This window comes from Hemibagrus wyckioides, linkage group LG03 (genome assembly GCF_019097595.1).
Source record: "Hemibagrus wyckioides isolate EC202008001 linkage group LG03, SWU_Hwy_1.0, whole genome shotgun sequence".
Classification (NCBI taxonomy): Eukaryota; Metazoa; Chordata; class Actinopteri; order Siluriformes; family Bagridae; genus Hemibagrus; species Hemibagrus wyckioides.
Genome location: NC_080712.1, coordinates 7507045 through 7579133, shown reverse-complemented (window position 1 = coordinate 7579133; position 72089 = coordinate 7507045). Strand labels below are relative to the sequence as shown.

The following is a 72089-nucleotide window of genomic DNA, read 5'->3' as shown; positions in this document are numbered from 1 at the left end:
ACAATCCATTTCCTCTTAGCTGATAGCAAAGGACAAGGAGAAGAGGTTGGGCTTTCAAGGGTTGACAGCACCTTCCTATTTTCAAAAGACAAACACGCTCATAAAAAAAGCATTTCCAACAGATGCACAGGAAGGTTAAAATTGCAGCACCACACAGACTCAAAAATCACATATTCCAGATTTCAGTATGAAGGAGATATAAAAGCCTGTGGTCCAAAAAAATGAAGGAATGTCTGGAAGGATTAATTAAAGATGTTAGTTATTAAGTCTTAGAGCCCTCTTCTTTCATTGTGTCAAAACAAACTTGTTTTGAGTCTTGTTAATAATTAGAGAAGTGTTCGTGATTTGGGTTTTAAGATCGGTGTGTTTGGTAATTTAATATCTCTTTACTGGATTACTAGTCACATAACCACAACTGAGAAGGTAATCATTTATTATAGCAGCAAGTTAAAATCTTTTCTTATTTAAATAACTCATCTTGGACTGGATAAGCCAATCTGATTGCCTTCAAAAAAAACCCAAAAATAAATAAATAAAAGCCACCACCAATCATACCTCACAAGAAATTCACAAATGTTCAAGACCAATAATCCTTGGATAACGTAATACATCTCTGTGCAGAAAAGAATCACAAAGCAATATGAAACCTCTCTGGTATAAGAAAAAATAATTATGTAAGGTCTTGAAGAAACAGAAATAAGTGAATTGGAATAAAGTAGGAATCAATATAAAGATAAATATGGTTAGCATTGATTTGTTGTTTGTTTTGTCCAGCTTGCATTCGCTTGCATCAACAACAAAGAAATGAAGGTGACTAGCACCATGAACAAACAGAACTATTTGGATCATGGATACCAGAATCCATCCATTCGATACACCACTTATCCTTCTGGGTCATGGGGAACCCGGAGTCTATCCCAGGAGTCACGGGGAACAAGGCAAGGTACACCTTGGTCAGGATACGATTCTATTGTAGGGCACAATCACTCACCCATTCACACACTATGGACAATTTTGAGATGCCAGTCAGCCGACGAGGCATATCTTTGGACTCGGGGAGGAAAATGGAGTACCCAGAGGAAACCCCCAGGGCACTGGGAGAACATGCAACTTCCACATGCATGGCAGTCAGGTATCAAACCCACAACCCTGAAGCAAACGTGTGAACCACAAAGCCACCATGCTTGCCGCCTCCCAGCATTTTAAACCATATCATTAGTCTACAAAGGTTTCAAACAGATTTCACCCTTCCTGCCTACTAGAATTTCTGAAATGTCTTGGCTGATGAAAAAGTGAAAAGATAAAGATTTTAGTAGAAAGTTGGTTAATAAATAGGTCTAAAAATCTAAACCTTTAAAAGGAATGTAACTTTAGGACATGAGCAAAGACACATTCGAACAGTCTGAGCAGCAAATCAGCATTGAAAACATCACCCGTGTGGAAACATTTCACAGATCCTACGAGAGACATTAGACAAGTGATCTGTAATCAGTGTTCATGCCTGGTATCAGCAAGGGGTACAACACCTGAGGACTAGGTTTGATGCACCATCTGAAGACATGACATGCTGCTCAATATGCAGAAAGAAAAGTCCCTGTTAGCACTCTAATGCCATCTGTAGCACAGAATTTTGTCTCAAAATGTACCAAAGCAATAAATAAATAAATAAACAAATAAGAACGCTGTTTGTTGCCTTGGATGATCAGCAGTACATGCATTCAAGGTCTTCGGATTTTTGTAGGCTAATAAACATACTGAGCCTTCTTAGCAGATTTGTTCACAATTTATGCACAATGAAGTGACAGCTAGATCCATGAGAATCTGACAAAAAATCTTTTTATGAGTTTCTGATTACAGTTTTTTGGTCTTTTCTGAGCTTCACTACTGATACATCATTTTGAGGCGTAGCTGTATTGTAATTTTATCATTACTGAGGAACAGTGAGAACACTGAAGTGTTTGAAATTGTGAGAACAGATCCACTAAAGACTTACTCTTTTTCAAAATAAGACTCTAAGCTCTGCTGTATCCGAAGCTCTTATGTTGACTCCTAGATAAAAGGGTTTCTAAAATAATGAAATCATTATATGTTTGATGAATTCCAGTAACATTTGGAATATATGTGTACTCCAACATCCAGTTGATCAGTACAAGTATCAGAAAACAGGCTTTGGCAGACTCAGAATCAGTGTTTTAATTTGAGACTTATATTAGGAGGACAGAAAAAAGCATATCCAAATGTTGCAGCAAATGACTTGATGTTTGACCACAGCAAATTATCCTTCTGGCTTAATAATAATGGTCAGTTGTTTAAATATGTAAATATGAGTAGGGGCAAGATAAAAGTCAAATGGCTATGAATATCTGATGATGTTCATTCAAGCATTTCCTTGTTGTTTTTTGCATATAGTCAAAATCAGATTGAAATAAAATGCGATTCAACATTCAGCAGCACAATGCATTAAGAAATGCAGATCATATACAGGTCAAGAGCTTCAGTTAATATTCATATCAGACATCAGAATGGGGGGGGAATGTGAACTAAGATGACTCTGACCATAATCTGCCCATCTCTCAGGATTTTCCACACACAACATCTCCTACTGTAGTGTTTCGCCTCAATGCTGCAAAAACCCAAAAACACCAAGTAATGGGAGTTCTATGAGCAGAAAAAAAAATCTTGTTGAGATGGATCAGAGAAGAATGAGCAAACTGATTCAATCTGACAAGACATCTATAGCAACTCAAATAATGACTCTTTAAAAGCATGGTGAACAAAAAAAAAATCCTTAGAAAGAACACCACGTCCAACCCTGACAAGGTCGAGCTATAACAGGAGACCACATAAAGATCCATTCTTAGCCAAGAAGAGAAAACTGTAGCTACAGTGGGCACAAGGCCTGTTTTTCTAGTTTCTTCAATTGTCCAGTTCACCATCAGCCACCGGATGTTTTTCAACCATTTCTAAAGATTGTTGTTCAATCAGCAGATCAAAATTTTGTGAAATACCCAAACCAACCTATCTGCAGTATTTGTAAGATTTTATGCATTGCTCTGCTGCCAGATGATTGGCTGATCGGAAAAAATACATGAATAATCAGGGGTGTTCCTATTAAATTGGACATGAATGGATCAAGTTCACAAGAACAGCATGGGCTAACACTCTATTTGTCAGTAAATGTGATCTTCGCCATCCTAATGAGGCATTGAGAGACAGAGTGAGTGATGAAGCAAAGTGAAGCTGTAGAGGAAAACTGCCTCAGATGATATATTGATGGAATGATGAATAACATCAGTGTCCTTTTTCTTTTTTCTTTTTTTTTTTCCTGAGCGTGTGTCAGTGCACTAATCTCTCTCGCAGTTCTGGCCAGTCTGTCCCTAGAGGGAAACGGAGCACTCTGACTCAGCCTTTGGCAAAGTCTTATAAAGGCTAACCACGTCCATCACAATGACTGATAATGCCCTGTTTTAGTTCCATCACAGGAACGAATTCGTGTCACTTGAACAAATTGTCCACCTGTCCTTATTCTCGTCCACGCTTCATAATCCGCTCCTTTTAGTGCTTCGAACAGGTAGGTAAAATTTCAGGCTTCTAGCTATACAAAGGAAAGTGAAGTGTAGATTTTCCACTTGTCAACACTTTCAAACTCTTCTCTTTGCTTTAATGGCAACTTGTCATGCAATAAGTATTTTAAACACAGCATTGCCTGTTCCCCCAGATGTCCCTCGCCTACCGGCACACCTCAGCCTGCCAGCCAGCCAGCGGCGGAAGCTTGCATTAAAAACCGCAAATATACACGTATGTGTGAGTGTGTGGGAGAGAGGGGGAGACAAAGAGAGAGACAGACAGAGAGAGAGAAATGCTTTAGGGAATGTGTGATCAACAGTTATTGTCTGTCACTGTCAATCTGACCAAGCGAGCCCTGAGGACACCGATAGCCTTCGATTATAAGGCATGAGAAGGAAGAGACTAAAAACCAAGACAAAAAACAAGCATGGTTATGACTGATTACATTACAGAAAGCTCTTTATTCAAGCTACAAAGATGATCATGGTGTATTCATGTCAGCAGTATGCAATATTAAGCCAGGAATTTGACTACTAATGGCAAACTGTGTGTATCACTGACTAAGCAGAGCATTTGTTTTTCAATTAGTATTACTGCCCTTTATTTCACGTGACATTTTGCTTTTTCTTTCCTATCCACAACTAATTAAAAACAATCTTGCAAACAAAGGATTTGCTCACCAAGCTGTCCCTTAGGATGATATCTAAGCAGACATGTCTTCCTTTCAGGGAAAGAAAGCAGTCAGACAATAAAGAAAAAAGAGTCGCAAGCAAGTAAATGATTAAAGGAGCTACAACCTCCAATTCATGTGTTTAAGACAGTTTATAAAAGGCCTATATAAGTTTTACTTAACACTGGGATGAGCTCAATAGCTCATATGCCTGTTATAAATATTTTAAAAAAACAGCTCCTATAGAGCATCCATCTAATGGAGGCGCTGGCTTGGTCTCGTGGAGTCCGCGCCTCGACAGCTGAGAGCTATTTTGGCCGCATGAGGAGGACATACACAATTTTAGGACGTTATGGATGATCACTTTATATAACTGAGATCCTGATTGCTCTAATTAGGCACATGTAATACTAAGCATTTTATCTATTAACACCTTTATACTCCAAATGCACCTGCCTCTAATAAAGCATGGCTTTACACCCCAATTAAATACAAAAAGATATCGATTTTTTAGTTGGACACCCCCCCCCTTATTTTATTGCTATTCCTGTTCATTATTGTTCCGTCAGTGACACCAAGCGTGATTAAACTGTAATAAAACACATATATTGGCTGTGTGGTTATCTACAAAGACTGTTCATGCTGTTTCTAAACAGTAAGAACCCTGTATCTTTAAAGCAGTTTGAATTTGATTAGCATCACAAGAGGAGGACATGTCACTTGCTCAGAACATGATCTTAAAACAAGTGAAAAAAGAAAGAAATCACATCATGTCATTGCTGCTTATGCAACAGACGTCTCCCAGAAGCAGAGATCTATGTAACTCCTCCATGCATAAATGCTGGATCTGGGTGTAACTAATTTGATGAAGTGGTGTCTCGATGATGCATTGTTTTAATACAGCAAAAATAAACATCGCCTGAATGTGTGGCATATTCATTTTCAACTGATTATAAAATTAATAATGTGGAATATTGCAATGGCAGTGTTTAGGTGATCCATTCAGAACAAAACAAAATCTGAGCATTGGAATAAAATAATAAATGAAATATGGTTAAGCTGTTACTGGTGTGACTGTTAAGGCATGTCTAAAGCATGAAACATGTAAGACTGGGGAGAGAATAGGGAAAAAATAACAAAAATAAAATAAAGAATAGACTCTCATTCACATAGTTATTCACACCTGGGGACAATTGAATGTAGGCAATTCACCTACCTGTATGTTTCTGAGAGGTGCGAGGAAACCAGAGAACCAAACAGATACAGGAGACAGTAACATAAGCTTCAGGATCCACATCAATGATACCCACCTCAGTGGTAAAGGCTCCTCTGGAGGTCATGAATTTAATCCCCAGAACCTTGAAGATACCACTGTTCAGCCATTAAGTAAAACTCTTAACCCTCTCTGCTCCAGGGGCACTGACCCCAACTCCTTAACAAGCTAGGATATCCTATGTATGTATGTATGTATGTGTATATGATACCAATTACCTCATCCAATTATAAATAAGGTTGTTCAGGGTGAATCTGTCCTTTAAGACGAGGAAGTTCATTGCTGACTTGAGGAAAACAAAAGCACTCATTCTCCTGTTAACTGCAATGCTTCATTTGTGCAAATTCCCAGGCAACTGTCAGATTCCCTTCTTTCGCTCCCTCAACACCAACAGCATCGTCAAAAAAAAACAGCCTTTCACAGCCGTGTCTAAGGGGAGTCTTACCGTCTTGTTTGCTTTGCTGCTGTGGTTTATCTTCCTCCTTTTGTAATTACACTTGACACTTATTGATGTCTGCACACAAAAACAGCTCTTCAAGGGTTCTTTGTATAGTTATTAGTCCTTAGCGTCTAGCTTCTAGTTTGGAAGACTTTCTTATGAACACTTCATGTAGGATTCTACATAGAACCTTTAAGCGTTCCCCCCCCCTAAAGGGACAAAAAAAAAATTCATTATATTTAAATCCTTTTTTTTTTTGCTTTCTTTGAAATACATTTCATTTCATTCCTGAAACACACTGAAGTGCCTTGTGTATGAATGTTTGCTACAGAAATAAATTTGCCTTTCGTTAAAGGCCTGCTGTGTTAGCAGAAATTTCGTTGCATACTGTGTCATAAACGCGCGTGAGAATAAACTCGAGCAGTGTCTCCAATTACCAAGTAAGTGCTATAAAGTGAAATATCAATGAGCATTACTTCAAATCTTTACAAAAAAAATAAATAAATAAAATAACCGAGTTCGTATTTGGATCAATTCACTCCAAGAACTAATCAAGGAACGCTAGAAAGTAGGGGGGGGGGATCAATACCTAGCGTGATCGTAATATATACAATGTACTGATCGCCTACACAAGAGTCTTTCAGCGAGCATTAAAATCAGCAGCTTAACAAATTACACTCTAATTAGGTACACTGCAATGAGGCAGTTAAGCAAGAGCACAAATGTACTCCTTCATGTCAAAAAGATTTGAGTCTTGGCTATTTATGACCACAGGAGCTCGCTCATTATTCACTGTATTATTTGCATGACAACCATCTTGTTCTCCATCAGAGCATTGCTCTATGCAGGGCAATTAATTATGAACTGCTGTCAGTCAGCTGTAAATAATCCATTAGTGAGCATGATATCCTGCGAGTGAGAGTAATTCATGGGCTTTTTCTAAGTGACTTTAATCGAGGGTGGTTGATAGAAGACGAAGAATAAGAGAGAGAAATTGTTGGAGGACTAATGACACAGACGTACGTGCTTCGTTCGGAGCAGGGTTAGGGTAGAAGAAGAAACATGGTTTAACGGTTAACCTGGATGCATACACTGCTCATGCAACGAAGGGAAGGAAAATGGATACTGATGGAAATCTTTCCTATAGTATAGTTCCATTTATATTTGTGTATGTGGATGAGTATTATTATTCATTATATCTAACCATGTATGTTTGACTTGGCTATTCTTTACAGAAGAATATATTTAACACTGGTTTACTAGATCTATTAGGGACATCCCAACAATTAAAACGACTTAAAATGGTTCTTTCAGGTTTAAAGCTGCAAGAAAAACAAACAGATTTTGACCCCAAAAAGATTATAGACGCCTACAACACAGTGTCAAATCAAATTAAAGACCAATTAAATATGCGTTTTTTGTTTTCCTGATTAGCCTTGTGTTTCTCACTCATGCTTAACTTTGAGCAAAATGTCAGCCATGTGAACATAAATCAAACGATTTCTAAAAGGATTATATTAGAATGAGATATTATGTTGTTTTCTTTAACTGTTTAACGCATATTACAGCAAGAATCGCTTAAAAATCCACCAGCCTCCTCTACTTTCATTAAAACCAAAAATTTTAAATATAGGGAAAATCGCAAATCAGTGAAAAATCAATACCACGCCAGCGTCCCCAAACTGTCAGACCCTTGAGTTGTTAAATGAGCTTTCCGTTCATTTGAGTATCACTCACATAAATTTGCTTTTATTATACTAATCTACGCGCGCAGCCATAGAACTGCACACGCGACAAAAAATAGATATCAGGCAATTCCAGCATTATGGATGAGCGTTTAAACTCATATTGACTTGCCTGAACAAGATCTGCATCAGGGGCACAGTTAAAAACAAAAATCTAACACTGTTCTTTACAATGTCCCAGAGAACAGTGTTAATTTATGTACACAATGTTACGCAAAATATTATTACTTATACGACATGATAGTAAAATGGGCTTAAAAAACAAAATAAAGCAGGTGATAAGATGAGGCTTTTAAACTTAACACTTGTGGAAGGAGTCTCCAGTGTCAGTGCTTTGTAACAGGCTTAAATTTTATATCATCCTTCCCAGGAAAGTCTTCAAGACAGAGCGCCGTGTGATTTTCTTGGTAACAGCAGAAGATGCTATTTTTTGTCTTATTAACTTGGAGAAAGAGAGAGAGAAAAAAAGAGCAGCTGGTGAGGGAACAACTCTTTATAGCTGCCATAAAGTAAGTGATAGGAGAATGACTTATTTTACAAACATTCCTAACTACAAAAGGATGGGGGGGGGGAGTACAGTGTGTTTCTTTTCTAATACATCTTAAAAAATTGTTGCTGAAGTGCTCTGGTACAAAAGGAATAAAACTTTGAGGAATGCTTTTATAGGAAAATAATAAGGATCAAAGTCAAGAGTTCCAGTTCCCAAGCAGTTTGCTAACTTCCAATCATGGCTTACAAAGACATGTTCACCATCACTTTCTGCGTCTCCTGATTTCTGATTGCACTCACCTGGACTCCATTACACACACGCACACACCTATACTCAAGCAAACTGCTTGACATGAAGTTTAGCCCAGTGTTCTCACCTGATGCGTCAAGCCAAAGCAAGCTTCTCATGCCTGTTTAGCCGTTTTTTGCCTGATTTTGATTTCACGACATCATGTTTGGATCCAGGGCGGCACAGAGGCTTAGTGGTTCGCACGGTCGCCTCACACCTCCAGGGTCCTGGGTTTGAGTCTTGCTCCACTGTGTGTGGAGTTCTCCCTGTGCTTGGTGGGTTTCCTCCCACAGTCCAAAGACATGCTTCTAGGCTGATTGGAGTCTCTAAATTGCCTGTAGTGCATGTGCCCTGCGATGGGTTGGCACTCTGTTCAGGGTGTATCCTGCCTTGATGCCTGAGATCGGCGCAGACTCCCTGTGACCCAAGTATAGATTGGATAAGCGGTACAGACAGTGAAATGAATGTTTTGATCCATTTGCCTGTTTTTTTCCCCCTCCTCGTTTCCTACAACCTGACAACCAAAAAGTTGGAATTCTTCAGCAGATAATATCCTCTGACTCTACTTCAAGGAAACTTTAAACATATTTTACCCAAATAGTGTGAAAATCTTTTATTTTTTAGACTACTTTCTAACCTTGTCTCGGCATTTATCTGCAAAGAGCATGTTTAATGAGGCAGCTTTGACGAACGCAGCCAAAAAAACAGTCTGTCTGCCCAAGATGTCTAAAACCTTGCTAGCTAAGTGCGATTTCCTCATACAGTGCATCATGCTTTGATTACGTTACTGGATATCTGCATGTTGTCATGAAACGGAAAGTCTGAGCAATTCAGTTTGTAATCAGATACTATGTCTGTGATTCTCCTTCTCCCTCAAAACAGAGGAATCACACTCTGTACACATGAGAGCAGACAGTTTTAAAATGTCCTAATTAAAAATTAATACCAAGATATTTAGTGAGCAGAACAGAAATGATTTATTCAATCATTGATTAAAGATGAGCTCACTGTCATTGCTTTTCAGTAAAGGCCATCAGTGACTTTTACCTCAGGTGATACTGAACTGAAGCTGATGTGAATGATGCTGCTAATCAAATCAAACTGATTTCCCACTGAAAACTTATAATTCTTCATAATCTGTCAGTTATGTTTTTCAGGTTATACAACATACAGTATGTATTTGATAGAGATACATGAAAAAATGGCATTTCTGGAAAACGTGAAGTTGATAAAACATCAGAATTTGGCCATGTGATTGGTTTTTCTAGGCCACACACAAAAATATATCTATGATGTATGATAAATGTGTCCCATTGGAAAATTTACATTTTTATAGCGCAACGAATCAGTACATAAAAAATGGTCATATAAAATCAAGACAAACATTGCGTAGGGCTTTTTACGAACTTTCAATCACAATTGTAAGCCGTAGATTTAAATAGTTAAATATTTTATGAGGTTGTTAATTGTTTATTTTTCTTAGTTTGTGTGTGCGCGTGTGTGTGTGCCAGCCAAGGGGTAAATGGATTTGGCAAATGGATCATCTGCATAGTGTTTGTGTGTGTGTGTGTGTGTGTGTAAACCCACATGCTCATGTAAAATTCATTAGTAGCCTATCCCTTTGGGCAGTAGCAGAGACGTCGTTGAAAAGAGTAAACTGGCTCTCATGTAGCACCTGCTGAAAACAGACTACCAAACTCATGAATTCTTACTTCTAAGAGTCTGATGAACTGCAATTCATTGATTAGAGTTTTGATTACCACAAACTGCCGACTCACTGCTCTTAAAAGACCTTGTCCTTGCTGCTGGTCCCTGCTTTCTCTCTCCTCCGACTTCGAATCCTGAATCACAAACCGTGAACTATGCCATGCTACCCGTTGCTGCAGTCACCAAATAATTCGAACAGGTCTGTCACCTCTCACCATTGTGCAGATAGATTTCCTGCCAGCTCCTCATTTTCAACAAAGTTAGCAAATCAGGTAAGATTTATTCTCATTCCTTTAATCACAGATGGATGCAATATTAGGAATGTAATATAGTTGAAAATGAAACAATGACACATAACGGACAGCTCAAATTCAATAAATAGATTCTAGAAATAAATTAGAAATGATGCAATGAGCAACAGAGCAAATAAACCATACAGTAAACAAGAAATGACACTATAGACAGTACTCTGTTGCAGAATAGTACTCTGAACTCTGAAGCTTGTAAGTCTGTTTGGGGGGGGGGGGGCGATGGACAAAGATAAAAAAAAAAACAACAATTATCCTTTTCATTTACTGTCAGCGGAGTGAAAATCAACACATCTTCAATCGATTTAAACATTTATCGCTGCACGTCTGTTATTAGTCAGGACACTGTTGGGTTTCTGTATGTAGAGTATCGTGACTGTGTTGAGCTGCTGGAGCGGTAGGGCGATGAGAAAAAGGAGGGGTGTGAGCCCCCTGCTGGAAAAAACAATTCACACCTCTCCACAAGAACACTGGTGCAGAGATAAAATGGACAGCACATCTAAAGCTAAAAGTAAAACACCGTATAGAACTACCACAAGAAAATTATAGCATTTAAAGCTAGTAGGCTGGGTAAAGATTTCAATACTGAGCTCCAAAACAATCGCAAATTCCAGTGGACTCAAATAAAGAGTTTAAGATTTTTATAATAAGGTGATTTCTTTATTTTTATGTTCATTGCATGAACTAGTGAAGATTAGAAACTATTAAATGCCCTTAACAAGTACGGCTCTAACTGTTTTACACAATATATTCCTTTAATACCTGCCAAATTTTGTATGTCATTTCCTGACATCCTCCCTGGAAAGAAAATATTGTAAGCAAGCCACAACTCGCTGGATGTGTCGCGTACATTGACGTGTACGCGATGCAAACAAGCAGCATGCTGATCTTTATGCTGAAGTTCCATGCGGTTGCGTGATTGCAATGAGAATTGAAAACATCCTATTAATAATCCATACAATTTAATGCTACTGTGCATAACAGGAGCCTAGCAGCAAGCATAGGGTTAGCTGAAATATTTCTAACCCAGACCCAAAGGACACTAACCTTTCCAGGAGGACCCGAGTCTGACCCTGATACAGATCTAGCAGGAAATGACCTTGGAGACATTCTTACAAGGTGCCCAAACTACCTCAACTGGCTCCATCCTGATTCAGAGGAGAATCAGCTCTATTCCAAGTTTCTCTCAGATTGTCAAGCTCCTCACTCTTACTTATCCCTGTGAAAGAAACTTTTTCTTTCTCAACCTCCTGTACTCATTCTTTCGGTCACTACCCACAGCTCATGACCTGAAGTGAGGATGGGGATGTTGACTGACCGGTAAACAGTGAGCTTCATATGAAAGCCGAGCTCTGGATTAATCTACAGAAACTGTAACATGGCCGTCGCAGACCTGATCGGCTCGTCCTTTTTTTTTTTTTTCATTCAGTAATATCCCATAATACTTAAACTCTTCCTAGGGCAAGGTCTCTCTCTCACCTGAAAGGAGCATTCCATTCGTTTTCAGGGAAGAACCACGGCCTCGAACAGCAAGGTGGTAGATTTCATCCCAGCCACTTCAAACTGAAAAGGGAAATGCTTGAATGTGCCAGAGATACACAATTTCTTATTAAGCGAAGAAGCAACAGTTTCGGTTCTTGTATCATTTACAAATAGATAAAATGTGCTCTGAGACACGGTCAAACTGCGTCTATTCATTAGATGTGTTAGTGACGATTTTGTCTGGAACTCGGAAAATACTAGAGACATTTACTTAAGACGTTTCATGTGCTTTTCATCACCCAGTTAAAGCCTAACCAATTTTGTCTAATCAAGGAAGTCCCAGGTCCCAAATATTATTATAAGGCTTCATGATAGACGGCTGAGGTCTCTGCTCACCAAGCTGCATGTTAAACTATCCAGCTTAAATGGATTTCTAGCAATTTTATCTGCTTGGCATCACCTTCTGAAACTGGAGTTAGATCTTCTTAGCCAGATCAAAAAATCTCCTGGTGCCAGTCATTTTAATTATGGACGGCCAAGGATTTCCAAAATGTTCTTTTAGCAAAATGCCAAAGAAATCCTAAACTCGCTGTATGAGCTGTAGAAGTGTGAAACAGGAGCAGTGCATCAGTGAATCTGCGTAGACAGTAATTATATAGACACAATATACATAACATCTATATATACACATATATTTACACGATTTATCATCTTTGTTATTAGAGCTTGCACTGAGCCAATATCCAGTACTAACATATAGCAATAGCAGGGAAAACACACAAATGGAATAAGATACGAAAGAAAACATATTGGATCCTTTAGCAAATGGCCTGTAACAAAACAAGATTAGAATTGAATTTTTGAAAAATGTTTTTTTGCTTATAGAATGATATATAGAGGCATATCTGGTTTTTATTGTTGTTTTTTTCACATTTATTAGATTACAGTGCTACTGATTTTTGTGTAAAAGTTGATAATTGAAATCTCTAATAACATTGATACTTATTGGTGTTTATTAAACACATAGGAGAGACTGGATTTTATACTAAATGATTGATTCCAAAATACAATGTGCTCAAAATTTCACTACAGATAACTGCATGGTCAGCTTATTCATTAAACTATGGGCCATTTTCCTTTAGAGATGAATGCATACTAACCAAAACAAAGACAACAAATCAATGACTCTAAAACTCAGAACAGAGTAATGACAAGAACCATAAAAGTATATCATGACGTCAGCTTTGCATCTCTTTGTCACATCGACGTGCGTCTGTACTGTCAGGAGAGCACATCGAGTTACGATGCAAACGCAGGTTTTATTGAAAGAGCAAGCAGACAAGCCTGAGAGTAAAGGAGCAAAGAGTAAACTTATAGTGAAAAACAAGAGATCAGATAGGACAAACTTGTAAAGTGTGGAGTTTGCATGTTGTTCCTGTGCTCCGGGTTGCCTCCTCCAGTCAAAGACATGCACAGTAGGCTGATTGGTGCCCTGTGATGAATTGATACCTTATCCAGGGTGTCCCTGAGCTTGTGCTCCAGGTTCCTTGTGACCCTTTGTAGGATACTGTGCTAGAGAAAATGGATGGATGGATATTATGTCCATCACCTTCATACATCATATAAAGTAGCCTGCCATAGAGAGCTAAGTCATACCCTGAATGTCAGATGGTAAGGCTCCGGCCTCTTCAAAGGCAGAAAGCAGGTCAAGGTTTAGGTTAGGAAGATTCGTTGTGCAGGATTAGTAGTTGTAGGGACGAGGTCAGGTGATGTCTGTAGTTCACTTGCTAAGAATCTTGGGAAATACAATTTGTGTTACGTACTGGTGGCATAATTCACTAAATGTCCCAGGGTTTCAGGTGAGGTTTGGATTATTAGGCTGTTTCTAGTTTTTTATGGAGAATGTGATGTTTCAAGTGTTATAAGCTATCAGCCAATTTATATGAACATTGTTAAATTCGCAGTGATTGAAAAGGAATGTTTATTATCATTTTGGCTTTCTGATTTGTATATTTATTAAATACATTTTTATGATATATTATATTGCTTTCTGAGGGGACACAGAGGACAGTGCTGGTCTTTGAAGGCTGTAGTCTATACATAAATGGCAACCTCCAAGGCATGTTAATAAGGCTTAGCTGTTCATGGCCATCAATGCATTTTGAAATTTGAATGCATTGCAAAAGAAGAGATTAATTTCTGTCTGTAGTGATGAATGGCTTTCAGTAAAACATCAAATGTATAATCTCATATTATCATAATTTAAACTGCACGTTCATGCATCACAAAACAAATCTTATGAAGTTTCTGTATCTATCTGCTGTTAATTTTTGTTGTTTACATTGTTTAAATTTGTCTCACATGGGGCTCACTTATTAACAAGATCTCCCAAAAACCTCAGAACTCAGTGCGCTGTAATGTCAGTGTACATCAAAAATTAATCACGCTGTCTCAAGTTCGACTCCCAGCAACACGCACATGCATTTATAGATTAAAAAAAAAAAACTTTCCTTTGGCCAGTTTGAGTTTAAGACAGTGTCGGAATGACAAAATAAGAGAGCAAGTACAGCTGTAGAATCATGAGGTGCGTGGGCAACATCCAAACCAACCAACCCCTTCAAGCTCAAACACAATATTCTGTTTGTGTGTGTGGGGGTCTGTGGGGGGCAATGTTTGCTGCAGTTTCCTGAAATATTTGTCTTTTCTTTTTTTTTTACACTTCAAATGGAAATGAGTACATATTCAGCGAGTGATTTCTCAGGTGATCGTAATGGTTATACAAGTGACAGGAACCAGTGTTTCAAATCCTCAACTAGGAACAGCATGAATTATAGATTTGTGTTGATTAATAGAATAATAAAAGTAAACAACATTCCTCCTGGTGGATTATGCATGCATGTGTTGATACACAGTGAAACAGCCAGTTTTCTAACCTTTCAGATAAGAGCTATGACACTATGAAAGAAAAAGAAAACACCACATCTGATTTAGAAAAATCATCAGACAAGGCCTATTACACTGTATGATTTCTATCCCTAGGCTAAGCATAGCCCGAGGCCAGCTTCAGCCTGAACACACACACACACACAAAATAACACACACAGGTGATATCAACTGCTACACACGAAAGTGTATAGACAACATGTGCATAATACACAGCTCTAAATTTCAGTCACAGTGCATGTGCTGCACGTCTTTCATGTATATCACATCCTATTCGCATTTCAGTCTGTACACTTCAAAATTCCACCAGAAAAGCGTCCATATTATTGTTTAATTAAAAGTGTGTGAACTACTCTCATCATCGCTCTGCTCTATATTCAGTAGTGACTCGTTTCCTACTATTTCCCACGATGCCGTTTAACTACCTGCCGACAGCGGTGCCTGGGATTTAGCCCGGGCTTCATCTCTACTTCGAGAGTGATGCAGCAGTGCTTTAATCCTTTAGTCTATCCAGCTTTCTTATCTCCTCATCCATATACTCCGCTCAAACAGACCAGCTTCTGCAGAGTCACCTTTTCTCACACCGACACTGAAGCCAGCTCTGGAAGTTGAGTCCAGTGTTTGTACCATCATCTTCACCACTACTACTACATTAGGTTTCTCATTATTATGACATTATTAATACATCACAGGAAAATTGCAAGTGAGAAAAGGAGCTCTGGCTTTTATGCGCTAACAGCAAAACCTGACAATTATTCAATATGTTAAGGACTGATTCATTTTTTCTCTTGATGCCGAGCTAGTAATATTTTCCTGTGACATTGTTGTATCACACAACTAATAACCTCTCAGTGGAATATTAAAAAAACTAAACAAATTACCATCAAAATGACTAAACTCATCAGAAATACCTCAACATAAATATATAATGTCTGTCCAGGGTGAAGTTTTATTCGAGGCACTTGTTATACTTTGTCATAAGTGCTTTGAGAGACAACCGCCATGAACTTCGAAACTGCCCGAGCTTTCATAGTCTTTCGGAACAGTTACAGCCCCGCAGCTGGCCACCAATCAAGGGAGCAGGTTGTAAATAGTAAGGCGTGATATGTGAAAGCATGTGCTTTATTGCCCTGTCAAATAAAATGGCTGCACACTTCCACTGAGATGAAGACATTGCCATTTTTCTCTCGCCTCATCCAAGGAAAACTGTACAGAACGGCATTGTCTAATGGAAAAATTTTATTTGAAAACATGATTCAGTGTTCTTGAACTTTTCTCAGAGGTCAGGTAAAGCACAACACTCGTATGACTCTTCTCTGATGATGACTTAAACTTAAATAGGCGATGTAAGTTCAAATGCAGTTAGCTGTTACAAGTTCATCTTCACAATGATTAAACATTGATTCTGTATAAACAGCTTTATTGCTCTGAGTCGAAAGAGAAAAGCAGCTGACTAAGTTGCTAAACTATTTAATTCAGCGAGTAGATGGAAGAGAGCGCTACACTGCTTTTCCTAAGTGGCGCACTCTTCCTCTTCAGAGGTGCCTTTGCAATGCTCTGAAAGCACCAGAAGCCCATTTGTTTGGAAGCAAAATAAATAACTAAATTGCATGAACAAGTCATTACAGTGTGTTAAGTTTCACAGATTGTATTTCATTAACAAAAGCACTCTAGTCAAACAGTCCATGCTAGGATGTCAGGACTGCAATTTTTAAATCCGTTCCAGAGTTTATCATCTTTCTTTCTAAATGTGATATAAATATTCTGTCAATATTTACATGCCCTTTGCCTACATACTTCCTCTAAACCCTAAGCAGCTTTGGGATTCCTTTGGTAGCATCCCACACATTCTTCCTACCATATACTTCATCAAATCATCAGTCTTGAAACCGAAGAATGAAGTAAAATAGCAAACGCAGAGGTACGTTTCATCACCAGCACTTAAACCTTTGCACTGAACCATGACGTAGTTATTTGAAATTGGTGAAAACAGAAAGAATCTTCACCGGGGGCAAATAAAGAACTTCAAAGTGATGAGACTAAGGAAGTCACATGCAGGTTCAGGTGGTTATAAACAAGCTGTGACAGATTAAAGAAGAAAACAGCGCACATTTATTAACCATGGAGCAAAGCTCTGTGTTGGTGACAGATGGGGAGAGTTGCGAGGACTCGAGGGTAAGCTTTGCACCGGTGGGCCTCTTCTGGGCTTTGCATGCCACGTTCACGGCTTATCACTTTCCTTTCAACTCCATACGCATCGTTTCAAAGAGAAGTGCTGATTCCCTTTTAACTTTGACAAGGCCTATTACACAGATGGATGGCTCTGTTTCAGAGGGCCTCCTTCACTAAGCTTCTGTGAGTTTAGTTATTTAAAAAAAAATCATAAAACCAAGCCAACGCAATGTCAAGTAGACCTGATCAGATAAGATGGCTGCATAAATCAGTTCAAGCCTTATTGTCCATTTTATCCCAAAATAATCATCACAGCAGCACTATTATCACTGTATAGCACTGTACAGTATATACTGTCTACAAAGCTTCTTACGAGAATGTATTAAAATTCTGATGGTTTTATCAAGGAGTCAAGGAACCCAACATGCTACATGCTAACAAGCAAAATGTTCATCTAAATAAATTATAAACTCATGACATTTTAAGCAGATGTAGTGTAATTAATGTTAATTATACCCTAATTATACCCATGAATTTTCACCTCTCATAAATAAATAAATAAATAAATAAATAAATAAATAAATGGAATTGGATTGAAAACCACTAGAGAAATTCAGTTGTACAAAATCCTTCACTCTTCTTTCACTCCAGTATTCTCTGTCCAGAATGTGCAAAATATCCTCCTCCTCCTCCTCTTCTTTCCCTTCAGGTGTAGGTAGACAACACAGTTCCTTCCTGAAGAATTTTATCCTTCTATGTGGAGACACGAACCTTATAAATGCAGTTGTTTTGTTTCACCTGTGTACAAACCTGCACATCCCTTACGGTGTATATTATTTTGCTCTCCTTCTGTTTTGGTGTCTGGTCTTGTTCATGAACAATGCTCTGACTAAATGTATTGCTGGGTTTGAAATACACCAGAACATGATGTGTGTTTTTTTTTTTCCTGACATACATAGCTATGTTGCTCTGTTTGCTCTTTGCTTGGTGGTCTGGTCTTCCTGTTAGAATTTACAGCTGTTTTGACAAAAGTGCAGCGCAAATGCAAGATTTTGTTTTCCCCCCCTTCACATGTTTGCACTTTTTGTTCTTGGTCAAAAATGACATTTTCAGCCTGGTGATGTTGTGCTCTGATCATTCGCAGTTTGTTGTACAGGGGATTGAAGGTGTCAGAAAGCAAATACAGATCACTGCGACTTGGTTTCCAATAAAGTAGTGTCCACACTGTCATCCTTCTTTCTGCATTGTTTGTGATAGACTGAGGCTGATGTCTTCTGTGTCTCCCTGTGAAGTTGATTTTTTAAGTGTCAGCTCACAAAAGCCTCAGTTGTTTAGACATTACGTCTCTAGTTTTTCATATGCAGGCTGGCTAAATTTGAGAAGATTTGTGATCCCATTAAGCTTCTGTCTGCGGATGTCGTCTTTAGATTTTGATTAATGAAGAAATGCCTGTTTGGTGTTGAGATTTGTTCTGAAGCCTACGTTCAGTTTACAAGCACAGAAAATTGTGTAAGAAACCGTTTCATCAATTTCCAGTTCACAACATCTCTGACAAATACGTACCATTTTGTGTTTCCCGCTATGAGACTTCATATAATGACTAAGTATTTGGCAACACGTTAATATGACAGAAAATAAGACTGAGGAGAGCTTCTTTTCTTGAGTACATCCATAGAGTGGATCCATGAAACACCAAAGAACTAAAAGAATCAACATTTCACCTCTGAATTATTGGCAAAAGATCTTCATTAATACAATTAAAATGCGCTTTAATGGAACTTGAAACTTATGAGATAACTTCACGAACTTCACGAAATCTGGGTATCAGATTGTCTGACTACTCTGGAGATCAGACTCTTAACACTTTTGGAGAGCTAAAGCACTAATTCCTCCAGAGAGCAGATACACTCATTGTTCTGATTCCTAAGGAGATCAGACTACTTATAATCCGACTCCCCGATTCTTCTAAATATCTGACACCATTGACTCATTTGGAGACCTGAATTCTTCCAGAGATCCCTCCCTCACGTTTCTGGAGATCAGGCTCTTTGATTTTTCTGAAAATTGGACTACTTATTATATAACTCCTTGATTCCTCTGAATATCTGACTCTGTAGATCTGATTCTCTGATTTGCCTGGAAATTTCACTTCTTGTATATCTGACTCTCTGGCTCATGACTCTTTCACTCCTCTGGAGATCTGACTCCTTGTCTCATTCAGAGATCTGATTTACTAATTCCTTGTGGATCCCTGACTACTCTGGAGATCTGACTCATGTGGAGATCCAACGTCCTAACACCACTGGATACAGGACACCCTGAATCCTCTGGTGATCAGATACTCTGACTGCTTAAAGAGATTCTTCTGACAGATTCTAGAGACCTAAATCTCAGACTCCACTGGCAATCAGACACTATGACACCTCTGGAGATTTGAGTCTCTGTATATAAATATACACTGTATAAAAGACTGTCACAATCATACAATCTATTAATTCCCTGATTTGGTGGATTGTCCTGTCCTGGGCGTTCATTGTTCTCGAATACAAAACACCACAACGCTGTAATGGGCTTAATTACTGAGACATGATCTTGCGCAGTGAAGCGTCTCAGAACAGCTGAAGCCACTCACTCTTTTGAGCATTATCTAAACACAGTCTTTAATTTAATGCCTCACATTTAGGAAATCACTTCACTACACATCCAGCCTATTGCCACAAGGTGATTTTTAAAAACAAACAAACAAACAAAAAAATCAATGAATGTAGAAAAGCCACAAATTACTCTGGAGAGAGTGTTGCCTGTTCCAGGATGTTATTCAAAACTCACGCCCAACATTTTCAGCTCCCAGTATTTTCATTTCATAAACGCTCCGGAGAGCCTCTTCAACGCAGACGTGTAAACGAGTCTCTGGAGTTCCTTGGCTCAACCTCCCAGCACTATCTGTATCCAAAGAACTTCTCAGCCCTGTTCAGCATCAACATAATCAATTCTATCAGCTCCTTTTGGCGTCTATACATTTTGGCTTTGGTCTCAGCTGCTTCTTTATTCCCGTCTTTCTTCTGCCTATTTATGGCTCTCCACTGGTAAAAAGCTAGTGTCAAACATGCCAGCTTTCTGTATGAAATAAGTCTCAATTGATTGTGATTCCTGGAGGTCTCACAACCAATCTAAGCAATTGTACTGAATGCTGGTAAAACGGGAGAAGGCGGACACAGTGATGTTGCCGAGGCAAAAGAATGAGAGGAAGAGGGTAGATCAATACTGACCTCTTTCTGCTTTTAAGAATGGTACATCATGCAGCTCCATCAAGAATGGTCTGGCATCATCCTTTTTTTCCTTTTATATTTGCAGAGGAAGAGACTGACTATGAACATATGAATGAATAGTTTTAGATTAGGTACTCCAAACAGTGGAAGAGGACAATGTATGATAATGGAGAAGGGTATTAAAGGAGCATAAAATACAGCTGACCATTTTGACCATGTCCTGAGATAACCTTAAAAATCAGGAGATTAGACAGAAGAGCAGAAATCTATTAATTCAGAACTTGCAGGTAGAAGGGACACACATAAGGAAACACTGACAGATTGATTCGTTATATATATCAATTCATTGGAATTTTCAGGAAATTAATAATATCCATGGTGCTAAACCATCATAGGAGCAAAACTGTTCATAATTCAGGTGGCTATACAGGGTGCAGAATCTTTTTGATATGGAAGCGAGGTCCACCTTGGATAAGGATAAAAATCCAATTTTATCCTTAAAAATCAGTTATGTCTATGGCACAGATATATCCTGCAGTATCGTCATATAAATCAAACGACAAGACAGCACCGTGTGTGCTGCTGAAACTACATATCAAACGAGATAACAGAACATAATGCATTGTTTATGTCACAAAACAAAAAACAACAAATCGGTCCTAACATCTTTCTCTTATATGCTATGCAGGATATGATAAAAATATAATTCATCAGAGCGGAATTGTCGTGTTGTCACGCTCAGCTTGATTGTTCACCCGAAAGCCTTGAGTTACTGAAGCCCCGGTGCTAATAACTATTCTAAGTGCCTCTTCTGGTGCTCAGAGAGTTGCAGTTCCATTACTCAAACACCGGCAAAGATACTGCGATAGGCTCGGACGCCTTCCCTTGTGGCTTATCGATTCGCCAGGTTTGAATGATATAATATATCTTTCTGATTAGAATGCAGTGCTTAATAAAACATTGTAGTGCTGCTCAACACTAGACTGGAGATAACTGGAAAACACACAGGTTTTATCCCCATCCCTTTTATTTTCTTTAATCCTTTCACCTGCCTCGTGCAGTTCCAAGCGATTCAGCATGAATAGCAGAAGGATGGAGAGGATGCACTGAAAGGAAGAATAATGAATTGAAGCAAGTTACTGCAGTAGAGTTGAATTAGCATGGACAAATTATGCAACGGCAGAGCCTGTTTCGAAAGGCACTGAACATCAAATGTACACTTGTGCAATATAAATCTCATTACAAAGGAAACAGTGGCAGTCAAAGGTCACAATCCGACTGATTAGGAAATTATAAACCCAGACACGAAGGAGTAAACGTGCCAACAGGCGCCACTCAGGTTTGAAACAAAAATTCTACAGGGCTTGGTTTGCCCTTTTAATTAACAGTGGGCAAGCCTGACTAAATCTCATCACAATTACCAAAGTGTAAACCTGTCACGTCATCTCCCAGCCATGCTACTGAGCTCACAGGCCTGTCAATCACCAGCCTGGCTTCATCTATTACAGTCTGTGCGAGTGTTACTCACCAATTAAGACAGCTGCAGCTGCAAGGAAACACTGATATGCAGGGCAAATATGGATTTATAGCTTCAAATATGGCTGTCAAGCTGGTTGCCTGACTAACACCATATGTTGAAACAGGAAAGGAAACTGGAATTCACCATTGCCTATGCCAGTCTCTGCGTGTTTAACGAGCAATGACTGATTCGGTTATGAAGAAAAAGTGCCTGCTCTGCAGCTTACAAATAATATAAACGACATACAGATAAGCATGATCTGCAGATATCATGCATAATGAAGCATAATCATGAGGATCTGATAGCTGCTTAAGGCTCTTTACCAGGACTCAGTGGATGGTGTTTTCTAGTAGGTTCAAGTGTAGTTCTTCTCTCCATACATACTGAGCTTTTAAGCAAGATGTTCAACTTGGAATCAGTCCAGCAGAAATGTAAGCAGCTCCGTCTCTCTTGTCTACATCCAGCAAGTCACCACACCACTGCAAAAGAGCACAGATGATTACCCCTTAATGATTTCCACTGGTGTAGTGGGATTTCTATATTGTTTCTAATTTATATGTGACAAATAAAGGCTACTAAACCGAATTCCACAAATCAATGTAATGCATTAAAGCTTTCAACAACACATGCCAATGCATTTCAGTTTAGTGTTGGCCGTTTTCTCATTATATAGGAAAACATATTGAAGTTCATGTCTGTGGTAATTGCCTATACACTCCAAATACGATGAACATGACAATGAAAAGTTATTTATTTAAAAAAAAAAAAAAAAGGCATTGGTGCATCCTCAGTGTGTCATTAAATATGATCTTGTATTTTGTTTCAAATCTGTTGGGTTTTTGCACCACAAATGTGTCCAGTGGGTTTTATCTGGCCATTTTCATTATGTGATCAATAAATTATCTATTAACCTTCTTTTCCCTGTGTTCGAATTTATCTTATTCTTGTTTCTGTTTATCTATGAGGGGAAATCTATTTTTCCTAACTTGGAAACTGGTCAAGAGGGAAAAAAAAGCATACAGTGAAAAATAAAAATTAAAAGAAACTGGCCAGAGAACTTTGCCAATGTCACAAAAATAATGACAAAAACCATATTTATGCCAGTCAGAGCTATGTTCAAATAACCTTGAGAGGCATACAATAATTTGAAGAGTTTATCCCTATAGCATGCATTATCATTTTATAAGGGATTTCTGTACTGTCGCTATTAAAAAGGATGCTCCAGGGTGCATTCATTTTTCTATATGATTTATTGTCTGACAAAAGGTATCTGACATGTGGTGAATAAAACTCAGTTAAACACACCAAGTACGCTGCCAGCAACTGAGTTCTCATTATGGTTACAGAAACAAAGGAGAATACACCAATTCTGACTGCCAGGACAAATTTTTTAAGAGATTCACCTTCCACTTTTCCACGCAGCACTGATGAGGGGAAATGACAAGGTGATAAAATAAGGCAACAGCGCCCCATTGTGGCGAGAAGATGAACAACTCCTAAACATTTTTTAAGCAATAAAGACTCAGTTCAGGTATGCTGAAACATTGTAGAGCCACTGTTTTAAAATAAATAAATAAATAAATAAATAAATAAATAAATAAATAAATAAATAAATAAAAACAAAAAAAATTAACATTTTCTAGAAAAAATATAGAATTTATTGAGCTGTTTAAAACAGAATAACAAATGCCAGTAAGCACATTATTCAGTCCCAAAGGTCAGATTCTTTTCTGGCAGGAAAAAAATAAATAAATATTTTAAATTGTTTACTTATTGTTTTTACTAAAAATAGCAATAAGGAATGTCGTAGTTTTATGCCCCTAAAGTAAATATTCATAGTACATTCAAGCTATATGGATGACTAGACTAGTTAAACGAGCAAACTAAATAACAAACTAACTAACTAACCAACCATCTAACACACACACACACACACACACACACACAAATCATATAAATTATTTTAAACTTATCTAAGCTGTGAACTGACCTTGTTTTTTGTTTTGTTTTTTAACCGCTCACTGGCTAGTCAAAATTATGCTAATTCCACAACACCACCAAACGACCAAATAAAGTATTTTTTCAAATATATCATGGTAAGGAATGCATTTAGAAGAGTTTAAAATGAATTACTACTTTCAATAAATGATGAAAAAGGCTTTTAATACAGAATTAAAAGGTTAATTGGATATTTTTCCCGCCACTCGTGACTCACCTGAGGAAATGTGCAATGCTTCCCAGCTTTTATCTCCGCTGAGAGCTCACTGTGGAGAGTAGCACATCTGGGATCTCTCTACTGTTTCAGGTTCACCTGTTTATCTTTGCCTTTATCAGGTACACTTGTAGGTGTACAGTTACTGTAGCACTATGCACAATTTATTAGCTCTTGTCAACCCTGTCCATCACTGGAGAGAACCCAGAACACAGCACCAGATAACATTTGGATGATGGATAACATTTCTAGCACAGCACTGACACTGACATGGTGGTGTGCACAGACAGCCCCTACATCAGGCCCATGGTTCTGAGCTCTCAATGTTCTGCGAAGCATAGCCATGAGGTCTTTAATATATAGATGTTTTAGGAAAACTCACAACCCATCATTATTGCTGAAATGTGTGCTGTGAGTGGGAAGTTCTAAAGCCTCTATGGCTTAAGTGCTTAGCCCATATAATGTATGATAGTTCATATATAAATATTACTATTACAATATTTGAATAAATGGATTTTGTTAATTTAGTAAATCTGTAAAATGGGAATCTGTGGATTACAGTTAAAGGAAAAAAGGTTTGTGAATCCCTGTGTTAGAAGAAAGCATTATTTGTCACATATACATGACAGCAGAAAATGGAAAGAGGAATATATTTGAAAAGAAAAATCTATTGTCTTATAAATTAAAGCAGAGACAGAAAAGGCGAGGCTAATAAAAAAGAACTGTTTATAGCTTTTATAATGAAAACTTGTCTTGCAGATGTTCCACAACATTAAATGGGCTCACACTGAAACCAATTTATATATTAATGCTATATGATATTGCTTCAGATGGAAATAACATTTAGAAAGCCATTATTGGCTCAATTGCATCATACCTGTGCTGCAAGTAAACATTTTATTTCTCTTTCTGTTGAAGCTTAACATATTGCTCGTGGAAAGGAAGACAACTCGGTCGATCAGCCAACTGGTGGTCTTTCTGATAGCTAAACAAAGGAAATCCTATGCACAAATGGATTTTATATGAATATTCCTAACTGAACATTAGACATCTGCTTCTTTCTTGGTATTTTCCTATAACAAAACTTTATTGAATAAAATTTCAGACTTGAAAGTTGAATATATCTCAAATTGTATGTAGTGTATAAATGTGTGTGTGTGTGTGAGAGAGAGAGAGAGAGAGAGAGAGAGAGAGAGATTGTGCCCTGTGATTGACTGGCATCCTGTCCAGAGTCTCCTGATGGGTCTCCAGGATCCTCATGACCCAACAGGAATAGCATGTGTAGAGAATGAATGTATGGATGGATGGAGGGACGGACGGACGGACGGATGGATGGTGTGATGTAATGAGTAAATCATTGTTAATGCTGACCTTTGTTTTTCAATAGCCGTGGTTTATCAAAAATTTGCATGAGTTAAACTTTAGGAAAAAAAAAGTAAGTCATCGCTCTCAATGACAACCAGCAGGATGGATCGTCATGGATGAAGGTTGTTTATATGCAGAAAAGCATGACTGAGACAAGCACAAGAAAAGAATAGCAGTCAGTTTCAGCTATAAACACGTTTCCACCGAGGCACGTGACTTGTCACTCACATTTCATCCCTGTCTCCTACAAGGCAGACAGCTCAGAGTGAAGAAACCCAGCGTTTAAACTCGGTCCTTCAGGTATATAGCGTGGACTTGGGACGCAAAAGCATGTGACGTTCCTGTAGTGTTCCATGCCCAGGAGAGAAAAGGTCTGAGTCACTGAGGAGAACTCAGAGGGGATTTTCACACCTCAAGGACACTTCTTGAACCTGTACATGAATTTTGCACAAAGGATAGAACTGATACAAAGTGTGCAAAGGAGTTTAATGTATAGAGAATGGCATCAAACCATTTCCTTGGCCAGGATGTTGTTATAGTTCCAGTTAAATCAGCCACTTCAGACTAAACATTCGATCATCACAGAGTTTGCTTCGAAACAGTGTTTACTGAGTTTGCTCACAAGATCTCACAGCGCCTGAAGGCAATTTTAAGAGTCTTAATCTACACTGACAGAGGAGTGAGAAAACTTTAGTGCTTGTATTGTAAATGTAGTCTCACATGGAGATTAAACAAAGACAGTTAATTGGAAAAATAATTGAAAATTATTTCTTAATCAATTAATGCTACTACAGAACTCTTAACAAGGCTTAAAATGTTACTGGCATTTACCGAATAAGCTTATCTGATTAGAAAATATTATCTGTCTATGAAAATATTTTTACATAGATTTTTTCTAAAGATTTTTCTGAAAGGTGGTCTCACTTGGATAAGTCCTGATTTGTTCAAATTCAAAATAAAGGCCATTTTCTACTTTACTGTTTCACTGAAATTCTCTGATGTTTTCACTAATTGAAATATTTTATATTACATTGCTATTTCTCAGTGGATTCAGCTCTACAGATGTGGGGTTGACTCTTAGTTCTTTCTGGGATCGACTTAAAACCAGGATGGAGACACAAATGACATACAAAATATACATTGCCAAAAGTTATGGGACGACTGTCTTTACCTGCACATGAATGTTAGATAGAGTTGGCCTGCTCTTTGCAGCTAAAACAGCTTCAGTTCTTCTGGGAAGGCTTTCCACAAGATTTAGTATTGTGTTTATGGGGATTTTTAACCATTCCACTAGAAGCGCATTTGTGAGGTCAGGCACTGATTTTGGACGAGAAGGTCTGGCTCGCAGTCTCCGCTCTAATTCATCCCAAAGGTGTTCTATCAGGTTGATGTCAGGACTCTGTGCAGGCCGGTCAAGTTCCTCCACACCAAACTCGCTCAACCATGTCTTTATGGACCTTGCTTTGTGCACTGGTGTACAGTCATGTTGGAACAGAAAGGGGTCATCCCCAAACTGTTCCCACAAAGTGGGGAGCATAAAATTGTCCAAAATGTCTTGGTATTCTGAAGCATTCAGAGTTGCTTTCACTGGAACTAAGGGGCCGAGTCCAACCCCTGAAAAACAACACCTGAATTCAATGATCTGAAGAGGTGTCCCAAAACTTTTGGCAATATAGTGTATTTAAAATACTAGAACTTCACTTCTCACTGAGATACATGCAGCAAAACAACTTTTTCTTCAGTTCAGTGCACTGTACATTTGTTTGAAATTAAAATATGTCAAAATAATGTATCACGGCTCAATGTTACTGTAGAATAACAGTATAGTTAATAATTTAGACGAAAATGGGTTTTTTTTAAATACAGACATTACAGTTGTTCTGCTACAACATCTACAGGGATGACCTTGATTAATGAAATATTATCTCATTTACTAGACACACAAATTTAGAGACATTTGCTTTATCCGGTGTTTAAATTTATAGTACATATTTAGTATCATGCGAATATTAAAACCCATTAAGATAATTGCAACTGTTATAATTGCTCTTTGTTCTTTTTACATGGAATAAGTGCTAGATGGCCCGGGCTTCCAGCGGCTGTATTTAATTAAACGATTTGCTAATTAAATCAATAAATTAGCAGCAAATAAACGCTATATTTTGGCAGTCAGCTAGAATTTAATTTGTGGTAAGTTTAATTGTTTGGTTCACACTAAAAGAGTGAAACCTCAGGGCTTAAAAATGACCCTTATTAATGTGAGAACAATTAAACATAACAGGAAGATTGAACAAGGCAGGAGTAGATACAAGACATGAGTGTGAAAATCTGTAGTAAAGGGGGAAACTATATTTTATCTAATAAAGCTAAATCTCCCCTTGGTTCATAAATCTGCAGTCAGCTTGATATCCCTGAACCCCGAGTGTGGCTAGCTGGCTAGTTGCCATCAAATGGACATGGAAATGGAAATATCGCAAGAGCAACTGTTAGACAATAAAAATGGGATTAAACCAACTAATGAGGTTTTGACATTTGGGATTGTAAATGAAATCATAATAATGAGTTAGCTGACCAATTAGGAATAAAGCGGATATAGAAAATGGATGGATGGAGTTAGTTGACCTTTGATGAAGATGTCTATAATGCAATGACTGCACAAAAAAATAAATATAAACAGCTGTGCTGATTTCTCTAAAGCTTCTTTGTGGAAGTTCATTATTATTATTATTATATCAACCTTTTTGAAGCCTGGCACATTTTTTACATTAAAAAAAATCCCATGCCACACCACCAACCAAAGATTTTACAGTATGACAGACTGCAGCCTAACACAGTATATATATATATATATATATTATATACATATATATAATGAGAATATAACCTCCTTTGTGTTTTGTTTTTCATTACAGTTGCCTGTTTCTCAGTATGCAGGTTTTCAAAATAAATGTGTTCTTGTTTTGTGACAGGTTTTTCATTTGGAGATGAATGCTTGGGACCGTTGCACTGTTGGATAGCTCCCACCACCACCACCACCACCACACACATCAAGCATAATGAAGTTGTTGTAGTCAGATCCCAAGTAAAAGTAAATCCGAACAAAAAAGAACTTTCACTGTACTTCCTCGAGCTCATTTTTACTTTCCTTTGACCACCACTCATACTAGGGTTTTAGATAGATAGATAGATAGATAGATAGATAGATAGATAGATAGATAGATAGATAGATAGATAGATCATGTAGTGCACCTCAACACTACAAAGACCAGGGAGATGGTGGTGGACTTTAGGAGGCCCAGGTTACTATCAACAGGGACTGTGTGGAGTTTGTCAAGACCTACAAGTACCTTGGAGTACAGCTGGATGAAAGAATGGACTGGACTGCCAACACAGACGCTCTGTGTAGGAAAGGACAGAGCCGGCTGTACTTCCTAAGAAGGCTGGCTTCCTTTAACATCTGCAAAAAGCTACTGAAGATGTTCTATTAGACTGTTGTGGCGAGTGCCCTCTTCTATGCGGCAGTGTGCTGGGGAGGCAGCATAAAGAAGAAGAACGCCTCACGTCTGGACAAGCTGGTGAGGAAGGCAGGCTTGATTGTAGGCTCAAAACTGGACAGCCTGACATCAGTGGCAGAGAGGAGGGCACTGAGCAGACTCCTGTCCATCATGGACAATTCACTGCATCCACTGTACAACATCATCTCCAAACAGAGAAGCAGCTCCACTGACAGAATGAGGAGGTTGTTCCTCCCCCATGCCATGCGACTCTTTAATTCCACACGGGGTGGGAGGAGTCAGTGCTGACACTACTCTTCTCTCTGTCCTGGACTGTACAATAAACTACACACTACACACAATACACTCTGGTTTATACAGAACTCTCAATAAACTGAGATTTGCACAGGACTCATAAACACGCAGTTTTTGCACATAACAGTTTTTGCACATCGAATAGGTCTGTAACCTTAAATACTTATCTTACACATTACTTGTTTTTCATCTCATTCTCCATATTTATTCCTAAATCTCTGTATTTAGTATTTTTCTGATATATTTTCTTATATCATTATATTCTGCTATATTTTGTAAAATTTTATATTTTGTTGTTTGATATATTTTTGTTATATTCTATATTTTGTTATTTGATATATTTTTTGTTATATTTTTGTACCCTAATTTGGGTATTTTATTATTTTTGTTATATTCCTTCCTATTTTATCTATTACCTGTGATCTACCTATTACTATCTATCTATCTATCTATCTATCTATCTGGCTGTCCGTGTATCTATCTATCTATCTATCTATCTATCTATCTATCTATCTATCTATCTATCTATCTATCTATCTATCTATCTATCTATCTATCTATCTATCTATCTATCTATCTATCTATCTATCTATCTATCTATCTATCTATCTATCTGGCTGTCCGTCTATCTATCTATCTATCTGGCTGTCCGTCTATCTATCTATCTATCTATCTGGCTGTCCGTCTATCTATCTATCTATCTATCTGGCTGTCCGTCTATCTATCTATCTATCTGGCTGTCCGTCTATCTATCTATCTATCTGGCTGTCCGTCTATCTATCTATCTATCTATCTGGCTGTCCGTCTATCTATCTATCTATCTGTCTGGCTGTCCGTCTATCTATCTATCTATCTATCTGGCTGTCCGTCTATCTATCTATCTATCTATCTATCTGGCTGTCCGTCTATCTATCTATCTATCTATCTGGCTGTCCGTCTATCTATCTATCTATCTATCTGGCTGTCCGTCTATCTATCTATCTATCTATCTGGCTGTCCGTCTATCTATCTATCTATCTATCTGGCTGTCCGTCTATCTATCTATCTATCTATCTGGCTGTCCGTCTATCTATCTATCTATCTATCTGGCTGTCCGTCTATCTATCTATCTATCTATCTGGCTGTCCGTCTATCTATCTATCTATCTATCTATCTATCTAGATGGATGGATAGATACTTTATTGATCCCAAAGGAAATTCCAACCTGGGTCAGAATTCCGTCCATCCGACTCGGAGTTTGCACTTTTCCTTTTCAAATATTTATCCAGTGACGTCACTGCTACCTTTCGTGTGCATTTATTCTATTGTCATGAATTAACAAGGTAATTATTGCTCTAGCTACTGACATGGAGGCATATTTCCATTACTCCGCCAGTCACAGGTGCTCAACAATGGCAAATTATTTCCAGTAAATAAATCGGGTTTTTTTGGGACCAATTCATTGGTAAATGGATCATTTCCCACGGCACACCTGACATTCTCTCATAGTGGTTGAAAAATCACTGCATTATTAGAAGCAAAATACATAAAAATAATGGCTTTAAAGAGATATTTTTGCTCTTAATATTTTTTTTAACCTGATGTAGCATTAACTATTTCCCTTCTTTTAGATACCAAGGTCTGCTTAAAGCTGTCTAAAGCTTGCTAGCTGCGTGGAATTTTCTCATATGGTGAATCTCACACTTTGATCAAGTTGCTGACAAACAGGCAAAAAGTCTAATCATCTCAGTTGTTAATAGGATACTGGCTGTCAAAATGTCAGAGCTAGTCCTGTTCTAGACTAAAACCTTTACATTTAAAATTCCATTTAAAGTCAACATGCAATAGAGAAACATATTTCTGTTCGGGGAAAACCTGAAGTTTTCAAAACTAATCACGGAGGTTTTCACAAATCCACCACTGACGGTAGTTGGTAGTAAGACTAACTGCATAGAATATATTTCTACTTCTCCACTTTTTGAGGCATAAATGCTGACTATTCAGGCAACTGCAGCCTCTCCTCATGCTACCTTACATCCAGCATGACTGATGAAAATGGGTCAGGAATTCAGAGTGAGAATCCTCCAGAAACCAACACTGTGGTCAGTGACACAGGCGTGAAGGTCACTGTGATCATCTTGTTGGCGCCAGGAACTGGTTGCTGTGGGAAATGTTACCTCCTGCATTAAATCTGTAAGAGCTACAGAACCAAGCACCAGCACTGCACCCCCTGTATCAGAAACCACCAACACAAATACAGCCATCACAATACTGTTTCAAAAGATCACAGAATCGGCCGAATTTACAAAACCAAAAGGAATTTATTTGACAGACTTGTTCCAAAGGATGTTCCAGGGTAGATATGCATGTATACAATACTGATGACTCTTATTTAAAAAAAAGAAGTATTCTGACAAGCAAATGGAATGTAGTATGTAACCAAACATAAATACATTTAATTTTTTAATAGCTCACAAATTACAGATACAAAAGAGATTAAAAAAAGAAAAGAAAAGAAAGAAAAAACAGCATGGCCATAGTTTATTACGTAACTAAAAGATAGATCTATTTTACAACACTACGCCTTTTTAAAAAGGAGGAGCTACTGTGAGGCAAGACGATACAGTACGTAAGTGGGACCCGTAACACAAATGCTGTACTAAAGCGCCTCATCCGTCAGTGGGGGTTCAAGTGTGGTTTACAACTTCAGCTTCTTCTTACGACCGCGACCGTCTGGAGTCCCGTCCTGCTTACGTTTCTGTGCCTGAAAACACACGTTGGTAGGGTTTTAGTCTCCTGTATAAGATATAAACAATCCATTAAGTACAGTGTAGATCAAAAACTCACCGAAGAATTACGAGGTCCCCGTTTCTTCTTCTCCGCCTTCTCCCTCTCTTCCAGCTCCATGTTCTCACGCTCGATTAGAGTGATCAGTGTATTACATCTCCTCTGTAACTCCTGAAAAGACACACAAGCAGCTCGATTTAAAAAGACCTAAGACTTATATAGCAATATAGCATTTCTTTTAGTTTTGGCGGCACTGTTTATCATCGTTGAGACTCACCATAGCTGTGCGAGACTTGAGGAACCAGTCGAAGCGGAACTGAGGCGAGTTGCGAATACACTGGCGTAGCTCGTCGTAAACGCTCTCCTTGTCGAAGCCCAGCTTGTGCAGCATGCAGATGAGGAATCGGTCCTCCTCTTCTGTGTAGTTCTTTCCCTTGTTGGTCCCGTAAGAAATCCTCAGCTGGTGGAATGGTGCCTTGTAACGGCCAATCTAACAAGCAAACAAAACATTAACTCATTAATGAACAGAACTTTTCATTAAAGGCATTATGGACACAACACATTCACAGAAATAATAGATTCCATATTCAAATATAAAGACAGAACGACTATATGGGAACTGTGGTGGTTGATTAAATAAAATTACACTTTAGTGTTTTGTTTATTGTAAAATATCCCCTATTATTCAATGTGTAAGTTACTGTTTAGACCAAATATAAACAATGCTGCCTCAGAGAGTGGGTATGTATACGGATCCCATTTAATCTCAGTTCTTGCTTAATTTTTTTTTGTTTATATGTACAGGTTTTCTGAAACCGATAAGAGTAAAACTACATAAACTGATCAGGCATAACATTATGACCACCTGCCTTCGCGTCACCTGTCAGCGGTCATAATGTTATGTATGATCAGTGCATTTTGTCTTTATGATCTACAGTGTCACCCTTAGGGCCTACGCATTTTCTCAGTTTGATGTTTTTGTGGATTTTGGTCAACATATTCCTGACTTTTCAGACACCATAAAGAATTACACTATAAATGTGTGTGTTGTGTTTAGTATCGTGTCATAATTCTACCTTCGAGTCCAGTGCTTTCTTGATGCTGATCCTCCTCTGAATCCTGGCTTCACCTCTCTCAATCTGAGCCATGATCTTCTCAATATCCTGCAGCTCATTGCAACGCTCCCAAAACACCGCTACCAACACACACAAAAACACGCCCTTCGATCAATCTCATCTAAGCAACGACGTAAATAACGTGTGCTGTTTGAACACGTGGAAGACGTGGGTTACTCTACCGGAATATTCCATGACTTCTTCAGGTGTTTTGCCTTCCACTTCACGGGCGATGTTCTCGATATCGTCTCTTCCCCATTTCTCGTTAGCCTTTATGAACTGATTGAAATCTCGTTTGTTCCAAATGGTGAAGCCCTATTGAATTAGAAGAGGTGTTATAACTTGACCAAAGGAAATAAATACATTCAGAGGATTAGGCAAAACATGTAGCGATCCTTTATAGCAGGCTGCAAAAATTTCTACACCAATTACTCAAGGAGACTATATATATATTTATTTATTTTACTGATTTTTATATATAGTCATGAGATAGAAATTATACATAAATTATATTTAACACAGTGGTGTAGCCATTTCCCTCCCAAAAGTAACCCAATATTCAGAAACCAGGTTGGGGAATATTTATACCAGAATTACTTACATACATATATATTTATTTATATAAAAATTTACACAGTAGCTTGAAGTAATCATTTTCTGTTGGAGTTTTTTTTTTTTTTTTTTTTTTAAACATTGCTTCATATTATTGAAATCAGGAAGCATTTGTTTATACACAGATCCCCTCATGGCAGAATTGAAGGAGGGTGTACTTTCTTTTGCCCCCGAGACTGTAGTTGTGTTAAATTTGTTTAATCAAAGAAAGCTTCATCTAAACAGTCTATTAATCAGACTGACATTACAAGTGTAACAGATAATAGTTCTAATCACTGGATGTGAGGCTGCAGCCTGAAAAAGCAGTCATGAAACCTCACTTCTAGTATAAAACTGGTTTATCTGCAAACACAGACACTTTCTTTTTCCATCATTTAGATAACCATTTAGATAAACTCGCCAAACCGCCAGTGAACACGTCAACCACCACATCCGTTTCTGCCAACATCTTTTGTTTACCTATAGATAACACTGAACGTTACACTGATCTTCTTTAGAAATACTCCCCGTTTATCTCAGTTTAAAAAAATAGTTTTGCTATTCACACTGCCTCTGCTTGATTCTTAAACAACATCTTCCCTGATAGCAGCAGCAACATGGTTCAGTCTTTACCAAGCGAACCTGAAAAACTCTAACTGTACCTGATGTGAGTCTTGTGTAGTTCTAATGTAGCTGTTCTGAACAGTTTGAGTTCTGTGTTTCCAATAAGCTACATACACTATAGTGCCAAAAGTTTTGGGACGTCTGCTGTTACATTCACATGAACTTTAATGACATCTGTAGGGTTTAATACGGAGTTGTCCCGCCCTTTCCAGCTAACTCTTCTGGGAAGGCTTTCCACAAGGTTCAGGAGTGTGTTTATGTGAATTTTTGACCATTCCTCTAGAAGCACATTTGTGAGGTCAGGCACTGATGTTGGACGAGAAGGCCTGGCTCACAGTCCCCGCTCTAATTCATCCCAAAGGTGTTCTATCAGGTTGAGGTCAGGACTCCAGTCAAGTTCCTCAACACCAAACTCACTTATCCATGTCTTTATGGATCTTGCTTTGTGCACTGGTGTACAGTCATGTTGGAACAGGAAGGGGTCATCCCCAAACTGTTCCCACAATATTGGAAGCATGAAATTGTCCAAAATGTCTTGGTATGCTGAAGCATTAAGATTTCATTTCACTGGAACTAAGGGGCCAAGCCCAACCCCACACTACCAAACTTTACACAATGCAGTCAGACAAGTGCCATTCTCCTGGCAACCCTAAATTCAATGACTTGCAGGGATGTCCCAAAACTTTTGACAATATAGTGTAACTTGAATTTTTCAAAATAAAACTGTATGAAACTAAGAAATCTTAGTTATACGTCTTGGAAAAAAATGTATTAAACACCAAGCAGGTGCACGTGGTTACCTGTGACAGAAGGTTCTCCTTCTCCTCCAGCTCTTCTTCATTTAGAGGTTCTGCTTCATCGATCTTCGCCTGTTCTTCCTTCTGCATCTGAGCAGCATTGGGGAGGTCAGGATTCCTCGGCACCTGGAGGTGAGAGTTAAAAAGCACAGGCTTCTTAAACCATGGCTGGTTTGTTTCTAAACTTACTATAGGGCAATTAGGGAATCGCAGCAATTAGGGCAATTAGGGAATCACAAATAGTTAAAGGAGATAAACACACACCTTGTAGCCAATAGTTTTCCTGTAGTACAAGATCTCCTTCTCGAGCAGCTCAAAAAGCCGAGGTGGGAAGAACTGGAAGTCTTGAACGTTGGGCTGTTTGGGAGGCCGAGGAGCCTGAAAGAGTCCGTAGAGACATTTCAGACTTGTTCACCAGGAACAGGCTTTCATTATTTTTTAATGCATTATTGAGGTTGATCAAGGAACGCTGGAAAGGATTACCTTTGGTGCTTTAGGCTCACTAACACGCAAGGCCTCTCTGAAGTAGGCATCAACAGCGTAGTTTGCTTTGCGTTCTCTTTTCGGTGGTTCAATCCAGTTGGTGATGACCTGCAAAACAAAATACAGTAACTCTTATTATAAGAAACCTAAAAATGTATATCAAATACATTAGGTTAAGATTTAATCTTTATAAAAACAAGAAAAATCTTAATTATTATAAATATTATTATTATATTTACTGTTCTACTGTTACCTTTTTCTTCTCTCTGTAATCTTCGCCTTCGAAGTTGTACACGCTGTTTTCTGTGTCCATGGTGAAATTCCTCAGATTGCCTTCACCAAGTGTGGACATCTTCTCCTTCATCTCCATGGTCTTAAAGGTTAAAGAAAACAAAACTCGATCCCATATATACCTTTTTATATATTTCATGCCACAACACACACTTACAACCAAACATTAGATGCAATAGATTCAGATTGTGTGTGTGTGTGTGTGTGTGTGTGTGTGTGTGAGAGAGAGAGAGAGAGTTTGTGTTTTGTACCTTCTTTTCTCCTCTCTCAAGTATGACATCAATGTCTTCGTCGGTAATCTCACTCTCCTTAGAAGCAAAGACGTGAGTGGCGCCGTGACGAATGATGGACAACATCTCGTCTTTGCCCAGCTTGTTCATGCTAGGATCAACTAATCTACCTGGAAGTCAAAGAACAGGGTATAAAGAAAGCTCTCATTTTTGATTACGCATGACCTGAAAAGCTCAGCTTGTCCTCGAGGTTCTCACCTTGTTGGATGACGATGGAGTCTAGACGTAGTTTCATTTCGGCACGTTCTACGATCCTCTCCTCGACGGTGTTCTCTGTAATGAAGCGGAAAACGCGTACTTGCTTCTTCTGACCAATTCTGTGAGCACGGTCCTGTATGACCAAGGGGGGAAAAAACAGCTCAATGAGTCTTCAAAACATCCAGACATTACACACTTTTGATCTGTTTAAATGAACTTAAAGTTGCTCCTTCATTAGCAGTAAGGAGCCATTATTAATGATGTACACTGACCATGGCCTGCAGGTCCACTTGAGGATTCCAGTCTGAGTCATAAATAATGACCACATCAGCTGTAGCCAGGTTAATCCCCAGCCCACCAGCCCTAGTGCTCAGCATAAAGAGAAACTTGGGGCTGTTGGGCTCATTAAAGACATTGATGGAGATCTGAGGAGATTAAGGGAAAACAACAGGACACAAAATCATTCATTAGAAAGTTAACACTACATTGTTACCTCGGTAATTTAATTTTCAGAAGAACCTGATTTAAAATGTCCAAGTAGCCAGGTGTTAATTGAAATGAACTGTTTCGATTTCCTGCAGCAGCATTAACATCGCCGGCGTGTCTATAGGCTAATGAAATAGTCGAAGAAAAACAAAGTTTCCAAAAGCTGACGTTAAAGTTGGGTGTACCTGTCTCTCTTCATGAGGTGTTTGCCCATCTAGGCGGCAGTAACCGTAGTTACGCCACATACAGTAGTCTTCCAGAATGTCCAGCATCCTGGTCATCTGGCTGAAGATCAGCACACGAGAACCTTAAATCAGGGAGAGATTAGATTAGACTAAGAGTTTAGACCAAGTGGGCTAGACTAATATAATCTGTATCTGACAAACAACTATTTATTTTCCTCCATTTATCAGAAAGGTTGTACTCTATATTTTAATATACACTATATTGCCAAATGTTTTTGGGGCATGCCTCCAAATCATTGTATTCGGGTGTTGTTTTTCAGGGGTTGGGCTCGGCCCCTTAGTTCCAGTGAAAGGAACTCTTAATGCTTCAGCTTCATACCAAGACATTTTGGACAATTCCATGCTCCCAACTTTTTGGGAACAGTTTGGGGATGACCCCTTCCTGTTCCAACATGACTGCACACCAGTGACCAAAGCAAGGTCCATAAAGTGCAAATGTGGTGTGGAGGAACTTGACTGGCCTGCACAGTCCTGACCTCAACCCGATAGAACACCTTTGGGAGAAATCGGAGTGGAGACTGATGTTGCATTAAGAGTTCCTTTCACTGGCCAAACCCAACCTCTTAAAAACAACACCTGAATTCAATCATTTGGAGGTGTCCCAAAACTTTTGGCAATATAGTGTACAAGAGAGATTCTGAATTGATTTGGTAGGTCAGATGAAAATTTTTTAAAACTATGGCTTCCAAGCAAACCGGTTATTATATTTCATAGCCTGCAAGATAGAGCCGATCACGGCCACTTTACCACATGTATTCCAGCTTACCTTGCTCCTTCAGCTTGGGCAACAGTTTATCAAGGACGGCCATCTTGCCGCTGTTGACTACAAGATGAAGGTCGGTGGTGTACGGTGGGCCGGGCTCAGCACCATCAAACAAATACGGGTGATTACAGCACTTTCTGAGCTGCATCAGCACGTTTAGCAGACGCATCTTATCCATCTTCCCTGCCGAGTTCAGGATATCAATGTCCTTCATCAGGATTTTAGTATACCTGTCAGGAAAGATAACGTGCCCCATGTAAGCAATTTTGGCTTCCGAACGTCTGGAGGTTTTGAGATCTTGTCATTTCTGTAAATGATGTTTCCATACCATTCTCTCTGCATCTTGCTGAGCCCAACATACATCTTAACTTCTTTTTTAGGAAGCAGAGATTTCTCCACGTCGGCTTTGATACGTCTCAGCAGAAAAGGACGCAATACCTAAAAAGTTAGGTTTCTATTAAAAACATGCATTTGTTTTTGCTCAACTCACAAATCTGGGGGAGAAAATAAAAATACTCACAGTGTGTAAACGTTCAACTAGTTCCTGGTCTCCAAGACAGTTATTTGTGTCAAACCAGGCATCAAAGTCCTACAGAATGGAAAAAAGACGCAAAACTTAAATAGCAATCTCAAAAGCTTGGTTTATTTCCTATAGTGCATTTGCTTAAAAAGATAATGTGTCATGTGTTTACATGCACATGAGCTAGTCACTCTTCATCCCAACCAGAAGTGCAGCTTTGTTAACTTCATTAACACTTATGTACTTAAGGAAACAATGTTTATGGAAGGAGTATCCAATGGCAGTGGTGCCACTCCAGTGGTACCTTAAATGGTTAATGGTTGATCATCAGGTTCAAACCCCAGCACCAACAAGCTGACGTTGCTGAGCCCTTGATCAAGTCCCTTAACCCTCTTTGCTCCGATTACCATGGCTGACGCTATGCTCTGACCCAAACTGTCTATGCGAGGAAAATCATTTCACTTTATGACTGGGGAATTTTACACTTTGGCAGTTCCTGGCTATTTGGCAAGCTGTATTTTGTCTTGTTACCTTCAGGAGTGAGAATAAAAAGAGAGGCTGGCAAGGAAAAGACTGCTCCATAAGCAATAAACGGGAACTAACTTTGATGTGTCATTGATTAAAAAGTTATAAAATGCAATAAATCTATAAACGGCTGTGGAATAAATCCCAGTTCATGGTGGTAAAGGAATGCCAGTTTGAGTCGGGCCACACTACACCGTCCTGTCATGAATCATTTTCACATAATATTTGGAAATATAAAAAACATGTTGAATAAATTACCCTGAGGCAAAAGAAATTAAAAGAAAGATTTGGGCAATGCTGACTCCAAAAGTAAAGCCAGGGTTCAAGCCTCAGCACCTCTACGCTGCCACTGTTGAACCATTGACCCCCTCTGCTCCAGGGTAAAGCAAAGAATGACAAATACCAGCTTCTTCTTCTTGTATGATTGAGTGAACATGTACATTTTTCTCACTTTGTAACATCTGAATATATAAATGCTTTCCACTGCCAGTGCTTCATAAGAATTACAAAAGGACAAAGTGCTTCCTGGTAAATACTTTGCTTGAGCAATTTTCTCATTCTGCAAAAACTCGACATGTTGCAGCTGGTAAGGAAACTACCTCAGAGGAGTTGAAGACATCAGGAAGGAGGAAGTTAAGCAGGGCCCACAGCTCGTGCAGGTTGTTCTGAAGCGGGGTTCCTGTGAGCAGCAACCGGTTGGTGGTCTTGAACTCTCGCACAATTTCTGACAACTGATAGATAGATAGATAGATAGATAGATAGATAGATAGATAGATAGATAGATAGATAGATAGATAGATAGATAGATAGATAGGACTATTCAGCATATTGTGAAAGTTAATCTTACAACAGACTTATATATTTTCTAACAAATAATGCAGACCTTTGATTTTTCGTTCTTGATACGATGAGCCTCATCAATCACCAGGTACCTCCAGTTAAACTTCTTAAACACAGCCCTCTCAATGATGAGCATTTCATAGGAAGTGACGCACACGTCCCATTCTCCCGGCAACAGTGTGTCACGGATGAAAGCCGTCTACAAGCAGAAAGGCGTGATTAAAACAAACAAATGCACAGCAGTCAGTGTTGTGTATAAACATATTGCATGTTTCGTTGCTCACCCTCTCGTCCCTGTCTCCTATGAGGCAGACAGCTCGGAGTGAGGGAACCCAGCGCTTAAACTCGTTCATCCAGTTATACAGCGTGGACTTGGGCACCAGAACCATGTGAGGCCCGGGGATGTTCCTGTAGTGTTTCATGTAGCCCAAGAGAGAAATGGTCTGTAGAGTCTTTCCGAGACCCTGAGGAAAACACGAGAGATGAAAGATTTTACTTTTCGTGCTCGCTTATTGAACTTTTAGCTCAAAGGAAAGACTGATGCGGCGCACAGAGAGTTTTAAAGTACGGTGAAGGGCAGTCGTACCATTTCATCAGCCAGGATGCCGTTGATTCCGTTCTCGTACAGCGAAATCAGCCAGTTCAGTCCACGGATCTGGTAATCTCTGAGTTTGCCCGTTTTCACATCTGCATAAAAAACAAACACATTAGAGATCAGAAAGTTCTCAACTTGCCATAATGGAACCCAAAGAACCTTCACTCTGTGTATAACATGTCATATTAAGTTAGGAGTAATGAACAACAGATAAGTAATTAAGAAATAAAATGCTTGGTGGCCTATGATTATGCAATAAAACAATTAATAGTGGAAAAGAATTACTGCTTCAGCACTGGATGTGATTATTTTCTGACATCCTAACACCCCAAAATGTTTTAGTCCTCTTATACCAGAGTGATTACATTTTTAAACATGTATTAAAGAATGTCATCATTTCTATCCATTTAATGTTGTGAAAGGTCTTCTATACAAGTTATCACTTGCGTTATAGCAGCTATAAACCTCATTCCCAGTGTTCTCCCAGTGTGAATGTGGTTTTACATAAGACAACTATTTTTCCCTCATGCAGCACATACTGGACGCATTATTCACTATTCCTCCTGCAACTAATGTAATTAAGTTGTACCGGCAACATCTCAGACGTATGAGTGCGTGAAGGTTTTAACTTACAGGATGGAGACTCATCGAAGCGTGTGCACACATTGGCAGCTTTATTGCTCTCACTGAGCAGCTCCTCGTCCTCCTCCTGCTCGGTACGGCGGTGGCGGTTACTGCGAAAACCAAAGCGTGAGCGAACCGAGATGCGGCACATGACAAACATTATGGCTTACAATTGCTAATTCAGATGACAGAAGCAGGCAGATAGACACCTGCCCTACTTCTATACCTCAGGGTTAAGTCATCAAACCAGACCAAAAGGGAAATTCCCCCTTTAATGAGACATTATCAGTGGGATTTCCACTGAAGTTGTTTATTCTCTAGACCTATTTCTCATTTACAATCTGGTTACAGAATAATAACAGTGAGGAATATCAGAAGGAAGCAGGCAAAGTACTTACTCCCCGGCAGACAGGAGGTTCTGTTTCTCGTCCTTTTTGATGCGAGGGCGGCCGGGCTTCATCTTCAGTGGAGAGGTAGGGGTCTTCTGAGCGGCAGGCTGAATAAAGTGAGCAAACACCTCCGTCTGCTTCAGAAGGTACTCGAATCTGTTGGTTCGGTCTGTTTTCTAGTGTGAAAAACATCGAGAGGGTTAAGCGCATGAATATGTCTGAATTACCAGCTGTAATGTAAAACCCAAAGCAAACCATTACCACTTTCTCTTCATAACCCGCTGACTGCTCCACTTTGACCTTTTCAGCCGGAGGAGAGGACGACTGCTCACCTCCGTCCTGCGCTGCTTCTTCAGCCCCTGACGCACCATCCTTTAAAACAGGTACAGGGCGGTTATTCAAAGTGTACTACAGAAATAACAACCAGCAAACATCATGACAGTGCTGCCTCTTCCTTCTGTCTGTACATGACAAGCTACACTGCACATGTGATTCAATGAACAATGCTGTGCAAATAATATAAAGCTAATTTGTAATTAAAAAAATCTTTATTTCCTTAGCTGGACATGTAAATAAAACTGTTCAGAAAGCTGTTAACGTAACAGACACCCGAGCTATTTACTTCACGTTATTAACTTTTCGAAAGAACATTTTCCTTCATTTCTTATGTTTGTTAAAACATGCTCTAGTCATATATTTATCTTGTGGTGCTACTAACACACACCAAGGACATCGCCCGGCTGATAGCAGGATATTTTCCAGTGTGTTAATCATGATGGACAAAGAAAACAGTCTCAAAACTGAGCTATGGTGTGAGCTGTGCATGTGTGGTGGATTTTTTTTTGTTTGTTTGTTTCTAACAGGTTAGCCAGTTTACATAAGCAATCATGAACTTATGATGTATTTACTTTCTATAGATAGATAGATAGATAGATAGATAGATAGATAGATAGATAGATAGATCAGTATTTGTTGTTATAATAACCTCCACTGCTCTTGGTAGGCTTTCCCCTAGATTTTGGAGTGTGGAAAATTGTATTTTACAGCATACAAAGAAATCCAGTACAACTGTGCGCTTCTAACTTTGTGGAAACAGTTTGGGAAAGAAACACATAGGTGATGGTCAGGGATCCACATACATTTGTCCATATTGTGTACCTGTGCGCTGTGCAACGACAAGATGAATTAATTAGACCTGTTAATATTGCACCTAGGATGATTACCTGAGAGTTGCCCTTTTTCCAAAATACTGATAAAAACACATATCAGTCTATTATGGTCTACATCCCGGCTCCTTCTTACTCCTCATAGTAAAGTTCGCATAACCCTTTGTTTCTATTCGCCCACAAAACAAGACAAAACAATGAACTCACCATACTTTTATTTCTTTAAGAAAAACAACAAAACCGTTTCACTGATGAACTGTATGAGGATTTACTTTTAAAAGATGAGACTAAATATGATTGGTTCATTCTGAAAATAGCCACGCCCCCAATTATGAAAGCATGTGCACCCTCAATCAAGCAGGTTATTGTAAGTCACCTCATTTCCCCCTTTTTCGATCTGATTTATTTATTTATTTGAATTTCATCATTGAGGGCGGGCTTCGCTCTTACCCCTGGAGTTCTCATAAGCATTTGTTTCAATTTTTCCCAAAACAAGAAAAGAAAACTACGGAACAGTTTCATTGATGAATTTTATGCTAATTACTATAAAACATAGGACCGAATATGATTGGTTCATACCGAACATAGCCACGCCCCCAATTATAACCAGGTCATTAAAAGTCATTTCACTTTCTCTTTATTTATATTTATTTATTTTGAGGATGGGAAAAGTTCTGACAGGGATTTATCTTTATTTATATTATTTTTACATCACCAAAAAAAAAAACCTTGACGGTTTAGCGGGCGTTTAAATGTGCATCATTAGATGATTGAGTATTTATTATTTATTTATTTATCAACACACACAAGGGCTTTTACATAGTCAGTTAATGACTGTACGGTTTTTCCTCAGTCGGTGATGTGTTTATTTGTCTTATCAAAAATAGTGAATATTTAAATCCGCAGCTTTTTCCTCAACACAAAGTTGGAGCTCCATTGATTCTTCTTTGCTAGCCTCCTAGCATTAGCATCAACGTCACTGCTCCTATCAACAGCTGATCATCACGGTTTCATTTCTCTTTCGAGGTCGTAATTAAATAAATAAATAAAAACAGCCATTACTGATGGAGGACACAAATGACCGAATTTACATGACTACATGTACCGGAAATAATATTATTTATTTCCTGTTTTTTTATCATTAATAACACACACTTGAACGAAAAATGTTAGACTAGGAAACTTAAACTGTGGATATATAACCTGAGGAATAGAATTAAACAAATGAAATAGGTTTGAAAGGGGAAAAAAAACAGTGCGCCATTACAGTGTGTCGTTAAGCGAAAGTCATCGCACAGCTAAAGCTAAGGAACAATACACGGCAGATGTAGCGAGCTAACATGCTAACGCGCTAGCTGATTCATTTCGCTAAAAAAGTTCGTACACACGATCGGGCTCACGGAAGTATATGTGATGTTACACGGAGTTATTTCTCAGTTATAGGTGAATTAGATCAGGAATAAAATCCCAGTTTGTCGGCATGTTTGTTTATTTCACCTGTGTTGTCCCGGGCTGCTCAACTTCAGCCTCTTCTTCCCGCTGTTTGTCCACGCTTCCCTCCGTCTCGGACATCCTTTCTTATTATATTTCCTTGATTGTACCCAAAACAAATTAATACACGGGTTTATATCCCCCGATAGTTGATTCAACTATTCTACCCAAAGCCGAATTGATTAAAATATACCACGATGAGAACAACAAAGCCACGCGCTTCGTCGGTCACTTCCCACCGGCTTTTTTGTTGCCTCCGTTTCCCGCAAAAGTGGGGCCCGCTGCAAAATATCGCGAGACTTGTGTGCGTAAACCATACGGCCACCTTGCAAATATCGCGAGATGACTGTTCACTCGTTTCATTGAGTCAAATTATGAATCATGTGGACCACTGAACTGAGTCAGAGTCGAATCTCACCGGATATCGAAGAGCTCCTCGCTTTAGTTTTTTTCCCCAGCGTTATCAAATAAACGAGCTTTACATGCTTTACTTTCATTTTTATTATTGACGTGTGTGTGTGTGTGTGTGTGTGTGTGTGTGTGTGAGTGAGTGAGTATGTGGTGCTCTTCTGTGTATACTGTTTAATGTTCTACGTTATTCCTATATGTCTGACCCTTGTACCAAGACAATGTTTTTAATTAATTGATTGATTGATTGATTAATTAATAATTAATTATTTAATTAATGTGCTTGGTGTAATTTAGCTCTGAATCTAATGTGTAGTAGTTTAAATATATATTCAATGTACACCAATCAGGCATAACATTATGACCACCTGCCTGATATTGTGTTGGTCCCCCCTTTTGCTGCCAAAACAGCCCTGACCCGTCCTGCACTGTGTATTCTGACACCTTTCTATCAGAACCAGCATTAACTTCTTCAGCAATTTAAGCAACAGTAGCTCATCTGTTGGATCGGATCACACGGGCCAGCCTTCACTGCCCATGTGCATCAATGAGTCTTGGCCACCCATGACCCTGTCACCGGTTCACCACTGTTCCTTCCTTGGACCACTTTTGATAGATACTGACCACTGCAGACCGGGAACACCCCACAAGAGATGCAGTTTTGGAGATGCTCTGATCCAGTGGTCTAGCCATCACAATCTGGTCCTTCGTCAAACTCGCTCAAATCCTTACGCTTGTCCATTTTTCCTGCTTCTAACACATCAACTTTGAGGACAAAATGTTTACTTGCTGCCTAATATATCCCACCCACTAACAGGTGCCATGATGAGGAGATCATCAGTGTTATTCACGTCACATGTCAATGCTCATAATGTTATGCTTCATTGGTGTATGTATGTGTATGTACACAATATAGGTACACACTGTGCATATTTCCAATATTTTCTAAAGCAATGATAAAGACATTTGAGTTACAAATGATTGTTTATCTCAAGTCATCTTAAGTCATTTTAAGTCATCATCTTAAGTCATTTTAAGTCATCATCTTAAGTCATTTTATTTTAATATAGATTACATTTAAATAGTTTAAAAAGTCAATGTACAAGGCAAAACAAGTGTTAATGAATAAGTAGTATGAATTATGAATGAATTAAATATTATTTTTTATAATATTATTGCTCCTGCTGTGTCTGTGCTTTATTAAGAGGAGCCATTTCAATTCGCACTAATAAATAATACATTCTAAGTCAGCATTGACAGCACAAGCGAGTCGACTCTCAGAGTTCATCTAAAAGAGCCGACTCATAGAGTCGACCCCTTCGCTTGCGTAATGAATCACCCGTAATGGAGATTATATATAATGATGTGATGTAATGATGCATTTGTTGTGCAAGAAAACTGAGCTAATTATGAAACTCGTGGTTTTCAAATATGCACAGAATATATGTAAATGATTTATTAAGGTGGTGTGTATATGTAAAATGAACTGAAAATGAATGAATGAAGAATGAATGAACTTCTTTATTGTCACTGTGTGTACACAGTGGTACAAAACAACGAAATGGGGTTAGCAGCTCTTAAGACACATAATATTAAAAACAATGAGTAATTAAATAGTGAGTAATAGATAGGAGCCAAAATAACAGTAAAGACAAAAGTATAAACAATATAAATAGTAGTGCAGTGACAGCATAGTGTTATAAGTGATATAGTGAAGGTTGTACATGTGACAATACCATGGAATTTACACTATATTGCCAAAAGTTTTGGGACACCCCTCCAAATCATTGAATTCAAGTGTTGTTTGTCAGGGGTTGGACTCGGTCCCTTAGTTCCAGTGAAAGGAACTCTTAATGCTTCAGCTTCATACCAAGACATTTTGGACAATTTCATGCTCCCAACTTTGTGGGAACAGTTTGGGGATGACCCCTTCCTGTTCCACCATGACTGCACACCAGTGCATAAAGCAAGGTCTATAAAGACATGGATGAGTGAGTTAGGTGTGGAGAAACTTGACTGAGTCCTGGCCCCAACTTGAATGAACATCTATGGGATGAATTAGAGTGGAGACTGTGAGCCAGACCTTCAGCATCAGTGCCTGACCTCACAAATGTGCTTCTAGAGGAATGGTCAAAAATTCCCAAAAACACACTCCTACATCTTGTGGAAAGCCTTCCCAGAAGAGTTGAAGCTGTTATAGCTGCATCCCCAAACTGTTCCCACAAAGTTGGGAGCATGAAATTGTCCAAAATGTCTTGGTATGAAGCTGAAGCATTAAGAGTTCCTTTCACTGGAACTAAGGGACCGAGTCCAACCCCTGACAAACAACACTTGAATTCAATGATTTGGAGGGGTGTCCCAAAACTTTTGGCAATATAGTGTAAATTCCATGGTATTGTCACATGTACAACCTTCACTATATCACTTATAACACTATGCTGTCACTGCACTACTATTTATATTGTTTATACTTTTGTCTTTACTGTTATTTTGGCTCCTATCTATTATTCACTATTTAATTACTCATTGTTTTTAATATTATGTGTCTTAAGAGCTGCTAACCCCATTTCGTTGTTTTGTACCACTGTGTACACACAGTGACAATAAAGAAGTTCATTCATTCATTCAAAAACACACTCCTAAACCTTGTGGAAAGCCTTCCCAGAAGAGTTGAAGCTGTTATAGCTGCAAAGGGCGGGCCAACTCTATATTACGTTCATGTGCATGTAAAGGCAGTCGTCCCAAAACATTTGGCAATATAGTGTATGTTATTATTTTATATCAAAAATGTTATTATTTTATATCAAAGTCAAAGCCCATCAATCACTGCAAATATTGTGGACTAAAATCTCAGTGTATATATCACGTTGGCTATATCTTATTATAATAAATGTTAGCTGAATAACTGCTATCTGTTTAATATCAATTTCTGCCCATTTCTTATTTTATTTGAGTGTTATAAAACAGTGTGTAAAAACATGTCCAAATGCTGTATATTTTGCACTGAAAACTCATTTGTACTTAAAAAAAAAAGAAAGAAAGAATGAGATTAATTATTATAGTGCAGTACTTGTAATGCAATAAGACTACATTTCTGAATATGATGCGCAAATAAAAAAAAAGAAGCAATGATCTTTCAAAATGTACCAGATGATGGTATTGTTATCCAGTGATTAAGGAAAGGACAGTTTTATTAAACCTCTGTATGTAATTTTGTTATATGTGACTTGTGATTATAATAATACCATATACACCGATCAGGTATAACATTATGAGCAGTGACAGGTGAGGTGAATAACACTGATGATCTCATCATGGCTCCTGTTAGTGGGTGGGATATGTTAGGCAGCAAGTGAACATTTTGTCCTCAAAGTTGATGTGTTAGAAGCAGGAAAAATGGACAAGTGTAAGGATTTGAGCGAGTTTGACAAGGGCAGAATTTTGATGGCTAGACCACTGGATCAGACCACTGGATCATCTCCAAAACTGCAGCCCTTGTGGGGTGTTCCCGGTCTGCAGTGGTCAGTATCTATCAAAATTGGTCCAAGGAAGGAACAGTGGTGAACCGGTGACAGGGTCATGGGCGGCCAAGTTAATGCTGGTTCTGATAGAAAGGTGTCAGAATATACAGTGCATGACAGGTCAGGGCTGTTTTGACAGCAAAAAGGGGGGCCAACACAATATTAGGCAGGTGGTCATAATGTTATGCCTGATCGGTGTAAGTATATGTATGACAAAATTCACACTATTAATAGTAATTAAACCTGTATTTTGACACGGAAAGAGTTGCAGAATATCAATTAAATAATTTAATATGAAAAGATCATTACACAGTGAAATATTCTCTCTCTCTCTCTGTGTGTGTGTGTGTGTGTGTGTGCGCTGTTGCTCTTGTAATCTTATTAAATTTAATACTATTTAATTAATATGCCCCCCGACCCCAAATTCGTTCGTGTAAAAATTGGCAATACTTTAGAATGCTTAATGGGGTCCTCTCTTTATGACCCGGTGCAGGATGATGACGTTTATGTTCATCAGCTGATTGTACGACTAGAGTAGAATCAAAACACTGCGTTAAAATAAAACTGGATTGTAATTGAATTATGAATCGCCTTCTAAGAGATTATTCAAGTGTCGTATAAAATGACTTCTTTTGGTGAGTATCAGCTGTTTATTCGCTTTATTTACGAACGTTGGGTGGGAAAAAAAGGAACGTTAGTCTGGCCAAAATTCTGTTAAGTCAGAGTGGTCTCTTGGCCTGCCTGCAGCGTCATTTAGTTCCTACCCGTATTCCGACAAATCCCGCCTTTTGCAATGGGATTGGCTTGTAGAGCTATCGAACAAGCTCTCTGATTGGTGGAATGAATCGCCGGCCAATCCGAGCGAACGGTACGGGTTGATCGGAAAATGGGTAGTAAAATGTCGATGTCTGTGTAACAAGGCATGAGGGCTTTGTTTGGATTTTTCTAATAAAATCTGATAAGTTGTTTTCAATAAATTAGACTGAAATGGACTTTATATTTTACTTTAAATCCGAATGCAATTTCCCAGACATTTCTCGTGCCTAATACTGTAAAGATTATTCATCGGTTTTCGTCATAGGAGGCTGTATGAGCTAAATTGCTAACAATTGTAGCTTTGATCCGTGATCATCGACACACACACACACACACACACACACAGAGATATGTGTGTTTAGATTACATCTTTTTTTTTTTTTATAAAAAAATGAACTGTAAATAGATAATTACATGTACTGAGTCAAAATTATACTGTGCTATATATTATTTTAATAAATATTGAATTTACTTACGATGCTGTGATTTTAATAAGAAAAGGTCTAGATAAAAAAATAAATAAAAGTAAAAAATTAATTAAATAATAAGGTATATGAAATAAGAGGCACGATCAGCTAAAAATATGCTAAAAAATGAGATCTATCTATCTATCTATCTATCTATCTATCTATCTATCTATCTATCTATCTATCTATCTATCTATTTGTTTCTTTATCTGTCTATCTATCTGTCTGTCTGTCTGTTTCTGTTCACTTATTTAATAAAGCTAAGAGTAAAATCCATGTAAAGATTTTTTTAATTGATGTTTCTACAGAAGGATTTTTGTGTCTTCACTCTCCTGTTTATCCCTCACACATTTTCTGCAGCGTTATTGCTGATGATATCCACAGAGAGTTCTTCAGAATGATTTCTTTCTCTTTTTCACAGGCTTCCTCATCTACCCCTGTGCACGTTTTCGCCTCACAGCTGTTCCGTTCCTCTCCAGGCTCCCCATGGTGCAGTAAAGCTCCAGAATGGATAAGATTCTCGAAGGTCTGGTGAGCTCATCTCACCCGATCCCTGTGAAGCGGGCTATAGTGAAGATGGTGGTGGAGGCGGCTGAGAAAGAGGTGACCCAGGAGCAGTGTCAGGCCCTGTATCAGCTCACTGCACGTCTTATCCTGCTTGGCGAGGACGCCTTCCAGCGGCAGGTGGGCCTCCAGGTGCAGGAGGCGTACGCTCGTTACCACCGTGACGAGTTTGCCCGCTTCCTGAGTAAGGACTATGTCCTGGACTTGCTGCGTCAGGGCTACGGCCCTCTGGACCGCCGTGATCCGACCATACTGGACTTCCTCCATGGCTGCCTACGGCTTCTTATCAGCTGCCCGGCTGTGCTGGATCTGGCGCCGATGCTACAAACTGAGGTTCTCCGCATGGTCTGTGAGCGACCCGATGCCGGGTTCTGCAGCAAGCTCGCCACGCTGCTCAGCGACTTCCCACAGTGTATACCGCGCAGCAAAGCTGCCGTGCTGCTCTGCCAGCAGTTTGTGCGCACGTTTGCACATTTCCAGTGTCCGGCAGCCGAGGAGGCGGAGCTTAGGCGCTACGTAGGGCAGGTGGGCTGTGTAGCCACGTTGCTGCAGGGCATCTGGAAGTCGGAGCCTGCCACGCTTCTGCCCTCACTACAGGAAGTCTTCGCTATTATCTCCTCAACAGGTCAGGGGCTTTGCAAAATTTGTTTTATCCAAACAGAAACCAAATAATATATTACCAACTACAGCTCGCTTACTTTATCAGTCATTTCAGTAGCTGGTTACGTTTTCAGGCTTCCATCTAAGTCTATAGAATTATAGAATCGGTAATCCACAGTCGTTTTTGTGTCTCTTACAGATCCATCTACTGAACCATCCATCGCTCTGGCCAGTCTGGTGCAGCATATCCCTCTGCAAATGATCACTGTCCTCATCAAGAGTCTCACCACTGACCAAAACGTCAAAGACGCCAGCATGACACAGGCACTCAGCAGGTCAGCTCTGACGCCCACTCACTTGATAAGACATAATGGAACAGTGTTTACAGAAACGCTGACCACATCTTCCAAAAATTCATCTGCAGTCACATTCTGGACTAGACTGTCATGTAGGGGAGAGAAAAACAGATATAAGGAACAGGAAATGGTTCACTCGTTATATATTATGAAGCCTGGTCTTAGGATGCTGTTTATATACTGTGACTGTATTTTCTCTTTAGCTGACAAATTATTATTATTTTTTCCTTTTAATTTATTCAACTAGGAGCTTTGCTCTTGTGCTTTTGTAAACGTTCCAAGGTCTTGGGGTTAAATGAATTTAAAAAAGATGTTTACAGAAGTGCAGGGAATGTTAAATCAGGGCCATGAATAGCCGAGCTTATCGATGGTAAGCGCAGAGGTCAGAAGGTTGCCAGGCTTTGTGTGTGACTGTTCTGTCGTTGTGTTTTGCTTTTTTGTTTTGTTAACACTGCTGTTAAACACTGTTCTGACCTTGACAAACTCTCTCTCTCTCTCTGTCTGTCTCTCTCTCTTCCACAGGATGATCGACTGGCTCTCGTGGCCGCTGGCCCATCACGTAGACACCTGGGTTATTGCTCTTCTGAAGGGACTGGCTGCCGTGCAGAAGTTCACCATCCTCATCGACGTCACCTTGCTTAAAATCGAACTGGTAAACACAGGCTCAGATGCACAGGGATTTGTGTAAACTCTGCACATGATGCATTATTTACCTGGACCAAAATATTAACTGTACATCATTATTGCTGTATTGTCCTTGGAAATATTTTCGGACGCACCAAAAGTCTCTCTACTTGGCTTTTTACACTGCTCTTAACCCCGGGTTGTTGTTTTAAAATCCGCCTTTAAGCCCGACTCGGGTAAAGAAACGTCTCACACTTGTAATTTAGAAGCAGGGTTATAAAACTCTGCTCTGAAGCATGGTTCACACCACATTTGCAGTTTTCACTTCACATGGCAGTGCTGAGGGTGAAATGATGCGGTGTTGGAATGTTACAGCTGCATGCTTAGCAACAGACATCCAGTCAGAAACTGAACGGTGCCCTCATATCACATGCTTTGTACCGTCACAGAAACCTTGCGTGTTGTGTAAACAGTACAGTAGTACGCTGCAGCATTGTGGGGCGTTGTTATTGTGTGTAATGTGAATATTGTTACCAGTGTAAGGCACTAAAGATGAGTTTTTATATAATGCACAGCAAATTTAACAAAACAAAAAGTTTTCCTTTAGTGTTCCATACTGATAGTTATTCACGTGTGTTGTCTCTTTTGCTACTTATGGTTACCTGTATTTATTTTTTTTTATCTGTAGGTCTTTAATCGTCTGTGGTACCCCATAGTGAGACAAGGGGCGTTAGCAGTCCTCTCTCACATGCTGCTGAGCTTCCAGCACTCACCGGAGGCCTTTCATCTGGTAAGACCATCACACAACCTTCTACTAAACATTTTACTTTAGTACTAGACAAAATTCCATCTATCCCTATACTCTGCTTATCCTACTGGGTCATGGGGAACCTGGAGTCTAATCCCAGGAGACTCGGGGCACAAGGCAGGGTTCACCTGGACATGATGCCAGTCTATCACAGGGCACAATCGCACACACTGACGCACTACAGACAACATAGAGATGCCAGTCAGGCCACCACACGTCTTTTGACTGGAGAAGGAAACCCGAAGGCATGGGGAGAACATGCAGAAGGCTGAAACAGTCACAGTGGAGATGGGATTTGAACCCCTACCCCTGGAGGGCTGAGGCAAATGTGCTAGCCATCAAGCCACCAGGCTATTGTTTCCCCTGCAAAAAAAGCATGATCTATAAAGATGATAATCGATAGTCAATTAGTGTTTTTTGCTTTAGTGACAGTCATAAACTAATTAGAACTAAAAGTGTGTATATAAAAAATGCCTCAAGCCCCACAACATTTGCCTTAAACATTTCTTTGAATAACACGTTTAACAATAGACATTGTCACAGCGCAGCTTCACTGAGATCTGGATGTAGATTTCGATCCTTAAAGAACAAACAAACCAGAGGTGACTGGGAAAAGGGGAGAAAAAACTCCATGAAGAAGAAACCAGACTCAATGGAACACATTTTCTTCAGTGACTCCAAATAGTGGGATTTTAAAGCATTACAGTATATAATATAATTACGATGTACATATTGTCCATAGTTTATCTATATATTTATCTATTTTTATATATATATATATATATTTATATATACTATCTGTATATAATTTCTGTTACTGTTGTACATACAGTGGTCATAATGCACACATTTTTGCACGATATATAATTACACTTTATCTATCTATCTATACAGCTGTAGAAAACAGTACCTCAACAGTGCGCTGAAAGGATTTTCAGTGGCAGTCTTTACGGCAGCATTTAAGAATAATAATGAATGTTTGTTTCCTGGTGAGACAGGTAGTCCCTCACGTGGTACCGCTGGTGAAGTCTTTGCAGAGCGATGGCCTCCCTACCAGCGAAACCTTCCTGCTGCAGTTCAGCGAGCTCATCCACTGCATGATGTACCAGTACTCTGGCTTCCCCGACCTTTACGACAGCATCCTCGAAGTCATTAAGGTGAGAAATCCTGACTAATCCCCTTGCATCCCTTGAGGATGTTAATACAGACACAAGGTCTAAACACATAAAGATAGTCCTTTTGTGTTATACCTTTAACCTGCAAAAAATTTGCCAAATGTACTGTCTTACAATCCAGACCTTTAGATATTACAAGATATCCCGCTACTTTTATCATTAAGCTTCCTGCTTTCACTAGAAGATGCCGTATTATCGTTTTTTTTCCTCCCAAGTGCATCACATTTACTGACCAAACAAAGCTCCTTTCTCAATCCAGTGACCACATCGTGCTCTAAGCTCTTCTATCACTCTCATTTTCAATAAACTTTCTAGCTAAATAAATAAACCAAGTATCAAAACCAGACAATTTGCGCATCACTGGGGTGTATACCCTGCACCCGCTTCTGCAGATAATGGGCCTGATAACGAGTACAAACCTAATTAGCACTTAATTGCCATGATTAATACAGCTGTGTGTGTGGGAGGAGAGAACGTGGCAGTGTGCACAGTCCAGCGCAGTGCAGGGAAGCTCACAGACTAAAGATGATCTAATCTTTGGGTTAATAATAATAATAAGAAGAGAGAAATCATTTATTAATCCTTAAACGTGTTGTTATCGTCCATGGCATTGCATCATACTATAGTGCTGATGAAGGTTTCTATGAGGATATGTTTAACTTCTGGAAGGATTCTCTAATGTTAGAGCTTTCTCAAAGTCATAGATGTAAGCTTTAGTTCTCAATACAGAAGCTTAATAATATAAAAATGTAAAAATCTTTTTTTAGAATAATTTGAATAAACAAAGATTCTGGAGACTTTGAAAAGGAGCGACTGAAACTAGAAATAGAGCTCCAAAGACGGCTAAAATGCCCGCTTTCACCAGCCTCTGGTGTTGTATGAAAACTAACCAGAAGCTCAGTAACGTGATGTGTAACCAAATAACATCTAATGCATGTTGGTCGTTGCAATCCATAGCTTTCAAGCGTGTATTAATCCTGCAGGTTCACTGTGAAAGAATATGGCCATGTGTTCCGTGTATCTTAACTCTATGTACTGACCTCTGGTGTTGCATGTGCAACTGCAACACATGCACAATTAATAGATTAATAGAATACCGATATGCATGATTGCAGATGTCCATGATGCACGTGGTCGGATATTTGCATCGCAGTGCGTGGTGTCACTGATGTAACCACAAATTAATAAACAAGTATGAATGTGTTGGCAATTTCATATGATATAATATACACAGATCAGGCCTTACTTTATGACCACCTGCCTAATATTGTGTTGGTCTCGCTGCCAAAATAGCCTTAAACCCATCCAGGCATGGACTCTATTAGATCCTTGAAGGTGTGCTGTGGTATCTGACAGCAAGATGTTAGCAGCAGATCCTTTAAGTCATGTAAGTTGTGAGGTGGGGCCTCCATGAACCATTTTTGCTTTGTGGCACAGCACATTATCCTGCTGAAAGAAGCCACAGCCATCAGAGAAGGTTTCACCTTCGACTGCATCCTTCCACCATGTTGTTTCTATTACTGCACTCCTTGTTGTGTTTTATTCTGTGCTTATTATAATATACTGCATTACATATATTAAAAATACTGACACTGAGACCTTGATATTATTCCAGGAGCTCCCTAAACCCAGCGAAGAGAAGATCAAGTACGTGCTAAACCAAAGTGCCTGGACCTCGCAATCAAACTCTTTCGCCTCTGGACTGCTGAGGATTACGGGGAAATCAGAGACAGGGAAGACTGGACTCATGAACTTGGGCAACACGTGCTACCTAAACAGCATCATTCAGGTGCTGTTCATGGCTACAGAGTGAGTTTATGATTACTTTATACCATCCAAATGCTTAATGTGTGTAAACCAGGATGCACTCGGACCTGATCTGGATAATCCTTCTCAGTTTCAGACGGAATGTATTATCTCTGAACCTGAACGGTTCCAATACGCTGATGAAGAAACTGCAGCTGCTCTTCGCTTTCCTGGCACATACTCAGGTTTGTTTGCTTCCACCGGTTCAGATCTGCAGATTTAGCGCTGATTCTTGTGGAAACATATTTTCCTGCACACACTCTTGATCAGTATTTAATTGACAATGAATGCTTGTTGGAAATGTTATTCTCCAGGGCCGGGCTGTTTTCCTGCAGAATAATTTGTAGTGTTTGCACATTAAACATGATATTACGAGCAGGAAGAGCGTGAAGAATCCTTTACAGAACAGTTTTTAACACAAATTTTTGAAAAATATCTCTGTTAGAACTGGAGATACGATCTTTCGGAGTTCAGAAATTTCATCAAAATCTCGGAATATTTTCTGATGCAAAAGGCTTATAAGCAACTACCACATCACAACATTTTTAGTAGATTTTCTTTAAAAAGAATTCTAATTTTTGGAGATATAAACATGACATTTGGTAGTCTCATGTATTTGTTTCCTGCTTTTTCCATTTCGTCTATTGTTTTTAATATATGACTGCATGTAATTAAGATATACCTATAGAACTGATGCTGAATGAAATACCCAGAGACAAGAAACATGAAACAAGAATCATGTACACGTCCAACAGGATGAAATACTGCAAAAACCTCTCCAACATTTTAGTAGATTTATTTGGCAATAATCTATCTATCTATCTATCTATCTATCTATCTATCTATCTATCTATCTATCTATCTATCTATCTATCCATCTATCCATCTATCCAATGATCGATCTATCGATCTATCTATCTATCTATCTATCCATCTATCCAATGATCGATCTATCTATCTATCTATCTATCTATCCAATGATCTATCTATCTATCTATCTATCTATCTATCTATCTATCTATCTATCTATCTATCTATCTATCTATCCAATGATCGATCTATCTATCTATCTATCTATCTATCTATCTATCTATCTATCTATCTATCTATCTATCTATCTATCTATCTATCTATCCAATGATCGATCTATCTATCTATCTATCTATCTATCTATCTATCTCTCTATCTATCCATCTATCCAATGATCAATCAATCGATCTATCGATCTATCTATCTATCTATCCAATGATCGATCTATCTATCTATCTATCTATCTATCTATCTATCTATCTATCTATCTATCTATCTATCTATCCAATGATCTATCTATCTATCTATCGCTTTTGATTAGTAGTACTTTTTTTAAGTGAATGTCTGAAGATGATACTGATGTTTAAAGCAATAAGACAGATGAATGATGATTGAATCGAAAAGAAATTCCTTCTAAGAAAAGAAATAAATTTGTATTAATTAAGCATAGACTTTGGTTAAAGGTTTATGGGTTTTTTTAAGAACGTTACTGTAGTCTCACCATATAAATAGATATTTATTTTCCTGGGCAGATGCTAGACGGCTAAACATCATCAAAAACTTTACATATAAAAAAAGCCTTTTGTGTATGGCATCGTATTGGCCCAGGATATTGAACAGCCACTATATAAGTTGTATATAAATATAGTTGTTTTGTTGTTTTAATGGACTTGTTTCTACGCCAGCGTGCAGCGTACGCACCACGGGGCTTTCTGGAAGCCTCTCGGCCGCCCTGGTTCACAGTGGGCTCCCAGCAGGACTGTTCTGAGTATCTCCGCTTTCTTTTAGACAGGTACATCCAGTAGTTTTAGCACTGTGTGTTTGATGCTAATTATTAATAATTTTCTGTGACATACTCAGTCCTTTTGTATGAAAGGACATATGTTATTTTGTCTTATTATTTTTAATACTCTAAAATCTGTATATTTAAGAACGTTTGTATTATCCGCTTGTTATTAAGGCTCCACGAGGAAGAAAAGACACTCCGAGCTCTCCAGACAGCCAAACCTAATACCACGTCCTCTGACGCTGAGGTTACGGACGATGCACAAGCTCAGAACGTGACCAACACCCCGTGTCATTCTCAGACTAAACTGGCGGACACTGATGATGGACAGACTCTGGTGGAGCAAATGTTCGGCGGGCGTCTATCCACGAGCATCCGCTGCCTGCAGTGCCACAGTCTTTCTGAGAAAGAGGAACCGTTTACAGATCTTTCTCTTGCTTTTTGTCCAACGGGCACTGTGGGCTCCTCGACCGTGCACTCCCACCAGGGGGCAGTAAACGGCGGCAGTGAGAATTCTGAAGGTGCTGCAAAGGATGAGCGGAGCGAAGAGAGACCCAAGATGGAGACAGTGCTGTCCCTGTTAGATCTGCTCGAGTATTTTCTGGCACCAGAGATCCTGGAGGAGGACAATTGTTACTTCTGCGAACGCTGTGGCTCCTTGCAGCGGGCGGAACGAGCCATACATGTGGTGACTGCCCCGGAGTACCTCATCCTCACTCTCTTACGCTTCTCGTATGATGCGACATGCCACGTGCGACGCAAAATCCTGGACAACGTAGACATCCCATTGCACATGCATCTGCCTGTTCAGCAGCACAGCACTTCCTCATTTTCCTCTTCTTCATCACCACAGTCGGTGCAAATGGACTCTCCAGATAGTGGCGAGAACTTGGCCAAGAAGCTGAAACCTTCTCATAAAGAGAAAGAGGAGGAAGCCGAAGGCGTAACGGACAGCGGGATCGAGAGCAGGAGAACGGACTGGGGGTTAGGGGTGCGGTGTGTACCTTACGTCCTGAGTTCTGTAGTGATGCATTCTGGGATGTCCTCGGAGAGCGGACACTACTACTCGTACAGCAGGAACACAAGCGGTATGTCAGCCAATCACTCTCTTAAGAATCCGGATTCAGATTCCGGTGTCGGCTTTTCAGAGAGCTCGAGAGCTTCACAGGAAGTACTGGAGCGTGCAGGGCAAGACTCCAGGGACTGGTTCCTGTTCAACGACAGCAGAGTGACCTTTACCAACTTCCAGTCCGTGCAGAACATCACGAGTCGTTTCCCTAAGGACACGGCCTATGTCCTGATTTACAGGAAACAGGAAGAAGTCGGGGGGCAGGCTGGGACTTCGAGAGCTACCGTGAATGGTGCTAGGTTCAGCGGGGAACCACCTCTTCATAAAGATCTGATGGATGCCATCACCAAAGACAACAAACTCTTCTTACAGGTGAGATGATTCTTTAGTACAGTGGAGAAATGTTTCTTTTAACGGTCAAAGAAACCGATTCAGCCGTTTATTACACGCTGCATACCACTAGAGGGAGACGATAGCGATTTGTTGTGTACTGTTATCTAAAACCGATCAGAGCGGTCATGATTCCCTGCTGCATCACATTTCAGAGAGTGAAGATTTAACACTTTTACCTCTTACGTTTTTATGCGTTATAACATGCAGTCTTGTAGATCTGGGAATTACTTTATTTTTTTCTCTTTTATGTGAGAAATGACAATCACTGTAACGACTGCCGCCATGTACGTACTTTACCTGTAATGATGACCAAGCTTGCTAAACCCCACCATGTTATAAAAACCAGTGAGCTTGAGCGTTGTGTGATCCTTTCTGGAATTGAGCAGTAAAGCTTGTGAGAGAAAACAATATCCTGGAATTACTGCCTAATTGGCAAACTGATCTTTTATCCTGGCCTGATTTCCTAGCCGGACAACCGGTGATCACTTGATTAAGTTACAACTAGTTTAAACTTACCATGTAGGTTCACCTTGTAGGTATGTAATTACTCACAACAGTGAAATACAACACAACCCTCCTTCCAATGTAGATGTGTTATATACACAAGCCAGTTTTGTCCATGATATTTATTTTTAGCAGGAAGACAACTGATTTGTGACCAACTGATGGTTTTGTATTCCTTCAGAGGACATTGTCATTTATATCTATTACACATTTTTAGATATACATATAAGAACAAAATGATGGCATGAATAGTATAGTTATCTTTGGGGTTATATTACTGGAAATACGCAGGCTGTTAAAGGAAAAAGACTCAACTCCAGGGTGGTAACTACATCACACCCCACCGCACACATGGTCCTGTAAAAGCACCACCTACTGTGTTGTATTTTGTTGACTCCACAGTCATGGCTCGGTAAGCCTTTAACCAGGTGTTTTTGTAAACCTTTATTTCCCCCTGCCCAGGAGCAGGAGCTTAACGCCAGGGCCCGTGCTCTCCAGGCCGCCTCGGCCTCCTGCTCGTTTCGTCCCAACGGCTCAGATGACAACGAGCCCCCGGGAAGCTGCGGGCCATCGGGTGGAGGAGGAGGTGGAGGAGGAGGAGGAGGAGGAGGAGGCTTCAGCACTGTCAGCAGACTGGTCTTCTGAGAGTGGGACACTTTCACACTCATACAGCGCACTGGACTCATACACTCAACACTGGACCTCCTTCTGTCTGAAACCCACATGCAGAAATTTTCAATAACTCAAAACCACCTCACAAGCTTTTCTAAACATACATATCCTTCTGTTTTCATGCAAAGTGTTCACAAAGAGCACTTTTTGGTAACACTTTATTATACCACATCAAGGACCTTTGTAATACATTGCATAAATCCTTTTCTAGAGAAATGCTGGAGACTTTATGAAATGTCAGCACTCGAGATTTGATCTAATTTTGGGTCTTTACACGAAAGAGAGAAGAGAGAACAACCTGCAGGCTTTTTAAACTCCATTTTTAAAAAAAAAAACAAACATATATTATTAAGAGATTGTTTTTATCAACAGCACAATGAAAGCTCTGTGCATTAGAGCTTCCTAAGTGTTATAAATGCAAATCTGATTAGTTTGAGTGCAATAAAGTCACACGGGGTTAAAAATAAAAGTGTAAATTGTACTGAAATGTCACTTTTAAATGCAAATGCAGCACTTAAGCTGCAGTGCCCCGGTGATGAGTAGATACAGTCACTACACACACTTCAATACAAAAGACGACAGGCACGGTATCTAAGCCATAATGAGCTGCAGTGATAACAGACGGGTCTTCTGTCTTCTTTCTTTTATTTAAAAACAAAGCAATATACTTTATACTTTTAAAAAATGTCAGAATTTCGACAAGACGTAAATCCTCAGCTGTTCCTTTATGAAATATTTGTGCAATGCTTATGAATGTGTTAGGAAGGTCCACTTGTATATAGTGTTACCATTTATTCACAGATTGTTATATAGAGCCATTCATGGGCCTTGTCTTCTTTATAGGTACCATGTCTGGTCTGGTTGCATTAACCTCTGTAAAGAAATCAGATTTTATATCTATTTCTTTTTCTTTACAACATATCCGCAGTCATGCTCCACTCAGTCTCAGAGCCATCATACTCGACCGGGTGGTTTTTCTACCTGTCCGAGGGTGCCGTGGCGTACCTGTACACCTCCAGCCCACGGACGTGTTGCAATACATTTACACAGAAGGATGCAATACTGATTTTTTTTTTTTTTAATTCCTTTGTGGAATTTAAGCTAGACTTTTTAAAATGGCAAAATTAATATCACTGGGATTAAAAAAGATAAGTGTGAATGTGTGTGAAGAGATTATCTTGCATGCTGAATATTTAAATTGGGTTTGGGGGTTCACAATATTGCTGTTTATATTGTCGTTTTATTCGCTTTCAGAGAGAAACGTTTTCTCTCTCGTCGAATTTTAAACTGATTTTACGTGCCTTTTGATACACATCGACAGTTTTACAGAATAATGTAACTGGATTATATATATATATATATAAAAAAAACAAGCCTTGTGTAGCTATATATAGTGTTAATATTTGGTGTTTTTCCCCCCTCTAACAGTAAAGATTCATTGATGAGCAAAGGCTGATTTATTTAATGTACAAATACACTGACCAGGCATAACATTATGACCACCTGGCTGATATTGTGTTGGTCCCCCTTTTGCTGCCAAAACAGCACTGACCCGTCCTGCACTGTGTATTCTGACACCTTTCTATCAGAACCAGCGTTAAATTCTTCAGCAGTTTGAGCAACAGTAGCTCGTCTGTTGGATCGGATCACACGGGCCAGTCTTTGCTTCTAACATGCATCAGTGAGCCTTGGCCGTCCATGACCCTGTCACCGGTTCATCACTGTTCCTTCCTTGGACCACTTTTGATAGATACTGACCACTGCAGACTGGGAACACCCCACAAGAGATGCAGTTTTGGAGATGCTCTGATCCAGTGGTCTAGCCATCACAATTTGGCCCTTGTCAAAGTCTTTATACTTCTCATTTTTCAGCTTTGAGGAGAAAATGTTGACTTGCTAATATATCCCACCCACTAACAGGTGCCATGATGAGGAGATAATCAGTGTTATTCACTTCACCTCTCACTGCTCATAATGTTATCCCTGATCGGTGTATTTGGAATGTACATAATGTGTATAGCGCTGCTTTGAATCCGTATCAGTCATTTATTAAGGAGATAAAGGGTGATTGTTTACTAACTGAAAATCACGGTGGTGTTTTATACGACCTCTATGGAGTTAACGGAGCAGGTTGGAATTTTTAGAGCTTTGTACACAGTCTGAAAGGAAGAAATTACCTGAGTCTAATTATCTGCATGGTAAGAATATAAATATAAAAATGATCACAGTTGTGTAAATGTTACAGACTTCACCCAGAGTGCAGTTATTCTGTGGAAAGCTCGAGCAGGATGTACTTATTACTAAAGATAAAAAAAAAAAAAAGACTCCTGCTCTATATCTGTTTAGTTATACATAAACCTAACATGCAATTATAATGTAACTACTGAGTGTGTTTACACTGATTTACAAATGGATCACAGCAGGACATCTTGTGTAATGTGTCTTCCTCTTTTCAAGAAATAGATATTACTTGTTAAGCTTGCATTAAGTATTCACCCCTCTTGAATTTCTCTACACATTTTTCTCATTAAAACCTGGATTTGATTTTTATTTCTTTGACTCGTAGGAAGAGTGTGTCGTATTCTTTCTATTTTTAAATACCAGATCCTCAGCAGGATGTTGAGCAAGGTTTGGGGATATTTCTTTTTCTTTGTTGTTGTTGTTTTTTTTTGGGTTTTTTTTTAAATAATAAAAATACCAAACCCCTGATTGATTCTTTTCCAAACCTTTGTTCTGGATTCGTTTTGATCGCTCCTTCGTTTTCATGCTTCTGTTTATTTAGGCACGTTCTCAAACAATCTCTGGATTCTTCAAGGAACAAGAGTATTCATACTAAGGTCACATGACGTATGATGCTACCAGAATTAATCTAGGAATTTCAGCAGCTTTTATTTTAGCATTTTCAGAGTCTATATTTCAGTCCATTTTGGTGTTAATGGGCAGTTTTTAGTAGTTTCATGACACATAATCCCAGTTAATACCATTTCAGTTCCAAGTTGTAACACTACACACCGTGGAGAAGTTCAAGAGGGTGAATACTTATGCAATACAGTGTAAGTAGGTAAGTACTGTAAAATAATTCCAAGAATGAATCCATTTGATTTAGTTGAGATAGCGTGTTGCAGCTCAAAGTTTATACAGGACTTATGTATGTATGTAACAGCTATGAAGATACACTTCATGGGGCGGTGGTAGCTCAAGTGGTTAAGGCTCTTGGTCGTTGACCAGAAGCTCGTGGTTCAAGCCCCAGCACTGCCAATTTTCCACCGCTGGGCCCTTGAGCAAGGCCCCTAACCCACCCTGCTCCAGGGGCACTGCATCATGGCTGACCCTGCACTCTGACCCCAACCTCCAAGGACGGGATATGAAAAGAAAGAATTTCACTGTGCAGTAATGTCTGTGTGACAAAATAAGAGGTATCAAAACGAAGCGTGTATTTACAGACGACGTGATTCATCTCTAACACATCAGAAATCTGCAGTATTTACATTATAATTCACTGTGTGTATAGTTAATGTGTATAATTATGCAGTAATCAGAGAAAAAGCCTAAAGAGGGAATGAATCCTTTTACTGTGAGCTGCATGAGAAATCGAACTGCCACATTAATGATGTGGAGCATCTTATAGAGAGCAGGATCCAGGGTCCAGATCACCTACACATTCATTTAGGACTAATATAATGTTAGAATGTGAAAGGTCCTGCTATTCCTTTGGTCTTCATTTTCAGCTCACTGCGTTTTCAATTTGACTTAACATGCAAATTGAAAATAATTTTGCCTATGTTGTCATTAATATGCAGATAGAATGCTCCCATAATACCTGTTTTGGTAATATTTACAGTTTTTAAATCAATACTATGGAATTGTACCATTTTCAGATCATCCAGTACCAGAACACAAATGCAAGATTGCATAAGAGTGTTTTTTTTGTTGTTGTTATAGCTGCAGAATAAAGCGAATAAAAGGAAAACGCAACATTTTCCCCCTCTGTTCATTTAGCTAATGCTTTTGCCTGGCCCTCTTTGAAGATGTTTAACAATTGTCCTTTTTGGCAAATGGCTGCTATTAGAGACCAAAGACGGCTCATTAATGCATTAGAGAGCATTAGACATGGCGCAAAACAGATTATCAGAGACAAATGTTATCAGGGTTATCCCAGCTTTTATGGCTGAATTAGGAGCCCTTTCACAGTCACCGCGAGACCAACAATCCATCAAGATCTGGCAGCGCACTGATTGAGCCGTTGGTCCTGTATCCTGAGACGAACCCAACACCCTGCATCTCTCTCTCTCTCTCTCTCTCTCTCTCTCTATCTGTTCAGCTGTTCAGTGCCACTAGTTTACCCTAAAATCTTCTCTCCTTCTCTCTAAATAGAAGATGAGCTGGATGGAGATGTTTCTGTGTATGATCAGCTTTGTGGTTTTTAAAGAGAAAAGAGGGCTGCGTTCAAGCTCTTAAATCTCCCCTTAACCCATTAGCTTTATAACACTGTGTGTGCTGTGGAATAGTGCCACTCGTACTGCCTCCAAGACCATTTGGTAAAATCAATGGTTCTCAATTATTCAAAAGCCCAGCACCAGTTCTCTCTCTCTCTCTCTCCCTCTCTCTCTCTCAGTCATTTCACAAGGACACATTGACACTTGGGCTCACTCCCACTAACCTACGACATTCTCATCGTCTCAGAACAAAAGTAGGAGGTGACGAGAAATCTCATTCTTTATTTCTAATACGGGGAAAAAAGTCATGCAGAGCACTCAGGAGTTTGTTATGCATAAAATATGAGCATGGTTTCTAATATCTTGGTCTTCTGTAACTCTTCGAGACTAATGACCTCAAAATCGCATGCATAATATACAGCTAATGCTTCAGCACTCTGAGTGGGCAGCAGCATAGCAGCAGGTCGCTCTGTTTCCTTCTACACGTTCACACATGCCTTTATGCCTCAGTGGTTTTGGTGCACCTCTCTTACAGGAGTTTATCATTGGCAAAACTCAAATTCTTAAAATGACTTGCTTGAATGTCTTCACTGCACATTGAAAATCTTCATCCTTGGGGACATTCAAAAAACATTACTACTAATGAAAGTAAACAATAATATTACTAAACTATTATTATGATTATACTACTATTATAATAAACTATAATAAAATTTAAAAAATTAAAAAACATAAAAACTAAGCGAAACAACAATAGTAATAATGATAATAAAAATAATAATAATAATATTAATAATAATAATAATCATCATCATTATTAAATGCTTTATTTATTTATTTATTTATTTATTTATTCATAGAGTGAAAGGATAAAACTAAAATTTTGCTTCACTCCAATTCTAGTCCACCGTATGCGCAATCTTTTACACATTTTGAAATGAAATGTGTGTTGCTTGTTTGCTTAATTGTTTTAGTAAGTAACAACCACAATAACAAGCTCTCCTAATAAAAGAAGAATACAATAATGAAACATTATAATAAACACTATAAACCATGCCAAACAGATGACTGGTGTATGTAGTCACTGAGCGAATCACACATGCAAAGACATCGTCCCGAGGCTGTTTGGAGCGGACTGGGGTTCAAAAAGTCCTGAGTAAGCAGTTAGACGACTTTGTTAGCAGGCTTGATTGGAAAAGGCGTTTTCCAGTACAACAGCATTCCACACATTCCTGTTTCACCCGGACACAAATCCCTGCATGCATCACTGGCTCAGGCACATTCAACGGCTGCTTCTGGCTTCTCTATAGAAACCAACACAATAGTCATTGTGTGCTAACAGCAAAAGTATCAGAGCTGCACAATATGTTTAACATGATTATATCATTACCTACAACCACATGGCTTTCAAAATCTAAAATAATATATCGGTGCTACGTGGATCAAGATCGACCTGCATCGTTTCAATCTAAACTGGAAGGGAGTGAAGATGCTCACGGTGCATAACAGACACTGTGAGATTTATTAGAAGATTAGCTCATTATCTTGTCATCCTAAAGTCAGATCATCACAACTGGATGAAAATAATAAGCCTTGTATTGTGTAACTAGGAATAGGCACAGGGTCAGAGTAGACTCTTTAAATAGTTCACACAGAAGTCAGATTCTCTTTTGTGTTTTGGATTTTAAAAGGTTCTTCTATAAATAGCCTGTACATAATGTCATTTAAAAACAACAACAACAACAAAATGTTTTTTTTTTTTTTTTTTGCACCAACAATTTGGGACATTGAATTTGTAGATTTATAGCGTTTTTTTTTATAGCCTTTAATTTTGGGACATCTAATTGGATGCATTTAAATGGATGCTAATTGTCTGTGGTTTGTTTTAATTGGGTATTTTATTCTTAAAACAAGCAAACAAACAAACAAATACTACTACTATGAGTACTACTACGAACCATCATCATCATCATCATCATCATCATCACGGTGGCATAATGGTGTAGTGGGTCCTGGGTTTGATCCTGAGCTCAGGTTACTGCGTGTAGGGATTCCTCAGGGTTCTCCGGTTTCCTCCCGATGTCCATAAACATATGGGTGGCTGACTGACTACATTAGACGAATGAGTGTGGACATGATGACCTGTGATGGACTGCTGTACCATCTGGAGTCAATTCTCCCACCACACTGTGCTCCAAGAATATTGTTTTTCTTCTTCGTCATCATCTTGTTATCATTATTATCATTATTATTATTATTATTATTATTATTACGTAGTACTAGTAGTATTAGTAATATATTTATATTCTTGGAATATATATATATATATATATATATATATATATGCCACTGACTGTAAGTGTTTTTCTGTATTAGCTCTCTTTGATGTCTCTTTGATGTCTTCACTAGGCTAGTAAAATATAATTGGTGAGTCTCCTCGGTATTTTAATCCGATTCAATGCACGGGATGCCCACCGAAGTGCATTCCGGGACTTGTAGTCTTAAGTCCTGAGAATGGCAGTCAATAAGTTCAAAAACGCACAATGCCTTGCTTGAATATCGCTATATAAATAAATACACCCTGTTTTATTGGCTAAAGTTGTCCAGGAATTGTTCATTCAGATAGAAAGAATAAACAGAGATGAAAAATAAATATGTGAAAGGGGCGGCACCTGTCGACTCCATTTCCCACAATCCACCGCTCCTGGGTCTGTTTCTTTTCTCTTTTTTTTTCTTGCTCGGCGTCTCCCTGTCCTCCTCCACAGGCAGAAGGAGGGAGGTTGAGTTTTGAGGGGAAAAAAGTATCGACGTCTCTACGCGTCAATCACCGAGCGAAACTGGAGGGAAGGTCGACGAAACTGGGACAATTAGTTGGAAAAGAGCTCCGTGGAGCTCGGAAAGCTCCCGAAAACAAGCATGTGCGGGAAAACTGAAGGAAAACGCCTTGGAGATCTTTGGCTTTAGTTGAAATAAAGAAAACGAGCGCGTTTTTTTTTTCTCGTCGAGGAACTTGGAGAGAGAGAGAGAGAGAGAGTGAGAGAGTGTCAAGCCTGTGGAGACGACGACTCTGGGGAGAAAAAGCACCGGATTATTCTCACTTTTCATGTGTGTAAACTTCAAAGGGTCTTCACTTATACACGGATATTATGTATTTCTGGATGCATTTTGATTGAGCCTTTTTCCCCCCCGCATAAAAGAATAAATAAAGGGGGGGATTTAAATGGAATAGGCAAGCAGGAGTTTGGTGGAGTGCACGAGCCTGGAGCCTGCGTTTGTGTTACAACTCCGCGTGTTACACTGTAATTCTCCTCGCCGCGTCCCTCACAAGTTGATCTATTTTGTGTCTATTCCCTACAGATCAAAGGACTACAGGAAAAGCAGCGAGGGCAAAAAAATGAGTGGAGGGGATGTGGTATGCTCGGGCTGGCTCAGAAAGTCTCCGCCGGAAAAAAAGTTGCGCCGTTATGTAAGTAGACGAGGGGGGAAAAAAAATCACGGTTCTATTCAAATACGCTTGGTTTTCAGTACACAGCCGCACGCGCATGCACACGCGCGCGCGCGCACACACGCAAATGTCTGCTTTCTAATAGCAACAACAACAGTAATAATACTAAATGACATCACTTAGTACAAATTTCTGGTCATTGTGCTTGTGACATCCCCCCCCCTTGGCTAGGGTGTCTTTGCTGTCTTGTTTACTAGTGCTCTGCTATTTTAGGAGAAATCTGCCCCCCCCCTTTCCTCCCTCAAACACATAATTAGAGTGACACTTGCATTCTTTAGTGGTGGTGGGAAAGCTTTATTTGTGCTCTTCATTCCTGCACCACCTCATGTGGCATAGACTACCCCAAAAAAATGTTTCGAAAGCTATTTAGAGTCCGAAAGTGCTTTATCCCCAAAGTGCTGAGCTCAAATCCTTTAACCTGATGTTGAACCAGCACATTTTGTTCACTTATTCATCCTCACCGTCAACAAAACTGACTATTAGGACTGTCTTATGCGTGTAGGAATCAGCGGAAATGACATTGAGGCTTGTTTTTTTTTATTTTTTATTTTTGAAATAATAGCTCAGGCTTATCCCATGTCTCCAAGAGTGCTGAGCTCAAATCCTTTAACCTGATGTTGATCCAGCACATTTTCTTCTCTTATTCATCCTCAGCGTCAACAGAGCTGACTATCGTATGCAAGTAGGAATGCGTATGAATCAGTAGAAACTACTTTATTTATTTATTTATTTATTTATTAATTAAAAAGAAAATGCTTATTTAGTTCAGGCTTATTCCATGTATCCAAGAGTGCTGAGCTCAAATCCTCAAACCAGCACAGTTTCTTCTTTTATTCATCCAAAGCTGCAACAAAACTCATCTTTTATGCAGGCAGAATTCGGATAAATCAGCAAAAAACATCTGCATTTGGGCCAAAAGTGATTTTTTTTTTTTTTTAAGTGCTTTTTATCTCCAGAGTGCTCAGATCTTCAAGCCAGGTGTTGAAATGGCACATTGTCTTCCCAACCACAACAAAACTCCCAAATGTGATTCTTTACTGCGACATAAGCAGAAATGAGTGGAGAAAATATCCCATGTCAGCGCTGGCTTTTGAAAAATTGCGAAAAAACCTTTTTTTTTTTTTTTTTGGTTAACCAAAAGTTCCTAAACTGTGGCTGATCTCCTTCCTCGGAGAATCATGCAGCATACGTATCATCAAGTTGTAAACAACTTGGTTCATCTGATGTAATCATCTCTTCCTTTCTCCTCTCCCCCAGACCTAATACACCTTCTTTAACCTGTAATGAAATCAATCCTCACTCCCTTTGCTATTAAGCGATAACCAAATACCCTGCTGATCGACAAGCTCAAGATTTCTTACCGGATTTCTTTCATCTCCTCTGTGCATTCAGTGCTTGATCTTCTGATCTGTTGTCTCTAAACTGCACTGATCTCTGCAATAAAGCAGTGTTTAGATGACCTATCTATCTATCTATCTGTCTGTCTGTCTGTCTGTCTGTCTGTCTGTCTGTCTATTTATCTATCTATCTGTCTATTTATCTGTCTGTCTGTCTGTCTGTCTGTCTATGTCGTCATGATAAAATGTGCTTATTTTGAGAGGATCACAAGTTGCTGAATCTGGATTATTGCAACACGGCATTTATGTGCAGACTTGTTTTCTATTTACTTTCATTACAAACACTAGGACTAGGTCAGTTTTTGGAAATATGACTTATGTAAGCTCGATACTGATCACTAGATCACTATTATCCCTACAAATGATCACTCTCTCCCGGAGATCTTGCAGGAATTCATTTTTAGTTGTTGCGGTATAACATTACAAACTGAATGGAAGCAGATGAAATTCGTTTCAATATATTTTAAGCTACTTTTAAGTAGATTTTTTGCTCTACTTTTCAGCACAGACCTGCATGTAAAGTCTTCGAATATCCCGAGATATACAAGTATCAGGCTACATTAACTGCTCTGAATGTGTTTACAACAGCACTATCTATACTCCTATTGTTTACATGAGCTCCAGCCTTGAGCAGACATTTCATCAGATGTGGCGCTTGTTGTTGTTTATTGTTTATTGCTGTTTGTCTGGACCAGTTTGCATGACCCATGCCAGCAGGCATTGCTGCTCTGGAAGTTTTCCCTTCCTCTTTGCCTTTTCACCCTTTCAGTGCTGTCTATTCTGATTGGTCAGTGGCTGTTGATCAATTTTCCTATTACATCATTAAAAATCACAGGTTTATATGAGGACGATTGTGCTATTCGTTATTGTTTCTATGGCAACAGCTGATACTGGGACTTGTATTCAGGCTGCTCCACATCAACAAATTCGCCTGTCGTTTTTAATACGGTGAAGTTTCCTAAGAGGAGACGTTTATGTAATGCTTTTGGAAGCAATCTCCGGTGTCAGTGCTTTGGAACTGTCAGAGATAGTCTTCAGAGACGTTCCATTATGTCAGACGTAATCACAAATAAGAGGAATAGAAAGGTTTTAGAGCATGCTCTTAATGAAAGAAAAATAAATAAATCAGCAACTTCACATCCGGCAACATCCCAGCACCTGGGTATCAATTATTACTTGCATATCGCAATGATTTCATCTCTAGTGAAAGAACAACCGAAAACCTAGTTACTAGAGATTGACTTGTAGTAGCACGTCAAAGGGCAGTCCTCAGGTGCTGTCGGTAACATTTAGAGTACAGAGTTATATATTATAGGTTTAAAATAACAACCATTAAGCTGTAACAGTAAAGGTCTTTGGATGAGTCAGACATGAAGAGCATCTTAACAGCGCTGCTTTTCTGTAGTTGGAGCAGTATGTATGTGTTGTGGGATTCGAGCATGTATGTACAGATCTGCACAACTAATACTTTAACACAAGGATCTTAAATGCTAACTGCACACAGAGTACAGATGATTAGCTTAAAAAGGTGATTGTTTTAATTCATTCGATTTTACGCCAGTTATGTTTGAAGCTCTAGAAGCTTGGCAAAGACATTTTCATTTGATCTGAATTTATGACGATTTTTGAGAAATTAGGTGCAAAGGGACGATCGTGAACTCCTTTATCAGGCCGCTTGCGGTTTTGTAATAAATTGTAACTATAACATATGAACGTTTCCCCAAAAACCGACTAACTTATTTTTCTTTCCTCCAAACCGATAGCTTCCTTCTCTAGACAGAAATATAATATGCAGGCCTGACATGAGAATGTTTTAGTGTGGGCACGGAGCCCAAATTCCCAGCCCTACTGCTTCAAGCTGTGCCGAGCCGAGCAGTGCAGTGCAGTGCAGAGCTGAGCTTTGAGCAGCGAGGGTCAAAAGTCTGCTGTGTTCCCGGCTGTTTGGCGGCGAATCAAGAGCGCGGCTGTTCAGCTGACTTTCTGTGTGCTGTGCAATGGAAGTGCTCAGTGTTCAGCACAGGGCTCAAAGTGCATGCTTACCGCTACAATATGGACATTTTTACACACACACAGCACGCAGCCATGGCAACTCTTGTTGCTTTCTATCGGTGATAGAGGAGTGTCGAAGGCCGCTCGCTTTACTTTTACATTTTCGAAAAAGTAGAAATTTTTAACACTCAAAGCACGACATGCTTTAAATCTAGAGTTGTGAGTCTTAATGGAGGTTAAAGATAATAGTAATACTAAACTATTCACACTAACCCCCCTGCCCCACCCTGCCACCCTTCATTTCATTCATTTTTTCCATCTGGTGCTCATCTTTCTGTGTTCAAAACTTCCTCTTTTTCATTACCTCCATCCCCGAAGTGCATGCAGATCTCTAAGCGCAAGGGAGTGGCAGTGAAACCTGACGAGCTGACATGTAGGTTTGTGTGTGTGGTCAGAAGCGATCAGACTCTCTGAGACTTCAGCGCAGTGTCGATTTCCACTTTTATTTAGCTTCCAGTTACTGGCCCTTGATACCTGGGCATGTAAGATTAGACCGGATTCTAAGTTGTGCTTGAGTAAATTTCTCTAGTTAAGGTGTGATCATTTTTTAAACCTGCCATTTGTCATCCCTCTTCTTATTTAAACTCTTTCTGTCCATCAAGATAATCCATAAGATGGGGAAATGTCTTTTGGGACCGTCCTCATGTCTGTCAATTTTTAGCCACATATGGGAAATTCTGTAGCTGGAACTTTTGGGACGATCGGATTGTGTGTCTAGACGATTAGTGGTTCATTCACAGTTGCCAGGTGGAGAAGTAGGTTTACAGATGTTTTCCTTTAAATACATAGCTCTGTTTAAAATTAATGTGAATCTGCTGTGTTACAGATGTTGATCGAGGCACACTCTGCTCGAAGGTGAAGAAGGGAAGGCTCTTGAAGCTGACAAAATCCTACCAGTTTCATTTTCTTAGCATTTACTAGTTGGAGGTTGAAAATTACACTTTAAGTTGAAACAGCATTAACATACACAACATATAATTCTCCTCCTAAGGAGCGGTCAGCTTCAGCAGATCGGGAGAACTTAAAGCTGGACCTCGTAGCCAGAA

The 72089-nt window shown here is 39.1% G+C and overlaps 3 protein-coding genes across 6 annotated transcripts in view; 2 read left to right on the top strand and 1 right to left on the bottom strand.

Moving 5' to 3' along the window:
- Positions 1-31538: 31538 nt before the first annotated feature.
- Positions 31539-44344, bottom strand: smarca5 (SWI/SNF related, matrix associated, actin dependent regulator of chromatin, subfamily a, member 5). The gene is made up of 24 exons (XM_058386560.1): positions 44064-44344; positions 41662-41772; positions 41410-41576; positions 41021-41121; positions 40379-40479; positions 40077-40256; positions 39836-39991; positions 39552-39683; positions 38428-38496; positions 38236-38345; positions 37911-38137; positions 37085-37206; positions 36686-36838; positions 36414-36546; positions 36177-36325; positions 35888-36007; positions 35635-35742; positions 35416-35529; positions 35155-35277; positions 33322-33454; positions 33101-33219; positions 32302-32514; positions 32085-32195; positions 31539-32001 (listed from the first exon to the last, which is right to left on the bottom strand). The coding sequence occupies exons 1-24, from the start codon at positions 44136-44138 to the stop codon at positions 31936-31938; spliced, it is 3093 nt and encodes a 1030-aa protein (XP_058242543.1). The 5' UTR covers positions 44139-44344; the 3' UTR covers positions 31539-31935.
- Positions 44345-48484: 4140 nt separating this feature from the next.
- usp38 (ubiquitin specific peptidase 38) lies at positions 48485-59995 on the top strand. Its single transcript, XM_058386332.1, has 11 exons — positions 48485-48621; positions 49691-50458; positions 50633-50768; positions 51312-51441; positions 52102-52203; positions 53220-53378; positions 55012-55205; positions 55294-55387; positions 56918-57024; positions 57193-58459; positions 59447-59995. Exons 2-11 carry the CDS (start codon positions 49777-49779, stop codon positions 59627-59629), a joined length of 3054 nt encoding a protein of 1017 aa, XP_058242315.1. The 5' UTR covers positions 48485-48621; positions 49691-49776; the 3' UTR covers positions 59630-59995.
- Positions 59996-66852: 6857 nt separating this feature from the next.
- Positions 66853-72089, top strand: part of gab1 (GRB2-associated binding protein 1) — a 62203-nt gene continuing 56966 nt past the window's right edge. For 2 of the 4 annotated variants that reach the window (XM_058386335.1, XM_058386333.1), the window contains exons 1-2: positions 66853-67197; positions 67450-67558. In XM_058386335.1, coding sequence (XP_058242318.1) covers positions 67487-67558 — 72 coding nt within the window. In that variant the 5' untranslated portion in view covers positions 66853-67197; positions 67450-67486. The remainder of the gene's footprint in view (positions 67198-67449; positions 67559-72089) is intronic. The other 2 variants (XM_058386336.1, XM_058386334.1) reach the window with 1 other exon arrangement.

Excerpts from the sequence above, each read along its gene's own strand:
- smarca5 (XM_058386560.1), bottom strand. The coding sequence starts at position 44,138 with ATGTCCGAGACGGAGGGAAGCGTGGACAAACAGCGGGAAGAAGAGGCT. Across the intron at positions 39,684-39,835 it reads TCAAGAACGAAAAATCAAAG|TTGTCAGAAATTGTGCGAGA; the intron begins GTCTGCATTATT and ends TCTATCTATCAG. Across the intron at positions 32,002-32,084 it reads GGGGACCTCGTAATTCTTCG|GCACAGAAACGTAAGCAGGA; the intron begins GTGAGTTTTTGA and ends GTGTGTTTTCAG.
- usp38 (XM_058386332.1), top strand. The coding sequence starts at position 49,777 with ATGGATAAGATTCTCGAAGGTCTGGTGAGCTCATCTCACCCGATCCCT. Across the intron at positions 50,769-51,311 it reads ATGACACAGGCACTCAGCAG|GATGATCGACTGGCTCTCGT; the intron begins GTCAGCTCTGAC and ends TCTCTTCCACAG. Across the intron at positions 57,025-57,192 it reads CTCCGCTTTCTTTTAGACAG|GCTCCACGAGGAAGAAAAGA; the intron begins GTACATCCAGTA and ends CTTGTTATTAAG.